Source organism: Cornus florida, unplaced genomic scaffold (genome assembly GCF_030987335.1).
Source record: "Cornus florida cultivar Cherokee Brave unplaced genomic scaffold, ASM3098733v1 CherokeeBrave_3.0.0_Hap2_Chr06, whole genome shotgun sequence".
In the NCBI taxonomy this organism is placed as follows: domain Eukaryota; kingdom Viridiplantae; phylum Streptophyta; class Magnoliopsida; order Cornales; family Cornaceae; genus Cornus; species Cornus florida.
In genome coordinates this window covers 99,728,141-99,800,229 of record NW_026775576.1, presented here as the reverse complement: position 1 = coordinate 99,800,229, position 72,089 = coordinate 99,728,141, and the positions used below count along the sequence as shown (strand labels likewise).

The 72,089-nt window shown below is 34.2% G+C and overlaps 5 protein-coding genes and 1 pseudogene across 5 annotated transcripts; 2 read left to right on the top strand and 4 right to left on the bottom strand.

Moving 5' to 3' along the window:
- Positions 1-5,572: 5,572 nt before the first annotated feature.
- LOC132313305 (calcium-dependent protein kinase 13) lies at positions 5,573-17,768 on the top strand. Its single transcript, XM_059812018.1, has 7 exons — positions 5,573-6,799; positions 11,705-11,848; positions 12,128-12,280; positions 14,609-14,724; positions 14,806-14,973; positions 16,896-17,123; positions 17,205-17,768. Exons 1-7 carry the CDS (start codon positions 6,163-6,165, stop codon positions 17,352-17,354), a joined length of 1,596 nt encoding a protein of 531 aa, XP_059668001.1. The 5' UTR covers positions 5,573-6,162; the 3' UTR covers positions 17,355-17,768.
- Positions 17,769-31,691: 13,923 nt separating this feature from the next.
- LOC132313304 (jasmonate-induced oxygenase 2-like) lies at positions 31,692-35,327 on the top strand. The gene is made up of 3 exons (XM_059812017.1): positions 31,692-32,508; positions 34,248-34,578; positions 34,906-35,327. The coding sequence occupies exons 1-3, from the start codon at positions 32,021-32,023 to the stop codon at positions 35,149-35,151; spliced, it is 1,065 nt and encodes a 354-aa protein (XP_059668000.1). The 5' UTR covers positions 31,692-32,020; the 3' UTR covers positions 35,152-35,327.
- A 5,432-nt stretch (positions 35,328-40,759) lies between these two features.
- Positions 40,760-42,155, bottom strand: LOC132315068 (myb family transcription factor PHL5-like). The gene is made up of 4 exons (XM_059813826.1): positions 41,964-42,155; positions 41,784-41,841; positions 41,571-41,640; positions 40,760-41,358 (listed from the first exon to the last, which is right to left on the bottom strand). Exons 1-4 carry the CDS (start codon positions 42,028-42,030, stop codon positions 40,924-40,926), a joined length of 630 nt encoding a protein of 209 aa, XP_059669809.1. The 5' UTR covers positions 42,031-42,155; the 3' UTR covers positions 40,760-40,923.
- A 1,625-nt stretch (positions 42,156-43,780) lies between these two features.
- Positions 43,781-52,868, bottom strand: LOC132313303 (uncharacterized). The gene is made up of 3 exons (XM_059812016.1): positions 52,600-52,868; positions 51,944-52,356; positions 43,781-44,420 (listed from the first exon to the last, which is right to left on the bottom strand). The coding sequence occupies exons 1-3, from the start codon at positions 52,762-52,764 to the stop codon at positions 43,979-43,981; spliced, it is 1,020 nt and encodes a 339-aa protein (XP_059667999.1). The 5' UTR covers positions 52,765-52,868; the 3' UTR covers positions 43,781-43,978.
- A 2,961-nt stretch (positions 52,869-55,829) lies between these two features.
- Positions 55,830-59,476, bottom strand: LOC132314712 (uncharacterized; annotated as a pseudogene).
- A 3,037-nt stretch (positions 59,477-62,513) lies between these two features.
- On the bottom strand, positions 62,514-67,799 carry LOC132313302 (uncharacterized). Its single transcript, XM_059812015.1, has 3 exons — positions 67,514-67,799; positions 66,834-67,255; positions 62,514-63,342 (listed from the first exon to the last, which is right to left on the bottom strand). Exons 1-3 carry the CDS (start codon positions 67,676-67,678, stop codon positions 62,952-62,954), a joined length of 978 nt encoding a protein of 325 aa, XP_059667998.1. The 5' UTR covers positions 67,679-67,799; the 3' UTR covers positions 62,514-62,951.
- Between the last annotated feature and the right edge of the window lie 4,290 nt (positions 67,800-72,089).

Below are 72,089 nucleotides of genomic sequence, written 5' to 3'. Positions count from 1 at the left end.
CCTAGATCTTGGGATCTCCAGTCAATTAGGTTGGGTTTCCATTAAGGTGACTTGTTAGCTTTCGGCTTTTAATCCCATTCCCCTCGATGATCTGTACAAGGTTGTGTTTAGAAATATAACACTATGCAGAGATTTCTCCAGGTGAGAGCAACTGTATACTTTGTGCCCTAAAATTGCTTATTGTTAGCAATATCATTTTCTTTAGTGGCACAGGTGTAGACTTACATTGAAATGTCCTCTAGGTGAAGTCTATTGACTTTCCTATTTGATTTATTCAAAGTTTCTAACTTTGAGTTGTATTAAGAATATACAACTACACCTTTAATATTAAAAGACATATCCACTCTTGGATTTGAAGTCTTTAATATCCCATATCCAAATTGCATTACTGTTATACCTCCAATTTAGTTAGATACTTCGATCTATGCAATATTGGATTTAGGGTGTATCTCAACTACCCAATTTATTATTTTTCAGTGATCCGATCCTGGATTGAAAATGTGCAATTAAATATAGTTATTAAGATGCCTTGCAATCTCAACCAATGATATACTTTGACTAGTATTTATATTTGAAATTTACATCTACAAAAGTTAGCTAGGCTTTTGTTATCATAACTAGTATTATCTCAATTTCACTCTATTGAGAATATACTATATTATCATATGTTAAATCTTTCACATCAAATATACCAATCAGTATATCATTTATTTTTTAAGGCATACAATGATTTACGCATCATATTTATGTCATTGTCTCGGTAGTAACTTTAATCCATTCAATGACTTATAAGCTTGCACACTTGACTTTTCAACTGGAACAAATAACTCAGCACTTCAACTGAAAAAAGAACTCTTCTAGTTGTTCCATAATATTTTCCTCGTAGGAAATAATATGCATTACTGTTATAATAATATAAATGATTTTTAATTCTATCTTAAAGCTCTTAGGACTTGGAACCCCCCACATTTATAAGTATTTCTGTTAAGATGAGTGACTTGTAACAAATTTCATCTATGGATAATATCTCCCCACAACTTTGGGATAATCCTGAAATTTTATCTTTAATGTATTTATTATAATTTTTCAACTATGAAAGTACCATATATTAAATACTTCACCTCATCTACCTTTTCAAGGTTCCATATTCGCTTCTCAACAAGCATATATAACAGTCTCTAATGCATATGTACTCACTTTATCTCTAGCATATTCTTATAATAATTCACCGACATTACCGTGAATTAATGCTAAAGATATTAATTACAATGGGCTCTAATTAATATTTGTTTTTACATCTTTTATATTTATAAATTGAGTTATTCATGTTTAGGTTCATGTTAAGTCAGTCATATTAACATGTTATAACCTTTCATGTGTCACACATCACATAACTCAATCATTTAAGCAAATAATTATCTTATTATTTAAGCTTTGGATACAATCACCACAGAGTGAGCACTCACTTCTTAGCTATCATTACTAGTTAAAAGTGAGTTCTTAACTATCATTACTAGCTTAGATTAAGTACACTCTTCTCATATCTCACTACTAGGTTATGAAGAGCACCCACTTTTCAGCTATTACCGCTAGCTTGAACTTAAGTTTGTTAACTTTAGTACACACTTATCTAAGTAGTCTACCTTGGTAATGGAGTAATTTGTTTTGAAGAATATTCTTCAAAAACTACTACTTTACAAGTAGTATTATTCCCTCCTACATGAGCAGATATGATGAATAGCTCAAATAGCTTATGGCTAAAATAGCTACTCATCACCCTCGTGTTTTTTACTACCAAGTTGAGAGTTAGAACCAACTAACAGATTTTCCATCTTCCTCTTAGGTTCTGTGCACCTCATTAATCATTTTAGCTTATAGCTAAGCTACCTTGTTTGCAACTCAGTAACATTTTAGCTTTTAGCTAAATTGTACATTAGAGCTAACTAGTTTGATTTAGCTTGTCTCGGTGTACTAGCTTAGTGTATTCATAACATTTTTCATTAAACTCTTTAGAGTTATCAGAAAATCTTTTCTTATTTAGCCTATTCACAGATATACGTGTCTTAGACACTAGTATAGATCTTTCTCCCTTGACTATTGGAAGAATTGACATACTTAGACTAATCAATTTTTGTCTGTTGTATTAAATACACAAACCAGTCACGAACTCATACAAAATTAATAATATCACACATTAAATAAGCTATATTGTAAAATTAAATTACTACGTACACTAAGTAATTCAATTACATATCTCAATATTATAATCTCAAATAATAAACTTTTGTAAAAATAATATTGAACTTGCATAACAATATAGTTTCATATTATATCACATGATTAATTATATCACATAATTAATTTAAGAAAAAAGATTTATGGCTCATTCTCCAATAAACATACTAAAAAATTAGGACCAAAAGATGTAAACGTTCTAGCTTACAAGAAAATGATATGCACTGATGTTATAACTTATCAAAGGTTTTATGTAACGATCCACTCTATCACATAGTATGATATTATTTACTTTGGATCAAGCCCACACGATTTTGTTATTGGGTTTTATCTCAAAAGACCTCGTACCAATTGGAGATAATACCACTACATAAAATTACTTTACATTTCCCTTACGTAGGTGGTGTGGGACTGTGCACCTGTAACTTGCTCAATGTGATAACATATCAGTGCCTCTTGCACCCGCCCACGGCACACCCACCCACAAGGTTGCCACATTATATGTCTCACTTTAACTTTCTTAGGAGAAAGTACAACCTTAGTTAGACACCCCTACATTTTAAAGAATTTATAGGAAGGTTTTCGACTTTTCCATAATTCATATAGTGTCACATTCGTTTTCTTTAGAGGTATTTTATTGAGTAAAATAATTTGCATTAAGCAGAACTTCTCTCCACAAATTCTGAGTTAAACCAGAACTTATCAATATAGCATTCATCATTTCTTCGTGAATGATACCATATTCTAAACAAATATCAGCACATGATGTTTTGTATTCACAAATTCTCAACCTCACTTTTGTAATGTTTAAACATTTTTAAGATTTATCTTTACTTCGTAACAAATATACATAACAGTATTTTGTGCAACTATTGATAAAAGTAACGAAGTACATTTTTTCACCTCTAGTTGGCATATGTTTAAGGTAATGTCATATACTACATAATATCATATTACAAAATTAAAATAATTCAATCAATATTGAATTATATATATATATATATAAATAATTTAATTGTCTATTTATATAACATGCTTCAATTTCATATAATATTGAACACATCAATATTTAGTATATTATCATATAATAATGTATAAAATATTATTTTATTATATCTCAACTATTAGTATGATATCTATTTATTTATATCTTAAATAGAAGCATATAATAAAATCTACCCAAGGAACGAATCTGTCTTAAGATTATTGGTAAAAATATATGCTTCATGTGACATTTAAGATATAACAACCCTTATACTAATATGCTATGAGATAATTAACAATATACTAAGAAATGATTAGTTAAATATGCAAATATATATTTAATTAAATATGAAAAATAAAGTAATAAATTAATAAATAATAAATAAAGAACCTGGACCGAGGCTAGTATTGAATACTATATCCTTAAGACAGATTTGCCCCGCTATGGTGCTAACGGACTCAGTGGAGTCTATCTCCCAGGATACAACGGTCTACATCCACCAGTAACAGCACTCAAACTCGTGGATACGGCGAACCTTCTCCGTGTAATACTCTCTCTGACTCAAAAATGCATCTATATACTATATAAATGCTGAATTGGATGCAATCCGAATCAAATGGTTCGGACTAATCTTAATATGGCTCGATGAAATTGGATTAGGGTCGAAGTGGTTCAGAGCACTTAACCTATGGTTTGAACCCACTTGGGTTGGGTTCAAGTCTAGAGAGGGAGATAGAAGAAAATGAAAAATGAACCACTTGCAAATGATCCAAAGGGAGGTATTTATAGAAGCAGAAATGCCTTTTCGGATGGGGTGTATCTCTTCATTATTGGATACAATCATTACAATAGGTTACAATGGTTCACATGGTGTCTGTTCACCACTAGACACATTTATTCCAATAGGTTACAATGGTTCATATGGTGTCTGTTCACCAATAGGCACATCCATTCTAATATGTTGCAATGTGTCTTTTCGAGTGGGTGTAACCATAGGTTATGATGGTTCGGAAAAAGGTGTAAACCTTTGAAAAAACTAAAAAGTGATTTTTTAATTTAAAAGGTGTAACCTTTTAGATAACTAAAATATGGTTTTTTAATTTAAAAGTTGTAACCTTTTAGAAAAACTAAAAAGTAGTTTTTTTAATTTAAAAAACCAACCACCCAAAAAACCCACCCATTTGTAAAACCCATTAAATAAGCCCAGCCTAAAATTAGGCCCAATCCAAAATTCCAAAAAAGAATAATTTGGACTTTACAATTAAGCCAAAGCTCAAATCCTAAACTCAGCTTATTTAAATTTCAAATTGTTTCAACATTTTTTTTTATGTGGGACAAACACTTCCCACATTTTGCATACCCATTTAAGCTTATCAAAACACCACACTTTGGAGTTAATTTCTTATTCATCCGGAAACGGATTTGAGAAAGTAAATATACCACGTTCATCTCTTTACGGGGAGAAATGCGCTCATCTAGAGATCCGTAAAAAATTATTAACGAAATTTATTTTAAAGTCATCCATAATTTATACTTTTAATGCCTCTGTTTCCAACAAAAAAACTCTATAGGATTTAAAATAGTTGAAACAATTTTTTTTTTTTTTGATACCAAAAACGGGTCCCTTGTATACTTTTTCCCAAAACTAACTTGGTCCACAATCCACATAAAGCAAATATTGGTCAAATATAGTATTAGTATGTCAGGTGAGTCACACATAACCCTTTTTTTCAAAATTTTTTTAGCCACTTATTTATTTATTTTTTTCCCCATACATTTGCTAATGGAGAATAAAAAACTAAAATAATTTGTAGGTTGCACATAAATATAAAGGTTCATTTGATAAATTAATGGATAGGGATATCAACAGGGCAAGTTCGGGAGCGACACTTCTTTCCAAAACCCACTCATCAATATTTTTTTTCTTTAAAAAATACGATTTGAAACGCCCCGCATCAGAATTGGGGAGCCCGATATATATATTTAAAAAAAAAAAAATACAATTCAAATTTGAACAAATATAAACTTGTAATATTTTGTAATAGAGTCAAATATTTAAAAGTTATAATAACAAAAATATTATTAAATTTTAAAATTGTCATAAGAAATAAATAAAAAATAAAAAAATCATTTATATATGTAATTATTAGTCAGGGTGTTTAAGATTATTGTGAAATCTTAACTCTTCTCAAATTATTAGGGTGATTCCAAACTTTGTACCAATGAAAAACTTTTACTTATTGATTGTTGTTGCCCATATGCCAAACTTGGGGGCCCATAATTAACAACCTGTCACACCGTCCCTTCTCTAAAGGTATTTGTTTAAAATAGCCTGAGAAAAGATCCATTAACACAACAATGCATCATCACTAGATCCAACATATAAACCTACCCTATTCTTCCTCACCGTCCCGTTCCCACTTCCCATCCCACCCTTCTGTTAGCCGACAAAATTCACAGCAACCAATACATATATCTATATGAAAATTAGAATCAAACTTTACAAAATCAATTACTAATTACTACATATGTAGTCGTTTAGATCATACAGTATATATTGTTTATGTAAAAAGTACCCCATAAAAGCTAGTATTTTGAATTTTATGTACCTATGCAAATCAAAATCTACCAAAGCAATTACGGAGTATTATATATCTATTTATACCATACATAGTAGTGTATATCTGCAAATTAAAATCGAAAGAACTCTGCAAAAGCATCTGAGCCGTTACCGTACACAGCACTAATTGCAGAACCTAACACAGTCTCTCACACACAACACACACTCTCTCCAAATCAATCACATTTTGATTCTCTTCGCTCCTACTCTACTCTCCCTACTCGTAGGGTTAGAGTTTCTTCATTGTTACCATGTGAGATCGTAGCTAGGTTTAGGGTTAGGGTTTTGTGAGATCCGATTCGTTCAAATCTGGCTTGATTTCATGGGAAACTGCTGCAGATCTCCGGCTGCCGTCGCCCGAGAGGACGTCAAGTCTTCGAACTTCTCCGGCCACGATCACGGCCGGAAGGACCGCTCCGGAGCCGTCTCCGGTGGTGGCAAGAAGACGATCACTGTGTTAGCCGATTTGTCGAAGGGGAACATCGAAGATAAGTACTTGGTGGATAGAGAGCTAGGTCGTGGTGAGTTCGGAGTGACGTATCTGTGTATCGAACGCGACACGAAGGAGTTGTTGGCGTGTAAGTCGATTTCGAAGCGGAAGCTTCGGACGGCGGTGGATGTGGAGGATGTGAGGAGAGAAGTGGCGATTATGAAGCATTTGCCGAAGAATTCGAGCATCGTGAGCTTGAAGGAGGCTTGTGAGGATGACAATGCGGTTCATTTGGTTATGGAGTTGTGTGAGGGTGGCGAGCTGTTCGATCGGATTGTTGCTCGCGGGCATTATACCGAGCGCGCCGCCGCAGCTGTTACACGGACTATTGTGGAGGTTGTACAACTCTGCCACAAACATGGAGTGATCCACCGGGACTTGAAGCCGGAGAACTTTTTATTTGCGAATAAGAAGGAGAATTCGCCTTTAAAAGCCATTGATTTTGGCTTGTCGATCTTCTTCAACCCAGGTAAAATTTTAAACTGTTTTTGCGTAATATTTAATTCTGAAAGAGTAAATTAGCTGTATAAGTTCTTAGATACTAAGCATTATGTTAAGCGGGGAATCAATAAAAGTATGTCCTTACTTGTTATATGTTGAATTTACTGTTCAGAATTGTAATAGCAATTACCTTATCTGTACATTATATCTTTGTTCATAATTATTTTACTAAAGGATTCCTATATTTAGCTAGATGTTTCTATTATAAAGTTTTGTTGGCTAAGACTTGTTCGGGGAACTTTATATGCACAGTAATTTTTTAGATATCATGAAGAACCTATAATCCTAAAAGTTCACATTTAAGATCGTGTCAAGCAAATTAAAGAATAGGCATTGACTCTTAAGTGTAGTTTACATAATTTTGTGCTTCACTAATGTCTGAGCTAGAATTGGTTTGTTCTCTCCTTTAGAGCACATAGATACTGATGTAGTGCCTCTCTATCCCATTGATAGTTATTAGGATCAGATCCCTACCCTAATTTCCCCTTTCCTTTTAGATTTTATTAGAAGGCTACAACTACTTTATCACTCTCATTGAGTGCACATAGGTCTTTTGCTTAAATGATCCTAATTGGTTTCCTCACTCTTATAGTACAAATAGAATGCTGATGTGGTTGCCTCCTAATTTTCATCTTATTTTAAATGCTTCCTAAGCGGAGTTGCTGGCATCACACCCGGGATCCACATGGGAATAAGTTGACTTGAGGGTTACTTTTTTGATCTCTTAATTTTTTGAAATATATACAATGAAATAAAGGTTTACTATCTGTAGCAAATGAACCTTAGTTAAGCTATTACGACTCACCCTCCTGTCTCCTCGCTCCTTCAATTTGGTTGAAGCTTGATCGTGGGGTAATGTGCAGGAAAAAAGTGTGTTCTTTAATCATCTTATTACTTGGAACCTGCCACCAGTTGCTATTGTAGGTAAACAAAGGTTTGAACTGCCCAGCGTAGTTAACATTAACAACCTATATCTGATTGCAGAATAATATACATCTTAAAGAACAAAATATAAGTACTTATATACTTAAGTATTTTACCATGTGGTTGGGGAGGGCTTCAATGTTATATGAAACAAGGGATCATTTTATATGTTGAACAAGAACAGTAACACAATACACTAGATACTTAGAATGTGGTACGATGGTTGTAGGCTTGCACAAATCCAATAGTTGGATTTCAATGAGGTAGATCTAAATGCAAGAGTGGCATTTTTTTTTTTTTTACAGTAGATGATTAGTGAAATGCTATTCGAATGCTAAAGTTATATATTAACTTTTGAAATCTGTTGTGTTGGAATGAATTAGGTGATGAATAGCATTAAATTTATCTTATGCATATTGAGTTCTTAATTCAATATGGCATTTCCTTCTATTCATGTCCTCAAAAACTCGGTTCGATTAACTTATCAAAAAAAAAACTTGGCTCTATTATATTTATATAAAACAGAGTATCAAGGAAAGAAATGAGAATATGGTATTAAGTTTTTTTTTTTTTTTGATAAGTAAAATGTATTAGAAAGCGTTCAAAAGGGAAACATGTCCCAAATTACACAAAAAAAAAATGGAACCTATGGACTCAAAGAGCTCAAAAAGTCCACAATATCCTCAAAAGAAGAAAAATCTCTCCCCCAACCCCAACAAAAAAGGGTACAAATAATAGAAAATTTCAGCGCTCCAATGGAGGACTCCTTCCCATCAAAAGATCTTCTATTCCGCTCTTTCCAAAGGCTCCACCAAACGCAAAAAGGGGTCACCCTCCAGAAGTCTCTAGCCTAAGTCTCCACCCATTGGCCCCTCCAGATATCAAGCAACTCTTGAGAAGTCCGAGGCATGACCCAATGTATGCCGAACAAACCAAACATAAGACTCTAACAATCATAGGCAACAAGACAATGCAGTAGAAGGTGATCCACGGACTCTCCATAGCACTTGCAAAGACAACACCGATTAACAATGATATGTCTTCTCTTCCTTAAATTGTCCAAAGTCAGAATCTTACCCCAAGCTGCAGTCCACACAAAAAAAGCCACCCTAAGAGGCACCTTAGAAAGCCACACCGTCTTCCACGAGAAGGGAATACCATGAAAACCAGAGAGGCGCACAAAGAAGGACCGGACCTGGAAAGTCCCTTGTGAAAAAGGCACCCAAATCAGGGAATCCGCACCAGTGCCATCCAACTCCTGTCTGTACAAAAGGGCCAGCAAACCAGTGACATCATCCAACTCCCAATCTTGAAAAGATCGCCGAAATCGCACATCTCAAGACAACGTCCCGCTATCAAGGCGATAGCAGTCAACAACCACAGCATGTTTGTCAACAGCAATCCTGAACAATCTTGAGAACAAAAGAACCAAAGGCCTATCCTCACACCAGGAATCCTCCCAAAACCGGACAAAACTTCCATCCCGAACTCTGAATCTAATATGTTTGGAGAATTCATCCCACCCTTTCCCAATGGACCTCCACACCCCCACACCATAAGCAGCCCTGACAGGCCTAGCTAACCACCCCTCTCTCCTCCCCAAAACGACAAGAAATGACCTTTTTCCATAATCTATGTCTTTCATTGCCGAACCTCCAAAGCCACTTGTCTAGGAGAGCACTGTTGAAAGGGGCCAGTCTACTAATCCCAAGACCTCTCAACTGAAGAGGCTTGCAAACCTGCTCCCATTTGACAAGATGATACTTAAACTCCTCCCCACGACCCCCCCAAAGGAAGTTACGTTGGAGCATCTCCAGTCTTCCAACAATAGAGGCTGGAATCCGAAAAAGCAAAAGAAAGTATGTTGGTAAGCTTGACAAAACACTCTTCACTAACGTATCTTTACCACCTTTGGTGAGATATTGCTTTTTCCAACCAGCCAATCTTCTCTCAACCCGCTTAATCACCGGGTCCCAACTTCCCACCCTCCTGACCGAGTCCCCCAGCGGCAGACCCAAGTATAAAATAGGGAAATGTCACGTCCCACATCCTAAAACAGTAGTCAGAGAATCCACTTCCTGAACCTCCCCCACAGGGACAAGCGCACTCTTACCCACGTTGACTTTCAGAACAGAGACAGCCTAAAAGCAAACCAAAACACATCACATTAAGATTTATAAATGTAGTGTTTTTACTCGGTTCTATTATATACCATCTTGTAGAAATATGCATTGTGATTAAAGAATGCTAGTTATTATTTTTTTAGTAACTGTGATAGGAGGTAATAATCATTTTTAAGAATGTATTAGAAAGCGTTCAAAAAGGGGAACACGTCCCAAAAACTACAGAAAGGCCACAAGGGACCCTAAGAACCCAAGGAACCCCCAAAACAACTATCTCCTCTATAAATATACAATATATTCTCATAACTCAACAAAAAAGAGAGCTAATAATAAGATATTTTAAGATCCTAATAGAAGATTCCTCTCCATCAAAGGATCTTCTGTTTTGCTCCCTCTAAACACCATCAAAGGCATAAGGGCGCCACGCTCCAATAATACGGGCATGGGATCCCAGAAAGCACCCTTTCCAGACATCGATCAAGACTCTTGCGGACCTAGCATGGAACTCCAAAAAGACTAAACTGAAGGCTCCAACACTCATGAGGAGAGTGCAAGAGGAGATGATCAACTGATTCTCCTTTACTCTTGCACATGCAACACCAATTGATAGTGATTCGTCTTCTCCTCCTAAGGTTATCAAGCGTCAAAATCTTGCCCCAAACCACTTCCAAGAAAAAAATGCCACCTTGAGCGGAGCCCTAGTATGCCAAACTGCCTTCCATGGGAACGCAGGCCCAGAAGAGTCCGAGAGGTATCTAAACAGAGAACTCACATTGAACCTTCCCTAGGAAGAAGGCACCCAAACAAGGAAATCCGGACCTCCACCATCAAACTCCTGTCGATAGAGAAGCTCCAAAAAACAAAAGATATCATCCATGATCCAACTCCCAATCCTAAAAATGTCTCGAGTAGCGCCCATCCCAAATTAACTCCCGCTATCAAGCCGATAATAGTTGGGAACCAAGGCGTGCCTATCAACAACAATCCTGAAGAATCGGGAAAATAACAAGCCAAGGGGCGATCACCACACCACAGATACTCCCAAAAACGAATTCCCCTGCCGTCCCGAACTCTTAATCTGAATCCTGGGATCCTAGCAACAAGGGAGTACCAACCCCTTCTCCCCTTCCCAAAACGGCACGAGATAACCCTCCTCTGGAGGTAATAATAATTGAGGTGTAGAAATTGTAAATTAGCTAGGACAATTGTTTAAGGAGATGCTTTGTATAGGACTAAGGTGTGTTTGGTTCAGTATTTATAAAGCAGTGTTATGTTCTCAGAGAAAAGAGAACACAATTCGAAGATTTGCTTTATTAATAGGTGTTTTTTTTTTTTGGCAACTGTCCCTAGAATCTGAGCTAATGGTCTTTTCTCATAGAACGGTCTTATGTAATTCTCTATTTTTTGAACCAAACTGACATTTTGATTCTAGCCAGTCTAATTTGTTCACTGTTGGTTGATGGTATACAGATTTTTAATGTATAAAAATCTGTATACCAATGTCAACTCTGGATGAAGTATGAACTGATTCTGGTGCTCTCGAACTTGTCAACATTATTATTTCAGAAGTTGCACTCAATGCACTGTACAAGGTCCTACTATCTAACTCCTGATTTTGCTAGAGTGTTATACAATTCTGACATTGACATGTAAGTATAACTTTCTAGAGATTTAGGCCATATATGAGTGACATGGTTTATACCAGATCAAGGATCTTAGAATCATACAAATAATTAGAAAAATGACAAATTTATGCATGTACATACTTCTAGACATGTTTCGTATTTCTCACTGATGTTTTTTAATGCTTGAATTCTTAATTTTAGGTGAGAGGTTCTCTGAAATTGTTGGAAGCCCGTATTACATGGCTCCAGAGGTTCTCAAGCGGAATTATGGACCAGAAATAGATATATGGAGCGCAGGAGTAATCCTCTATATATTGTTGTGTGGGGTTCCTCCCTTTTGGGCTGGTAAATATGATCATATGAAATGTGCTCTCTCTCTCTCTCTCTCTCTCTCTCTCTCTTTCTTTCTGCATGTATGTGTGTGATGGTATAAACATGCCAGCAAGGGAACTGTACACACAGACACATATGTGCATGGCATGCCAGTATATATGGGCACATGGCCATGTATATGTCATTTGGTTTGTTCACATTTTCTCCCTTCCACGATTTTTAGTGCTGCTCTTTCTGCATTTTACTGGTAAAATGCTTTACCATCTACCTAAAGCAAGTTTTTCAATGTAGAGTCCGAACAAGGGGTTGCACAAGCCATTCTGCGTGGGCTAATAGATTTTAAACGAGAACCTTGGCCAAATATTTCAGAGAGTGCAAAGAATCTTGTCCGTCTGATGTTGGAACCAGACCCGAAGCTTCGACTAACTGCAAAACAAGTGCTTGGTATGCTTGTTTGTCTGCATTACACTTTTTTGCATTTAAGTATGCATTGCATCTTTGGGATTTTGGCATTTGATGTAATTTTTTGTTTACTATCATACATCTTTTTTTTTTTTTTTTTTCCTTCTTGTACTGTGTTCTCCTTTCTCTCTCTCGTTTTTATGTGTTTTTTCTGTTAGTGAAGAGGGGAGAGGGGCAATGGATGTGCAGTAGGCAGTTTTTGGTTGCGAAGCCAGTCTAGCATCTGAGTTTTTGCATCATTTGAGAGCATCTTCTTTATCTACTCTGTTGGTTACACAAAACTGTAATGGATTTCTATAAAGAGCGTCTAATTTAAGGTGGTTGGTTCGCCGTACAAACTCCTAAATTCATTCCACTCAAAATCTAATAGGGTTCCAAAAGAAGCTATATGAGTTGTCCAATGAAATCCAAGTGATAGATTGCCGTATATGCAAGTTTGTTTTGGAGTCACAAACTTGCACTAGATGTTTTAAAGAAGCATCTACTCTTTGGCCTTTCTTGGTATGCTTGATATTTCAGAATAAGAATGCGACTTAAGAGGCATGTACATGAATACCAATGCACTAACATGAAATGTTAAATGTATATATATGTGTTCATACAGAAAGGTGGGATGCAGACACTCTAGTGCAAAATATATATGCGTACATGCCTTATATAGGACTAGCATATAACTTTGATTTCTATGTTCTCATAATTGCAATTCATTGTTCGGAAATAGGAAACTTGATAAATATAATTCATATAGTTGTTATGCACATCCCTAATTTACCAATTATTTTATCATCCTTTCCTCACAATTATATCATTTTTCTTATCAAAAAGTTTTGATTGCATGCTTGACTTATGTAGCCCATGAGAACACTATCAACTTTAAGTCTTCTCTTTGTTAAAGAAAAAAAGTTGATCAATTTGGGTTTTTTCATCTTATTTCCAATATGGTCAACAAAACTCCTATTAAGAAGTGTTTGTGATATCTTTTATCATTTGTTTTGTTTTGGGGTGGGGGTGGGGGTGGGGTTGGGGGTGGATTGTTTAAGAAATATTATGTAAGTTTCTAACTTTATGAAAATTATTTTCATATAATTGACATGTCCAAAAAGTGTTCGAAGAACATTCTTGTACAGTGCCAATAATGCTGGAGTTAGCTTTCAAATGCAACTTCAGTGATGCTTCAATTAACATGAGCACTAATGCTTGCTTAATAATCTGAACTCCACGGAGCCTGGTCACAAATACCAAAAGCCTTGGGACAAGTGTAATGCCAATGTCTTAGAACATCTTGTATTTGTGTTTTGGCTACCACATGTGTGCTTTTACACGATAGAGAGACAGGCAGGGGCAAAACTACATAGTAAGAGTGGGGTAAAGTGATGCAACTAAATTCTTTCTCCCCCTTTCTGCCACAAATATGGAGTCTATCCAATATTTACTCAAAAGTTTTGGGCTTTTTGTAATTCATCCTTCTAAATGCTTTGAGAAGGAAAGCAAGATATCCTTTTGTTCACTCATTAATTGTCATAAAACTTTTGAATCCAGAATGGGAAGTCTTCTCGGCTTTAAATTTTGTTGCTTTTGAATATGTATGCTAAAGTTTGAATGTTGATGTCTGTGGATGATTTTGGAATGAATCAAAATACAAACGTATCAATAAATATGCTTGTTCAATAAGAGACAATTGTGACAAGTTTCAATGAGTGGGTGATGCTAAAGGGAGAACTAAGTGAACAAACTTGATGTACAATATTGTAGATAACGATTTCTACCCAAGTAACATAACATTTATGTCATGTCCATAGCATATGTTTTTTGGTACTGTATACAAGAAATCTAGAAGTTCTGTTGTTTATTACACTAATGATATATTTGTTAAGGTTCACCGTTTTTTTTTTCTTCGTAGATTTTACTTGGTTAATGACAGCCAAAGAGCATATAAAAAATATGACGTCAAGAATAAGAATCATAAATGTTTCGTAAACATCTAACTTCTAATTAAAACTTACACTTTATATCTCTCTTGTTGATGCGACTCTTCTTAGAATTGATGGAACACAACATATTTCAATAGGATAACACATTGTGCATGATATCAATATTTATTGTATGCAAGTGGACATAAAAATTATATGCAATATTTGAATACCCTATAAATATTGACTTTTTTCTGGATAAGGATGTTATAGACATTTGTTTTTGTAATATTCAACTTGATGTAAATGCTTGAAGGAATATTAGCTGTTGTGGCATCTGAACGTTTATGTTAGAAGTTCTTTATGTTTTACCTAATGTGAAACTTGTGTTTTCTCTCAGAGCATCCTTGGCTTCAAAATGCTAAAAAGGCTCCAAACGTTCCTCTTGGAGATGTTGTCAAGTCTAGACTTAAGCAATTTTCAATGATGAATAGGTTCAAGAGAAAAGCCCTTAGGGTTGGTTGATTACTCTACACCTTTTCATTGTCTTCTTGTCACTACTTCGAGAAATATTACAAGTGGCACTTTCATATACAGGTTATTGCTGATTTCTTGTCCACTGAAGAAGTTGAAGACATCAAGGATTTGTTCCAAAAGATGGACACTGATAATGACGGTATTGTTTCAATTGAGGAACTAAAATCTGGACTAAAAAAGTTTGGTTCGCAGCTTGCAGAGTCTGAAGTACAGATGCTTATTGAAGCTGTGAGTCTACTTGTTCTCCATGCTTGATAATCATTTATAAGTTTCACTTTTAAAGTTTTATGAATCATGCCATTTATGTTGACACCAACAACCACATAGAATAGGTGCACAATCTTTATTGCTATTGTTGTTGTTATTGTTATTATTGTTCTTATTAAAATTACTTATTATAAATAAAGCAATGTGTGAAGGGGCGCAAGCCATGCAACCTATAAGCACACAATGTATAATCTGAGAGGAAATGAAAACTAAGATAAAAGGGAAAATACAAAAGCTACAGATACACAATTTCCTGATATTTACCAAAAAAAACATTAACAAATCAATCAAAATAAAATATCCTAGAGAGTTAAAAATTAGATAGCTCAAAAACATCCCAATTTTTTTTTCACCACTGAAACCATTACATCATCAAACGAATGTCTGTTGTCATTCCAAATACACCACAAGCACAGCAGAACCGGGTTTGCTTACCTCCACCTTTATTCATAGTTATGTCTTCATCTTCTCTTTTTTAATGTGATTGTTTGAAATCAGTTCATATGGTAGCCATACAAGAGTGTCTAGAAACTAACCAATGGTCCATTATGTGAATTTCTACAAGAAGGTAGATATCACGTACCATGAGAATGCGATAGGATCTAGATTAAGCCTAGCTACTTAAGCTCGGTGGAACATTGCTTGTCAAAAGCTTGTTTTAACTCAGCCAAGTTGAGCTTGAGCTCAAAACTTTGTCTTGACATTTTAGCTAGCATGCCAATCTCAATAATTCCTGGAATAGATTAGAAAGGATTGACAAAACTAGGTTATTTTGTAGCTACATGCAATTTGAAAGTACTTCGTCAAGATTAAATTCTAAAATTATCTGCTTTCTAGAGCTTTTCAATACTCCAATTAGGACATACTTAAATACTATGACACAAGACACTAGCATCAAAATGTTTTTTTTTCCTCTTTTGTTTGTGTGTGGTAACAGACTGTGTCAAGGCTCTGTTCCTTTTTGACTTCTGACTGTCGACTGACTTCATTTCTCCTGTTATTGTCATAAATTGTGCAACAAAATTAACCAACAAACTAGTGGTCGTTTAACCACTTAATCACTACAAAATGATCTTAGTTGAGCCAAGTAGCTTGTCTGACATAACAAGCCAAGTTCTTGAACCTTCCTCCTTTAGCTCAACTTGTTTGAACTCCTACCCAATGATCTGAGTTCTAACGTCTGAAGGATCTCATGGGAGGTATCTTTAACTACCAATGCAATTAAACGAGCCTAGCCTAGCAGTTTGACCATCTGATCGTCATGTCCTTCAGTACAGTGAGAAGAAACGTTTGTGCCAATACTAAGAACTGTCATGTAGATCTAGTTTTCTTTTAAACAGACTTCTCCAGAAACATGTGCGTGCCTGTAGCACTGTACTGATTCCCAATTTGTTATCCTGAAGCAAAATAATGGTATATATAAAATTTAAAGTAGATTTTCAGAATCTTCTTATTATTATTATTTTTAAAGTAATTACCTATAGCATCATTATTTCTGCCATTTGAGAGTAATTAAGTTTTAAACTTTTTGGGATCCCAAAAGCAAGATAAATATTGTAAAATACAGGTCAGGAGTGATTAATTTTCTAAATCATTTTCAGCTATATAACTTTTTTCATTTCTGCCATTATGGTGTTGAAAAATAGCCATCGAAATGCCAGCATGGAGGTTGAAAATCAGCCACTTTTCAACATTAAATTTTCCATAGAAGTCGTCTAAAATAATTAGTAAGAAATAACTCCAGTGGCTCATAGAAAATCCTTCTTTGTGAAAATCATTTTGTTAATGGTTGGTTAACTATAGAAAGTATTCAGAGTCATGAAAGTTTTTCCGGTAGTAAAACATCGCTTTAGATTTTGAATGACCAACTTTGTTGTCAACAGGTAGATACTAATGGAAGAGGAACTCTGGACTATGGAGAATTTGTTGCTGTTTCCCTCCATTTACAAAGGATGGCTAATGATGAACACCTTCACAAGGCTTTCTCCTATTTTGATAAGGATGGCAATGGTTACATTGAACCAAATGAGCTTCGGGATGCTTTGATGGAAGATGGAGATGATTGTACTGATGTAGCCAATGACATCTTCCAAGAAGTTGACACGGACAAGGTGAAGATTCAATAGTTCACAATTCACTTAATTTTGATCCTACAGATTTATATCTTACATTTACTTGTTTTACAAATGCAGGATGGGCTAATAAGCTATGATGAGTTTGTGGCTATGATGAAAACTGGGACCGATTGGAGAAAGGCTTCTCGGCATTACTCAAGAGGGAGATTCAACAGTTTAAGCACGAAACTGATGAAAGATGGTTCTCTGAACTTGGGGAGTGAGTAAGATATACACATGCATGCACGGTGTTTCATTTATGCATACAAGAGATGTACCGGAATCATTCTCCATATATTGGACTTGCTTTATTTGTGATTATTTGTGGGGTTCCATTGATTAGATAGGTCCCCTTCTGATTGCTGGCTTACAAGGTCATGGAGAGGTGAGTACATCTAATTGCCTGTTCAAAATGATAATTGAAAAAGTCACGTTGCCTTTGTAACTTTGTATGCATGTATGATTCTGTCCTCTTCAACCTTCTGTTCGTCTTCTTTTATTTTTTTTCCTTCTTTTACCCTAGTTAACCTTCTGTTCTTCGTTCTGGTTAACATCGTGAAATTGACGAATCCTGCCAGTGTTGTAGTACATAAACTATCAAAGGAATATGAAGGTCTTGTAGCCTACTTCTTGTGCTCCAAATTTATGATACATGCATGTGTTTGTGTACATGCTCAGAGGTGCAAGTTTGGGTGATTGTACTTGACACTGTATGTGTGTGAGGTACGCATGTGCATGTGTGCACGTAATGTGATGTATCAGGAGGGGGACTGCTGGTACGCCTGATACCTGCACACGTACCTGTTAATGGACTAACATTTAGATCCATGGTGGGTTCGACACTGCAGAGTAGAAAAAGTTTGACCGGAGGAAGGGAGAGGGGACTAGAAGGCGATCCTGTCAAGAGTGTCATGTCATTTGCATCAATTTTCATAATTGCCTAGTATCAACTCCTCTAGCTTCCGTCATTGAAATACCATTTACTTTTGAACTTCAGCTCATGCTGTTTGAGACTTGAGTTCTTTACATTTAGGTTCGAGCGATTGGTTGCCACCTGATCTTGGTAAACGTGGCTCATTATACACACTATCGCGGAGGTAGGTCCAGACATTTTGATTGAGGTATGTGACACACTTTCGGTGCTTTCAGATGGTTAAGGGTACTGATGCTGCCCGCAGAGGGAACTTCTTATCCCCAAGGCAAGGCTTAGAAATTCAGGCATCACTACTCACTCGACCACCTTAATCATATATATGAGTTCAGACCCGACATGGCTTACTGGTCCTGATCTTACTGCTAGGTTATAGGAGTTCTTGGAATTCATTCCTTGTTGCTAAAATCTGGCGACTTCTTGTGCTAGGCCAAAACCATAATAAACTAAGAAAATACTATATTTATTTTAGAATAAATGGGTGGATGATGGTATCATTGTGTCATCTTGTGGTTGCTGATTTAGAATGTTACAACAATATTTTTGTCTTCCAATTTAAAAATTGATGGGTACTTCTGGTTGCTTTTTGGGTTTTCCTGGAAATTGTTATTCCTCTCGCTATGTGGTCCCTTTCTTTTGTTGGCTTTCTCGCCAATTTTTGGTAGGCCCTGGGAATCACTTTCAAATCACGGGTACTGGGTAAGCTCTGAGCAATGGCTTGACGCTTATAGAAGTTGAACGAACGAACATGAGACATTTGGATCATGCTTGTCCGCAGTATGCCTATTTTTTTGTTCAATTTTTATACTTTGTTGATCTTAAAATGAAAATGATGCATGAAGACTTTGAAATCCCAATAGTTGTTGAATTAAGTTGACAATCCCCAATGCATGCAATGGATTGAGCAACGAGGGGATTGCGTGTTTGTTCCCCGAGTAAAAAAGGCCTCTGTAGTAGTAGTAGGAACAAGGGATATATGTGTTTGGATAAAAGATCCAATAGATATGGTTAATATGATGGTGTAATTGGAAATTTAAAATTTTAATAATACCAATAAAGGGTGTCCCTACCATCTTCGGGAGTGGGACAATTTTCTTGTCACACCGCACTCATAATCATCATCATCATCACAAAAGTCACGAGCATGGGTAAGAATGAGAGAGCTCTCACATGTATGTCATATGGGACAATCTGTCCTTTAGGAGAAAGACCATTCCCTTTTGGGGCATGCCAAATGTATAATCCAGAAAAAGAAGGCCACTGGCGTGGGCTTCATTTTATGTAATTTCTAATCTTTGCTCGCCACTAATTATGAGAGAACAATAATTGTACCCCCCTTCTTCTCTCTCTCTCTCTCTCTCTATAACTATATTTGTGTATATACATATTATATTATTATTATAATATATTGAAGAAGACAGTTGAGTTGAGCTAGTTCTGAGACTTTGTCGTCAAATCATGTGCTTTGAAGATGAAGGTTAGAAAGGGTCTCCAATTCAGTAGCACCACAGAAAGATCCAAATTGATAAGCTGCGTCACACCACTTTGCTCCACTGTGCCAAACAGCGATGATATAAAAGATGGAATTTGCATCGTTATCTTTTGAAATTCGTATTTAATTAATGTTATCATTTGGCTGGTTGCTTTAGGTACAGATGCACCTTATCTCAAACAACCTGCTTCCTATAGATTTAGCAGAATCCTCAAACTACAAAACAAATTGCACCTTCTTTTCCACCTCTTTTTTTTTTTTTTTTTTTTTTACTTCAATGCAACTTGTCTGATTGTAATTATGTGATTTGTCATTTTTAGCAGAATCCTCAAACTACAAAACAAATTGCCTTCTTTTCCACTCTTTTCTTCTTTTCTTTTTTTTTTTTTACCTTCAATGTACAACTTGTCTGATTGTAATTATGCGATTTGTCATTTTAGGGCATCAAACAGTTTTCCAAAAGATTTAGGGCATTTTGGTCTTTAACATATAGATTTAGCATTTTTCCAAAAAAGTATATATGTATAGATAATAAACAAATATATTGAGGAGAAAAACAATAGAGTGTACATTATTAAATGGAGGAGATCGTAGACACTGTTTGAAGTTGAGTTGAAAGCTGAATAAAACGTAAGTAACTGAATAACTATCATACCCACATGTTTTCCCTTATCATGGATTGGTCAAAGGCACTAACCCTAGAGAGAGAGAGAGAGAGAGAGAGAGAGAGAGAGAGCCAGCCACTAACACTGAAGTTACTTGTAACGCTTGTTCACATTCCTACACCATTATTTTTATCCACATCAAAACCAATAATAATAAAGTGAGTTGGTATGTTTATTGTCGACCAGAAGCAAACATTTAAAAATCATGAATAGAGCCCTAGCACCACTTCCCAATATACCAAGCATTATTAGTGACTGACTACTCATAATTCTTGGACACCATTTGGTCTACAGGGCAGCACTATCTATGTGTATATCATCAGTTTGTTGGGAGCCCACTACAACTCACCACCTATATCTATATATGTATATGCGTGGATGAAAGTAAAAGACAAACTAATTTTGTATTTGTTACTTGGCTCAAAACAGGCAATTGCAAGTTTGGTATCACAAGACAAACTATGCTTATTCACCATTTCACTTTCTCAGCAATGGGGATGATGCTTCAATTCCATAACATACATAGTCATTATCTTCAACCCTCTATCCATCCATCCATCCATCCATCCATCCTACACAGTTATTAGAAAAAGTGCCCAAAAAATATATATATATATATACTCCTTGTGCAAATACTTATTGGCACTCAAAAAACACCCTAGATATTTTAAATTGAACAAATAAGAACAATTCTTTTATTTGAAGAGCGAAATATTTAAAATATCCTCAAGATAAAATAAAAATAAAAAACATAGATTTCAAAATCTTTGGGGTTTTTATAATTTTTTTGACATTTTTATAAATAAAATTTTTTTTACGAAATATAATACCTAAAATACCCTTTAGGGTATATTGGAATTTTTATAATAATAATAAAAAAAATTGGACAAAATGGACGATTATGGGATAATTTGCTACAAAATTTTAAAATACAGGGATTGATATACACTTTATAAAAAACGGAAATGTTTCTTAAACGTTTTTTTATATACATGATTTTTGTTTTCCACTTTTATTAATAATCAGATCGTTATTTCAAAAATTTTAGGGGCATTGTTTGGTGTAATGACATAATTTTGTATCAACGACAAGATTATAACTGAATAATGATATTTTTTGAGCTTCCATGCGGAGCATTGTATTAGTGTTTGAATCATTTTAACATCTGAGATTTTAATTGCATTCGCTTAAAATTATTTGTACTTGCTACAATTTGATGGTTCAATTTAGATAATTTGGTGGATGATTGAAACATGAATTTATTAATTTGTTTTAGTAGATAAACAACACATGCACACACACACATCACAATGCTCCATGTGGAGTTGGAATTTCTTGGGAGAGAGAAGCTCAGATATACTTTCTTCTGAATCAGTCCATTCAAGAATAGTTTCCTTTTGGTGCCGTATATACACTATGTCTGCCATTCGTGCAAATTTAGTCGTATATGGTGAGATGAAAAATCGAATTAACAACAAAAGAAATTGACATGACGGCTATTTTTTTTAGAAAAGATTTTTATTTTTATTTTTATTTTTTTAATATTTGGCAAAGATTTAGGTCGAGAATGAGGTCAAGTGTATTTGAGCACATAAAATAACTTGCCAAAAATTGAGTTAGTTATTTTTGTGAAGTTTTAATATTTTTTTTTCTTTGTAAATATTTTACAACAATCAAACATAAAAAAAAATACATATATTTTATCCAAATAAACGGAGCCGTCATGTGTTCATTTACAACTTGAAATTTCTATTTTGTTTTGTTTAGACTTGTCACCTTCTGAAAGCTTAATATTCAAGATTGGTTGCTTGACAAAGAATGGTTGAGTATGAATTAGCTCAACTCTATTTATGTGGTGAAGAATTGGCACAACTGTCTTTCAACTTGAGAGATTTGTTTTTGAAAAGACAGAATTGGGAAAAATAAAATAAAGTCAGAAAGGGTGTCATGAATTTGGATATATATAAATGGAGGGTATAATTCAGATTCTTATTGGATTCTAACCTGTTTTCCAAAGTTAAAGATGGATTAACTTGCGATTATGCAGTAAGCACACTAAAACCAATCAAGAACTATACATATTAATATGCACATACTTAAGGAATGAAACCAAATCGTTTCATCTTAAATATCTCAAACTTAAGAATATCACTTTACGTCATATTAAAATAGTTATTTTATTTTTTAGATATGAAATATGTTTTGATTGGCTGGAATCATATAGTTTCTGATCACCTTATTAGTTCTCAATTAATTTGGAATAAAAGGAGAGTAATTGACTTGTCAAAAAGCCTTATCCTTGAAAATCAACCTCTAAGGAGAAAATGTGATATGAGTTGAGTTTTTCTCAATGTTTATCACAAGTTTTTCTTATTAATGATGATAATTTTTTTCTTTTTAATAAAAAAGGGGAGAGATATTCACTTTGAAAAATCACTGAAGGTAACAATATATATATATATATATATATACATATAAAATATATGTGTGTTTATTTATTGAGGTAGAGGGGTGGTGACTGGTGAGGCAGGGATCTGATGGTTACGGGACATTAAAAATCAAAAGATGGAGAGGAGAGAGTTTTAATTTTGGCATGTGATTGGCGTTGTTAAAGTGTAGTGGCACGTGGATATAGCATGACAATTCATATAATATACAAATGTGTGGAAAGACAATCACTTATTTGAGAAAAAGTGGTCGAAAGAAAGAGACCCACAACCATTGAACTCCATATCAACAACCCAAATTGGTCCCAAACAAAGACTTTGCACCTCCACTCCACCGCTCAATCCAAGACAACTCAATCAACTACTTCTTCACACACATACACATAATACTGCATGTGCTCACTCTCTTTTATTTAAAGCTAAGTGTTGTATGTCCAACTTGTCATGTTCTTACCTATAAAATTGTTTTCAAACATAAATTGCTTTTTGATTAGCTTTATATTATATATATGATTTTGTATGTGTGAATGCCTAATTATCCAATTTAATTTATGTTGATACTAAAGTGTTGTATGTTTCAAAGTCAATTTTTGTCAATACAAAAGATTCAAAGAATGTCCTTTTGGATTTTTTAAATACCTTGTTTAGTATTAGTGAAAAACATGAGGTCTTTTAACCATATCTAATTGGGGGAGAAGAGAGCAATATTATAATAATGCATTCAATGAAGAGTACTTCAAATCTTTTACCACTCCATGAGCATTTCATTTTCTAGAAGGACATTAAGATAAGGTTTTGTTTAACCATATATTGGGGGCGGAAAAAGCAAAATTACAATAATCCATTCAACCAAGACTTTAATGACAATAATCTTTTACGAATTAAAATAATGTTACTCCATGGGCATTTCTTTGTCTTTAAGGACATCAAGATATCGTTTTTGTGTAACCATCTATTGAAGGAGAAGAAAGCGAAATTAGATAATGCATTCATTTTCTACGAGGATAACATCATGTAGATTTTTGTCACATACAATTTAAGATGACTTTTAGGTGATCAAATTGAAGATTGCACGTTTCTTATCGATGTTTATGATGAGGTTGGGAGAGTTATTTTCTTCTATTATTAACCTCTCCCCAATAAAAAGGCCCCAAAATTTTATTTTCTTATATTATAACCTCCTTAAAAATTTTATTTGTATCTATTATTAGACCGTAACCAATAGAGATTTAATAGGAGCCAAAATATTTCTAACTTTCCAAATTCACGTTTCTTTTTTCTACAGAATTTATAAAACTTTCCATATTCTTATTTTAACTTTTAACTTTTTATTTTTTTTATTCGTTCTTTATGTCTTACATATTTTTTTCTCCTTTTTCATTAAATATAAGTTATATAACTCTAATTAGATATTAATCTAAAGTCACAATTTTAAGGTCACCATAATCTTTTGCAAAATGATTGATAATTATGAAGTAACACATGAGATAAAGTCCATGGATTTTTGCATGTCAAGACAAGGTGTCAAGGCAACTAACATCACATGGAAGAAGTGAAAAACAATGTGGCTACAGGGGTTTTGTTGTTTCAATGCTGACCTTAAAATTGGTCAAAAAACTTGTGGCATGGTGCCTTGGTCCTTATCAGAAAATGCCAACAACTTTAGCACAATTTCTTTGATTAATTCAAGGTGTTGCGATCCACTTGAATTGAGCCACACATATGGAGTCGGATGTCCGTAGTGTTAAATTGGAATTACTTTTCATTCGAACACGTGACTTTTAGATCATAATAAACCTGAGAGAAACGGGGCGGGAGAATTAGGAGGGTTGAGGTGGGTAAGGGAGGATCTCCCTCAGTCTAGCTCTCACTCACACAGTCCTACCTGCCAAAGAAAAGGCCAAACACCTGTTTTTGTTATAGTTATACCTATCAATAGACAAATCTTGTATCCTAGCTGTATCTGTGTAAGTTTCAACTCTAAGTTAGGGCTCTACATGTTTTCAATGCATGTGTTTAAAAAAGTAATTACGTGAGACTTGGGAGACTTAATGGGCCCCAAACTGGCTTTGTATTAGCACTTTTTAACTTTGTCATGGAAGAATAGACATTAATTTAGCTAGTCTACCATGCCAATGGGTGCACCTTTTTTTTCTACCCTTTCCATTTTTTATTCTTTTCTTTCTAATTTGCTGTCTTCTTGTTGGACTAGTACTACTGCAAAAACTGGTATCCTTTCCCATTCAGATGATAAAATCTTTTAAAAAAATAAAATGTATTAAAATATTACTAAAGTTTGATGTTATAAATTCATGGGTGAATTACATTAATCTATTTGCGTTTTGCATTAAATTTATCTTTTCAAATTTTATTTTTTTATTTTTTTTTTTTTTATCAAAAAACTCCCTTCAACTATTCAAAGGGAGTAACTTAGCCAACGGACATTAACTGAAAAGAAACTAAAATAAAAATTGACTTAAATATCCATTAGGCCTATTTGAAAATCTACTTTATAAATACGTCTTGATTTTTTATTATTAAATAACCTAAACGACATCATTCATATAAATGAACACTTCTATTGTGTTAACATTTTACTAAACTGTTAAGTTCACATTAGTCACATGGAAGGAATAAATTTTTTTTTATACAAAAAAAAAAAAAAATGTTGGCATAAATAATATAAAAAAAGGAAAAAATTTAGGCATTATTTTTCGTAGTATCCCTTTAACAAATCTGTATATAATGAAAATTAATAAAAACTAAATAAATGAATGCACAATAAAATTTTCAAATATATATATATATATAGCAAATAAATTTCAAGAAAAAATCAAGATTTATATACGTTGCTGGATGGAAATGCAAATATAGTATAAATAATATTTAATGGTACATATTATATATATATCATTATATTACGATACATGTTATATATAATATTATAATGGTATATAATATATATATATGATGGGTAAATAAAAGAAGTTGAGCAAGAAGAAGATTATTTGTTACTGTAATGGAGGAGGATTTGTTGTTAAGAGTGATAATGTAGTTGATAAATATGGGGGTTATTAACATAGGTACAAGGGCATTTTTGACTCAAAAATATATGAGAAAACTTAATGTCCAACTAACTCCTTTTCAGCTAACTTCCATCAGTTAAATCACCCTCATCGGATAGTTGAAAGGGGTTTTTTGGCAAAAAATATAAAAGGGAGGTTAAGTGTAAAACGCAGATAAAAAATAAGAGTTTAATGCAGTTCACCATATATTCATAATGGCAAAATGAGGTTGAAATACAGAATAAGTACTATTTATTGAAATATAAGATACTAAAAATGTGTAGATTTATAAATTTAGATCAAGTGTAAAAAACACCCTTAATGTATACTTTTCGTAACACTCTCACCCTCTATTAAAAAATGTGTGCTAAACACACTCCCTCAATCAAAAATCTGACACAAAGTAATGTTGTAATATCCGTTTTGCCCTTTTACTTTTCCAAAAATGTCCAATGGGGTGTGTATGCTAATAATCTCATGTATGAGGGTGTTATGTGCACATTAACTATATTTAAATGACTTTTAAGTTTTTTCTCTCACCTTTTCGAGAAAAAAAAAAAAAAAAAAAAAATTCTTGCTATAAATTTTCGCTAACAGTATATTATATCTATAAAAAAAATAAAATATTGTTGTCACAATTGTCAGATTAGTGTACACTATTTCATATAGAATGAAAACTTCTGTTCCTTTTATAATTATGAAAAAGAAAAAAAATATTCCCAATTAAATTTTAATATAGTTATTATTCATTATATATAAACAATATACGTTTAATTTTTTAAACTTTAGAATTTGCAATAAATTTTCTCTCTCTCACACACATGAATATATACACACACACACAATTGGGCATTCAATCTTTATTAGAAAAAAAATAATAATAATAAATAAATAAATAAATAGGTGTTCAATCACCTACCGTCATCATACTATTCAAATCGCGATAAAATTACGTTCTCAATTAAATCTAACCGTTAAGATTAAAAGATTCAAAACAAAAATAGTTTATGAAATGCATAAAACACTCTTATAATATGCTTACAGTGCGTATCACACCCATCATGTACTAAATGACCATTTTTTCTATTTAATAAAATGATGTATTTTTAAATAATATGTAAAATGTGGAGGGGACTCTTTGCATGTTGTCTCGGGATTTAATCTTTGTCTCGGATACCTTCACAAAAAAATAATTAAATAATAATAATAATAATAAATTTTATGAAATCTAATATTCCCTCCGTCCCAAAAATAAATATAATTTTTTTGATAATTTAACTTTTTAAGAGAATAATTTTTATTATATTAGTAGTGAATGAATTATCAAATTTACCTCTCAAGTTTGCACTAATGTGATGGTTTACTTTTTATTGGTTCAATATACGAAGGTTAAATTAATAATACAAAAATAATAATAATAATAATACATTAACTTTTTAAATAAAATACTTACTTTGAGATGAATAAAAATGAAAAATGTAGATACTTATCTTTTATGAAATTTACTATATAAGTTGGTATTTGGATTCCCTTTCAAATTTAATGTTAGCCTATTCCAGATTTCATTCATTCCAAATAACAGAGACCAGATCACATCTTAAAACCAAATCCTGTCATTCCAAATACATAACCTGTTTAACAAGGGTTAAATATTGTCAGGTTTGGATTTATGGCTCTCACATTAAACCTCAGCCAGATTACTCTCCATTGTTTTATGTACATTTTTACTCTGAATTTGTTGAACATTGATACCCTCACATATTATATCAATTCACTCACGTGTCCACATTCAATTGGTTGCTGAGCTTATTTTTTTTTTTTATTTCACCTTATTATTATTATTATTATTAGTATATTATTTTTTGGTTCTAACCTCTCTGCAACACAAACTCTCCCCAACACAACCGTCACCATCGTCGGCGATGGATTCAATGGTGGAGAAGATGCGTCAACGTCTAGAGTTGGATAAGAAGATGCCACGTCCAGACGACCACCAACCACCAACCACCAATCACCCCCACCCTATATATATATATATTTTTTTTTTTCTTTTTCTTTTTCTTTTTCTTTTCACATATATGTATATATATATATCACCACCAATTAATCACCCCCACCACATATATAACACCACCGTCACATCTATCACACCTCAACCCCACAACCACAACCATCACCCCATCATCATCATCATAAAACCTAGATTTTCAATTTATCAACAAAAAAAAAATGCAAACCAATATTTTTTTCCCCAATTTCAGAAAATGGTGATGCCGGCGATCAGGTGCCTTTTCCGGTGATCTTCAACAGGTGTTGGAGCCTTCTCTGCAGACCTCGCTCTACGAATTGTTGCTTCTTCCTTCTCTTTGGCTTCCATCTCCATGCCCATGAATTAAGCAACGAAACCTATTCTCGCACTACCAAACGAAAAGCCTCTCTCGTTATTCGTTATTGTAAGGGTCGACCCCAAAAACTAAACTCTAAAGCGAAGCCCTTTCTAGGGCTACCCCCATGGCAGTCACTGCCCATTCCCATATTAGGTCACGTAGCAACTAGATTTTATTTTATTATTATTATTTTTTTGTTTTGGTTTTGGTTTTGATTTTGGCAACGGACAATTAAATTAATAAAGGGTAATATTATTATTTCATATTCCACCTGCACATGTTATTGCTGACATAAGCATGAGAGTTAATAAAGTCAAAGGATATAATAGTAAAAACACTTTTTTCACACATTTTGTAGGGGCCTAAGAGCAAAAATGCCTGAGGTTTAATATAAGAGTAATAAGTTAGTCCAAACCTAAGGGGGGGGGGGGGGGGGTTGTGAAAGCATTTAACTGAAAAAAGAACACTAGTAATCTAGTAAGCTTTAAATATTTCAAATCATTAAGTAATAATATTTTAAGATTTTTTTTTAATTTCCTCTCTATCCATAATTCGTTGTATCGGCCAGTCCGTAATTCTTTTTCAAGGGTCTAACCTCTATGAACCGATCGATTTGACCAATTTATATTTATATTCGTCTAAATTCGTTACACCACAATCATAAATAATACCACAACTGCAAACCATATCTTTACATATCCTGAGCTCCCGACTGAGGCTTAGCCTTACAATACACAAACCAAATGCATCCCAAGCCAAACAGTCCAAAAAGTACCGATTACCATTTTACAATTTATTAAGTAAAAGAAAACAAATATTTTTTCAAGACAGGAATGTAGTGAAAGAAGTAACCAAAATATTGCAGGAAACAATTTATATAATATTTCACCTATACATGTATATATATTCATTCAATAGATTGGAATGTAGCTCCTCTTCTTTGTTACTGTAGTTCTTTGTGTTGGATGTCACCTCTGTATATCAAGATAGATAGACATTAACTAATTAGATCTTCTAGATGCCAAACACAGGGGCCATGGCCCATGTAGAATAGATAGAATCTCCTGTTTTTAAGTTGTAGCTATACTTCCTCTCCAATTATTTCTCTTTTCAAAAATCTCCAATTTATCATTTAGTTATTAATTAACATGTCTCATCACCATTTCTATTTAGATTTTTTGTCAGTGTATAGATAGTGAATAATACCTGCCTCCACCTTACTTAGAAGAAAGAACTACCATCTGAAGCTAAACTAACATGATATGATATGATTGGATGATATTAATTTAATCATTTGATATCACGACGCATCAATTATAATAGCACCGTATTATATAATACTGAATTAGGGACAGCTCAATTTAATTTGAGGCCTTAGATGAAAAACAAAAAAGTTATTGTTCACTATTATATAATCTTTTAATTCTTTTATATATATGGTTTGGTTGTTCATTCATTGAATTTTCTCCTAAACCTTTTTTTTTTTTTTGGTGGTTATGTTTTAATTATTAGTTATAATAATTTTATCAATAACTTTTTTTAGGAATTGAATTAGTTTATTTATTCCTCTCTTCACTTTCTAGTAGACATATTCAATTACATAAATAAAAATTATCACAACTCACATACAAAATAATGTAAAGTATAGAACAACATAATTAGATTTAGAAAAGGCGGGTCCAATACTCCAAAAATTCTTCATATAAATATTCAGATGGAATGAGAAGAAGAAGAAGATTGTGATGAATGAAAAAGAGAAAAGAATTTGTACATGAGAAATAATGAGGGCAAAATGGAAAATAAAAGTTTAAGGGGGAATATGGAAAGTTTTACAATTACCACAACGTGTAAACATATATTCAATAATCGGAGCGCTCTATCAAATTTCAATTTTATAAAGAATTAAAAATTTTAAATAGATTATAATATATGAAAATCAAAATTTTGCACCTTTTTAAATTGAGATAATTATAAAAATGTTTTGGGCTTATTATTAAATTTTTTTAGTGAAAGGAAATAAAAAATTTTAAAAAATTATATTATAAGGAAGAAGTAACAGTTTTGAAGCCTTTTCTGTTAACTGGGGCCTTAAACAACTTCCTAACACGTCCAAAGCTTCGGCAGACGTATTCCAAATAATATAATCATATGTGTGAGTGATAACATGGTCGGCCATTTACGCGATATGTTACCTATCATTTGATTCATAACTTCTTTTTAAGAATTAAATATTATTATATATTCTGATTTTCACCGCTATTCACCTAATTCCGTTACATTGCGCCGAAACTTCTACCATGAGTGATAGGTTCAAAACTGGAAGACAAAATTAAATTGATGAGTTTGAAAGGGCCAAAAAAAAAATACAGTATGCAGAAGGAGCTGACAGGGGGATTGGACTGATCTCACTCAAGTACGTCACATGCCAAATATCGCGGTTGCCAATATTTAACACGTGACGAGAAATGTAAAAGACAGTCTGGTTATATTCCAGTGATGTCGGCCAAACATTATCTTGGACTTTTTATTAGTTAAAGGATGGATTAAGACATTCAATGTATACTCTTCGAATCATCTCTCGGGCATATCATACATGTACATACACACATTACACCTTTCATATTTATCAACCACCGCCGGAACAGCCGGACTCATATGTTTTTAATATTTTATTATTATATATAGCGTGTACATATTACAGATACGTTTATGATAAATTAAATACTCCGTATTAAGATAATTTTTTTAATAAAAGCACTTGTTTTCCAATTGCAAATAAAGTCTCATTTATACTACCGCAACACATGTTAAAGTAACATTTATGATAAATTAAATATTAACATGAAAATTTTATTATAAATAAATTGTTTTCCAATTGCAGCATATTGTTAATTGATACCATGTCTATAAACTTGTCCAAATGTATAAGACTTGTCTACTTATCTACCAGTGAATAGATTGTCTCTAGTGATCGCTGATGTAGTTATTCACAAATCACAAATGCACACATAGTCTATAATTATAAAATTAAAAAAGTGATAAATAAGAAAATTAAAGAGGGTTGAATTTTATTCCAAACAAAGTTATTCTCCTTATTTATAACTTTTTTTAATTTTGTAATTATAGTTTAATTTTTTTATTAGTTATTGAATTAAGTCAGTTGTTAGTAAGAATGATCTACTCATCGGTGAGTACACAAATTCTATCCATCTAATAATTTATATTTTGAATTTCTTATTTGAATGGACCACATGATTTTCCATCACATGGTGTAAGAATATTTAATAATTCTTCATTTTATTCCTTGAGAATTATTAGAGATTTATTTATTTTTATAGACTTTCACAATTCTTGATTGAGGTGGAGGACCAAATATTAATAATGTTTGGTGCATGACCATTTAATAATTTTTTTGGAGTTGGTACTAGCACCTATGAGACACTTGGCCAACATGCACTTACTTGAGCAAACGATGTCGCTCAAGGTGGTTCACTCGAGAGAGCAAATCAAGTTCCCCACGGCGCCGGAATCGGCTCACTTGTAAGTGTTTGTCTATAAATATGTCTCTACTCTCACCCCTTATTCTCAACCACCTCATACTGCACCTCCTACTCTCATCAGCTCTTGGCTTCTTCCTCTTTCTCTCTCTTCTCTCTACACACACTGTCACTACTATCACGCTCTCTCTCTCTCTCTCTCTCCCTGCACGGTCACGACTTTCACGCATCTAAATTCACATGCTCAGTTCCATGTCCATTTCACTTTAGCTACCATATTTCACTCTATCCACATCCACTCGCCTACCGACACGTACCCTCCCCATCTCTCTCTCTCTATCTTTTTATATATATATATATATATATATATATATATATATATATATATCGCCCTTTCTCTGTCTAAAACAATGATGAGTTTACAAAGTTGGCCGGAACCAATTGTCCGAGTCCAATCATTGTCGGACAGTGGCATAAATGCGATTCCCGAGCGATACATCAAAGGAGCCTCTGATAGGCCATCCTTACACCACACTTTCTCGACTGAAGTTAACATCCCAATCATCGATTTCCAAAACTTGTTCTCCAATGAAACCTCGATCCGTGATGAAACGCTCACTCTCATGTCCCGCGCGTGCAGGGCGTGGGGTTTTTTCCAGGTGGTCAACCACGGCATTAGCCACGACCTGATGAAGGGCGCACGTGAGGCGTGGCGTGAGTTCTTCCACCTCCCCGTCAAGGCCAAGCAAGTGTATGCCAACTCCCCGGTCACCTATGAGGGGTACGGTAGCCGTCTCGGTGTCGAGAAGGGGGCCAAGTTGGACTGGAGCGACTACTTTTTTCTGAATTACCTTCCTGCATCCGGGAGGGACAAGAATAAGTGGCCGATATCATGCAGGTAGGGCACGCGCCACCAGTGCGAGTGGCACAAGTATCCTATATTGTTATATAAATACACACATAATAGTAGCAATAGATCCTGTTTAATGATTACGTAAATGTTTATATTCAAGGTCATGACCCGTACACTAATCCACTATTGAATCACTTTGATGGTACGACCTGTAGGGTCCATGTTAGTGTTCATAATTGACCGTACAGGATGTAAGATTTGAATATTCTAGTAGCTAGGCAAGAGGAGTAGGAATCCTCCGTACACTGCATTCAGTCATGGAGGCCGAGCCCGAATTACGGCTACACAACACATTTTTACCACGTTAGATTCCCCCTCCAATCCTCACACATGTGCCCAATCGCGTAAAATATATGCACCAACAGATCCAATACAGCACTTGATTTTTCACACGCTAAATCTGCCTACAATCTTCACACACGTGTGCACAATCACTTTTGTAAAATATATGCACTATCAGATCCAACACAGCACTTGATTTCTCACACGTTAGATCCCCCAAATCCTCACACGTGTGCACAATCACTCTTGGCAAATATATGCACCAACAGACAGATCCAATACAGCACTCGTGTTGCAACGAACCCGAAAACTATTTTATATAGCTAGCAGCATTATTTAAGTACTCTGTGTTACACCGTAAGATTTGAAATTGGAGGGGTGCCATATCTAGATTAGAAAATCCTACTCTTTAAAAAAATAATAATAATAAATAAAAGGACAATATTTAGCTACTTATTAGTGAGTAAGGTGAAACCACTCACATCTATGTGATCCAATAACAAACTAACACATCACCTTTAATAATAAAATAATTTACACATTTTTCTACTTTTTCGGATCAATCATTGAATAAACTTAGGTGTGAATTATTTTATTTTTAAATGTGATGTGTTATTCTATTATTGGACCATATAAGGGATGAGTTTTGGTAAATTAAATTTATGATAAGATTACTCTCTTAATAAAAACACACAATAAACGAGTTAGCAGCATTCACGGGATTATTTGTAGCATAGCAAGACAGTAATAGAATATAATTCAAAGGGAGTGGATATGGAATGTAGTGAGTAATTAAGGAAAAGCATAATAATTGGGACAAAACATTTGGTTTTTATTACCAATAATAGAAAGAATATGATACCTCAATCTGCAACCCACATTTTTTTTTATTCCAAATACTTGCAGGAATGGTACACACGTGCTCTATACTACCTACATAGCTAGTGAGTTGGTCAAGCCAATAGAAAATTTCAAAATTTACTCTAACTTGTTTTTATTCCAAATGGTTTGACAGTGACCCAAACAAAAACCAAAATGCCCTACCAACCGTAAGGTACATTATGCTTTAGAGTATATATTCCTGCAGTGCATTGAGATGCTGTCCTGCACCATGCATGGAATACAAGTGCATTGAAGAAAATTTTTATTTATTTATTTATTTTTTTTTGCGTCCAAGAAAAGGAAAAAGTAATTTTTTTATTTTTTTTTTATTTTTTATGCGACTAAGCTGAAATAGGTTTAAGTTTATTTTCTTTTAAAAATTTATGAATACTATACGTATATAATTTTTCTCATTATTTTATACAAAGTAATAGATAATAGACCTATCCTGTATATAAGTTGTATATAAGTGACTTTTAGCCATGAGAATTGAACATGTCATTTTCATGCAACGCGTGTGAACCAAGTGGGTTGTTGACCTGTTTAATTACTGTTTGCAGGAAGCTGGTTAATGAATATGGTGATGAATTGGGTAAACTGTGTGGAAAGTTGATGAAGGTTTTTGCAGTAAACCTTGGGTTAGGTGAGGATTGCCTACAGAAAGCTGTTGGAGGAGAGGAAGCTGCTGCTTCCATGAGGGTAAATTTCTACCCAAAGTGTCCACAACCAGACCTCACGCTTGGTCTCTCCTCACACTCCGACCCCGGCGTTATTACCCTTCTCCTCCCTGATGAAAATGTCCGTGGCCTCCAAGTCCGTAGAGGCGATGCTTGGCTCACTGTTAAGCCTGTTCCCAATGCTTTCATTGTCAACATCGGTGATCAAATGCAGGTCAGCCTTTCTCTTATGTTAATGGCTAGGGTCCGCTTAGTTCAGCTTTTATTTTTTGAAAACCGAAAATCAGGAACATGTACAAAAGAACAACGCATATATTTAAGTTTTCAGTAGCTCTCCATTCTAAAAGCAACTAGATTGAGTAAACTCCAAGGGAATGGCCAAGTGCCTCATGAAGAATCAAACTCATGATCGATTCTTCATAAGTGCAAATAATTCTTTGGAGTATTACCCGATCCGTATGAGGTAGCCTGTACCGGTCCTGTGGATTAGTGAAAAAAAACACTAGATTGAGCAATGTGTAACATTTTGTTTTGTATATAGGTGCTAACCAATGCAATCTACAAGAGCGTGGAGCACAGGGTGATAGTGAATTCAATGAAAGAGCGAGTTTCGATTGCCTTCTTCTACAATCCAAAGGGCGACAAAGTCATTGAACCAGTAAAGGAGCTTGTGACAGAGGACCGGCCTGCAATGTATCAGCCGATGACATTTAACGAGTACAGAATGGTCATTAGGACAAAAGGTCCTTGTGGGAAGTCACAGGTTGAAGCACTTAAATCCTCGTGATCATGAATGTGTTGCTTAATGTATTACAAAATAAAAATATAACAGTGAGAACTGGATCTTCGTCTTCGTAATTAATCTTTGTTTTGCTAATGAAGTTGTAATGCCGTTATTCATCCTCTAAGATTGTAAAGACTACCCAGTTTGTGAAATTTAAAGTACTTCAATTCTATTTTCTATTGTCGGGCTAGCTGTTAGGTGAACAGAGACATGAGTTTGACTAACCTTGTTTTTAAGATCAAGTCATGTGATAAGCAAGCTTGATCACATTTTAAAACTCATAAGTTTGTTTAACTACTAGCTCAGATCATACTCAGCTAGTTTAGTTAACAAGTACACTAAATGAGACATGAGTTTGGCTAAAAAGATTGAATGCTTAAAGTAAGAAGGCAAACATGGTTGCAAAGAAATCTAATATATTATTAATTAATGAATACATTGCTTTGCAATGCCTGCAGAAATGCTAACTATATAAGGAAACCTACAAACAAGTACGAATTCGAAAAATTAAGCTATGAAACCTAATCACTAAATATCTTTATCTAAAAAAAAAAATTACTAATCACTAAATATTAAAAATATGAAGAAAATGATAAATTCAGTGCATAAGACTTCCATTATTGCGCGATCTCGGGAGGATTAGACGTATGCCGCCTTACATTCACATGCAGAGAGGCTATTTTCTTATTTCAAACATGTGACCTCCAAGTCAATCATAATAGAGCAATCTTACCGTTGTGTCAAGACTCACCAATTCGACCACTTACAAAAATTTTGAAAGATTTAACAATTTTCCTATAATACTGAAAAACATGATCGATTTAGGGTCATAAAAGATGAAATATATCAAAAAAATGACTTGTGTTAAAAGCAAAACTAGCAATCAAGTAATGATTATTGGTCTCTTTACGATCGAGAATGAATTTCTTCAAGTCAAAATTATCTTATAAAATGTGTCAATTCGCCCATTTGACCTTTCCGCGATTCAAACAGTCCTATAATAAATCTAGAATCCATTCTATATCACCTACCTAATTACCCATATATTTAAAAAATAGATTGAAACCTTCTTGTGACATAATTAAACAAGTCAAACTCAATAGTATTAGTTTAGAACTCATTCATTTTAAGCTAAAGTACTTGCACCACTCATTATTCGGCTTCACTCGGTTTATATAGAAACTTTGATAAAATTTAGTAAAATTTTATAAAAGTTTTAGATAAAAATTCGAACACAAGGGAAGTTGTGTGCTTGGCATGCAATTAATGAGTGGTCCCTGTTTTGGCCTCCATTTTAGTTGACAACTTTACATATGTATCGAAACTACATAGTTTTAATGCACCGTGGTCCCTGTGTTGGCCTCCATGTCTTTGCATCAAAACCAGCCGATCCCCTTGTGTGGACAGGAGAAGATCCGGATTCATAAATAAATATACAAAAACTAGTTCACATCCCTAAGTTTCAAATATCTTTAGCTTTGAAATTGGTAAATAATTGATGGAGATGTTCACATTTTAAACATGCATGGTAGATATTAAAGGCCGTAAGATATTTGCCACCCACAAAAGTTGGTCATAGCTGACTGCTCTTTCCGAGCAATATACATTCCTCCAATGGGTAATATTCTAGAGAGAGTTTGCTTTTTTAGTGTGGTCCATTGATATATAGGCAATAGAAATATCAACTACGTCTGTTGCTGTCGACATCGATGCATGCTCAACTCCTCCTTATCCAATGTTATTCCAATTAATTAGTTGTTTTTTTCGGGTATTTGGTGGCCGGGTAAAGTTTTGGTTTTTCAAAAATTATTTATATATAAAGGAGGGTCGAATTTTAAACTTGATGTCTTATAAGACACCATATTTGAGTGACTTATCACTATAGCCAATGACTTAAGATGTTCTGTATAAGATTGTGAGTGAAAAACGGTTTAATATTTGAAATTAAACATTTGTAGGTTGAAAGGAGAAAAAAGTTTGTTGTTCAAAATAACTTTTACATAAAAAGTATATTGTAAGGTAGTGCATTCAACATTGAAGGCAACCTTGTTCACAAGCAAAGTTGGTCCGAACTCCTTTTGGATTCAATCATGTCATAAACGTGACACTAGTACTTCAAGTACAGCCCACATTATGAGAAAATTAATGTAAGAAAATTGACTAATTTTAAGTATTCGCAACAAAAATCAATGATGACTTAGAATGACATGAATCACACCGTACCAAATATTAAAAGGGAAATCAAGACCAAAATTAATATGGTTAAATTAGTAGAAAAAGATGTCACTGTGAGCTTAACAAATCTCCATCAAATAGGATTTAATAAAACATGTTCGCGCAGGGGACCTAAATAATTGGGACTCTTAAATTTAGGGGAGGCAATTTTCTCTGCTTGTCCTTAATGGGACAAATTTGATTAGACCCTAAATGAAGTAAGGATAGATATGGTAATAAAAATTAAAACTCGTCTCGGGTTTAGAGTGGGAAAGAATTTAGTGTTTAACCCGCCGCGCCTAGAATCTAATTATATATATATAAACCTATCAAAATATATATATATATATATATATATATATATATATATATATATATATATTTCATTTTCATGTTAGAAGTGTTTATTTGTTTGTTGTTTTATATTTTTGCATATCTCGGTGAGGTATTTTATTTTCAGTTGCAAATTTCACTTTTGATTTTATTAATAAGCCACTCACCTATATTTATTTACTATAATTTAACTTATTGTACTAAATTAAACGGAGGAAGTGGGGCGTAGTCTCTATCTGCCCCGTTAGTATACGAATTAAAAATCCATCCCAAAATAGGGGCTGAGTTTGTATGGATGATTTTTCACCGGTAGACTTGTCAACGGGTTGCATTTGGATCGGATCTGTCCTCATTTGATCCAAATCCAATAAGCATTTGATTCGATCCGATAATTCAACGAATTTTTTGTAAGTGAATCCATATCCGATTTATTAAAAAATGAAAATCCGATTCAATCCGATCCAATAAAAGTGTAAAAAAAAAAATACATATAAAAAGAAAGAAAAGAAAAAAAATTCATGTCAAAAGAGAAGAAAAAACAATGATCACCAACGGGTCAGTAGCCCAGTGGTATCAGCCTCTTAACTTCCAAAGGGAGGTCAGCAATAGATAAAATATGGAAGGAAAAGAAAAAAGAAAAAGAAAAAGATCATTTACTCTTTTGATAATGCATAAATATTTTGACATTATTAATATGTATATTAATAGATTTATTAGTACGTGAGTAAGAACACCACATTAGTGTGTATATAACATTATGATTTTTTTTTTTTGGTTACATATGATATAAATCTAATAGGAGTATAATAATAATAATAATAATAATAATAAAATTGAATCGAATTATTATTGGATCGGATTCGGATCAGAATCCAATCCATTAACAAGTCTACGGACCAAGACAGAATAATGTTTCAATTTTGTTCCAAACCCACCTCGGTACCATCCCTTTGAACTATATATATAACGATGATTCAATCAAATCCCTAGAAATGAGGCAAAGAAAAAAAATATTAAGAAGTCATAGCAAGACAATACTTGATGGTTCAATATAATAAAAAGTATGATTTATTTGTTATTCTCACGTAACATTGGATTTATGGTGTGCTAGGTCATCTAATGAATGTCTAAGGACTTATGTGACATGGTCTTGACTGTTCGTGGTCAAGTGTGCAGGCCCTAGACGTGTGTGACTACCTTCGAGTCTGTGTGAAAAAAATTAATGGATTTGGGGATTTGATTGTATGTCACTTATATTTTTTTAAAAAAATAATAATAAATTAAAAAAAAAAAAAACTTCCTGGCAAGTAACATCCACCGCTCTTGATTTAAATATATATATTTATATATATATATAATTAATGATAATGATTTTATCATACAAATTTTCAAAACATAAATAATGTTTAGAACAATTACAATTGTTCTTACAATCTCTTCGAAGGGCGATAAGAGCTTACAATATCCAAAGGCCAGGGCTCATTTCCGATTTTCTAAAGTATAGTTGTAACAAGGGTCATTTTGTCCCACATCGGAATCGGATAGGAAAGAGATTGGGTATAAATGGGTGGGTATGCAGCCTTACCTAACAGTTTGAGCTTTTGGGTAAATGGATAAGCGTCCACCCGTTACAGTTGGTATCAGAGCCAAACCCAGTCCTTGATTCGGTGCCACGCCAAGCGCCCGGCCCGGAAGGCTTCCGGGTGAGTCCACCCAGGTAGGCAGGGTGGCCCAACCGCAACGAGGGCGTTGCGAGTTTGGGTGGGGGAGAATGTAATAAGGGTCATTTTGTCCCACATTAGAATCGGATAGGAAAAAGATTGGGTATGCAGCCTTACCTAATAGTTCGAACTTTTGGGTAAATGGACAATTACAATAGTTCAATAGGACACAAGACAATAGTCCAATAGGACACAAGAGTGACACGTTTTTTTATTTTTCGATAGGTTAAATTTTTGTTTCTGTTTTTTTCTCAATAAGTGAGTCACGTTTTCTTACTGGTCTAATCTCCAATAAATTATTATTTATATTTATTTATTTATTTGGGATTTCACCATCTCTGAGTGCCGAGTCTGCCGACACAAGCCAAAAAAACTTTTTTATTTGTTTTTTTAGGATGTCTCGGATATTATGGCAATTAATTGCCATATTGCCTGATCCAAGACGACTTAACCAGTCACATGTTCACCACAACTTGAATGTATATATAATGTGTTACCTTGTGCATGCATTACTCTATTCCAATTTTCTTTTCTTTTCTTTTTTTTTCTTTTTTTTTTTTATTTTTCCTCATATGGTAAGATGAAAGAAAATCAAATAGAAGGAAGAGAAAAAAGATGAATATTTTTTTTGGTTAGATGGAAGAAAAATTTTGTAATTAAAAAATATTTAAAATAACATTGTCTTTTTTGTATCTTCCGTCCATATTTATGTTGTGTTTGGTAAGAAAAAATGAAGATGTGTGGAGAGAAAATAGAAAAAAATGAACGAACTTGTTTTGCTACGTAAATATGATACAAGGAAAGAAAGAATTAAAGGAATAATATCCACCTTTACAAATTTTCATTAGTCCAAAAATGGGCTGAAGAAAGAAGAGTGTTGAAAATTTATTGTGAAGTATCTTCAATAATAGGAAATATCAATAATGGAGAATTTTCCTCTGATTCCTCCAATAACAATTGTAACCGTAAATCTTCAATAGAGGGAAAACAATTGAACTATTATAGAAATTTTAAATTAAATAATATTATAAATTATATAAGTTTTAAATTGCAGTACAATTTTAACTAACATAATAAATTATGGGCTTATTATATTTTTTTCTATCCGACCGAACAAAAAGAAGAAAAGACACAATATCTTCCTTAGGGGTGTCTTTGTGAAGGATGAAAGAGTGTCTTTGTGAAGGATGAAAGATGACTCGTCATCTTCATTCCTTGTATGCTCTCTACCAAACGAAAGAAATTTATTTCTCCTATTTTTTATCTTCCTTCCTTTCTATCAAAAGATACATAAATGATTAAAAAAAGAGAGTAGATAATTAAGCAGGATGCGAAGTAGCAAACAAATCCATATCGAATACAGTATTATACAGCACAGTTGGTCTTTATTTGTAGTACAATCTGACCAACAAATCTTCAATTAACACCCAATACATTATCACTCTCAATGTTCAATAAACAATGTCATAGAGCATTGGAACTTTTATTTTTACTTTTTATCAGAATATTAATTATAAGAATCATATAAAGCTGGAATTAGAGGCGATTGGCAGGCTGTGACACTCCAAGGAAAGCTCATTTCGTGGGATGGATATGAAATTTTCCCACCTCTATCAAGAATCATGTTTTGATTTGTAGTATAAGATTCAGAACTCCTCGGTGATGGAAATTTATATCTCGGCTGCCAAACATCATCCTCCACTACTCTAAGCCTCTTTTGAGCTCGAAATTCTTCATCCATCCTTATTTCAGCTCTGTCGAATTCTGAATCGGATTCAAATTCCTTCATGATTGATTCTGATTCATCACAAAGTGAAGGTAGTGATGTAGGAGAGAACGGCTTGCTAGGCTTTGCAACCTTTGAACGGTTTTTGTACTCCTCCGCGATCCTCTCTAAATACCTTCCTTGTGCTTCAATTTTAAGCTTCAAGCTCTTTTGAACCTTTAAACAAGAAAAAACAATGGATTGTTAATTCAACAGGTATGATTTCTCATCGCTCAAAGGAAAGATGAGGGGTTTGAGCTCCATAATGAGCATTTATCAGTGTGTGGGAGTATTTTTATCTATCTAAAGATTAAAAAAAGAAACTGCAATGGTCCATAACAGGGTTGAAAATTCTTTAAGTATGGGTTTTAGATGATGTAAAATGGTACCTCGAGTTGGTCACTCATTCGCCTTTGTGCGTCTATTTGCGTTTGTAACGCTTCCTTAAGTTGAGCGCCGCTACAAAGATTATATGATCACAGTGAATAAAATGAGCTAAAATTTAATTTACATTTTGAGTACTCAAAAAAAAAAAAAAAAAAAAAAAAAGGGGATTTTTACAAGAAATCTCGGAATATATAAAGGTATAAGCATGAACTCACGATGTTGTGCTGAAGTTGGGCAGTAGCTCTGAAATGCTTCTCCTCTCAAACTTGCCTCCTGCACAATTATTATATTTAAATTAACATAGAATCAATTAAAGACCGGAGAGAAATTGTTAAAATTAACTTTCAAAAAATTAAAATAAAAAAAAAAATTGTCAAAATTTAAAGAGCTCTTACTACTGGATGATTCTGGAATGAATTTTGAGATCCTGTACTTCTGAAAAAACAAAAAACAACCACCCATAACCAAATCAACAAATTTTCATAGCTTTAAAGCTAATATACATACATACATAATTAGGAAAAAAAAAATACATACATATATACATAGATATTATGGAGGACCTCAATTTCTTTCAAATTAATACACCAAGGAGCCTAGTGATGCAAAACATGCTACAAAACATAGGTATAAATATGCATCACATAATTAGGTATAAATTGTCTACTTATTCAAATAAACCTATTTTTCTCAATATATATATATATATATGTTGTTATTATTAGAGAGAGAACCTGTAAGTGGCTCTTGACATGATAGATTGTTAGTCCCGGAATGCTCATAGTCTTCAAGATACCTTTAGGCGTTGCTCCTGCAAAGTAGATATATAATCAACATAATTAAGAAAGATCACTAAAATTGTCGCCCAACTCATACAAATTTGAATATATGAAATTAGTTTATTAAAATCATGAAGAACTCATACATACCCATCCATGCTTTACATGCATAAGAGATTGAACATCATAAAATAATCGAGTTGGATGATTGTGAACTTACTGTCAGGACCTCCAAGCTGATTAACAGCCTTCTCAAACATATCGTGCAACTCTTGCGTCCAACGCAACCGCTCTTTTCCAGATCCATCAGAACGACTCGAGCCCATGTCGGACGTCTGAGCAACCCTCCTGGGCAATGCACCAGTTGGGAGGGTCGTAGAAATAGGTTGGAACAACCATATGAATATAGCCGTTACTTGACAAAACTAATAATCATACTGGCGATGGTCACTAAGTTGAAGATGCCATCAAGTGTCTGACTTTCGGAATAAACCAAGCGAAAACAGAGCCCCAAACTTCTCAAACTCATACATCTTTCTATACATCAAATCATTTGGCGAATAAATCTAAGATTATGATACAAACAGGATACAATAAGACTGCCCAACTGGCGCCAAAAACAAACACAGCCATATTGAGATGACCTGTTTTAGACTATAGCTAAAACCAGTTTTCTTACTTGGAACACTCTCAATGTGAACAACTGCACCAGGTAATCACGTATATGACATACAGGATCCAACAATAGTGAGTCTATCATCATCTTTGTCTTAATCCTTTGTGAAAATAGTCGGTCACCTAAGACCACTTGAGCAGTGACCACATTTGCCTGCAGACCAACTTACATAAATAAAACTACTACTACTTAGCAGCCATACCTTGTATATATTTCAATTTAAACACCTTTTAAATATATATATATATATTTTTTAGGAACAACGGCTAATGTTACAACAATATAATAAATTTGAATTCTCTGAAAGTAGTAGTAATCTGCATCAAGAAGTTACTGTAACAGGAACAATACCCTGTTTTCAGAACTAAAACACCTCTTGCTAGGCAACCAAGAACATGTTCATTCATCCCACGAGTAAGCCCGACCTTTAGAATCAATCACATTCCATGCAGAGAGAGGTGCTCTGCTATGTCTTGGAATTAATCATGCAATCTCTTTTATATCACTTTCATATTATATATGTATGTATATATTTTGAAGTTCAATTGTTTGGTTACTCTGCAAGTTGATCGCTCGATGATCAACGTGTTACTTAATATTGCAAAAAGTGTTGCCGACACCAACATGGGGAAGTGTATAGTAATTCACATATTTCAAACTTAACCACTAATAAGATGGTCATTTGTCACCACTGGCCCCAAAAATGAGCTCAACTTTTAGAATAGAATGATATTTTGAGATATCGCAATGCCATCCAAACAGAGAAAATATCACTTTTCATATAATAAGATATAGAAACAGTAGATGAACATGGGAAATAATGTTTATAACCTAAACAACTTCTCTAATGAAATTTCCAAATTTAGCAACGCCTGAATTTCCTTTTTACAACAAAACCAAGCAAATAAAATAAATGCAAGCTTACAGGAGTTTGGTAGAGTTCTACCATTAGTGTTCATGAAGAAGTCAACAATCGTTTAATACCCGATTTCTGCTCTGAAGTAAGCCTGGTGGGGAACTTGATATTGAACTTAATTCTCAAGTTCCCTCTTTTTGAAGGTTCTTTGGTGATAGGCATCCCCTCCCCTTTAACAACTTCTTCATATGTGGGACTAATGATAGAGTTTATTGGAATTGTCAGATTCCGTCCATCAAGGGTTGTCACCTGTGCAGTGTAACCTGTCAGAGCTTCCACCAGAGAGATCTTCTGTGTGACGATGAGGTCATTCCCGTCCCTCTTGAAGACACTGTGAGGCTTCTCATCAATAATGAAGATAAGGTCTGAGGGGATGACACCTCGCTGTTCATTTCCCTTCTCTGGAAATGTTATTTTTGTTCCCTTCTTCCAACCTGGCTTGATCTCAATTGTAAGAATTTCCTCCGCTGTGGTGGGTCTCCTGCACAGCAAAATAAATATTAGAAAGCAAAAGGTGATAAAGCACAAACAATTATAACTTTGTTCTAAACTATATCTACATTGCACACCAGGAATCTGTCGGTCACTCAGAATTTTTTTTTTTTAAATAGTCAACCAACTCAGAGTCACACAATAACTAATAAGAGCAAATAACTCTAAGATCCCAACATCTCAGTCTGACTACAGAAAAAGAAAAAAAAAATACTCCGTAATGAAGAGTTAAAGAGCTTATAATAGAAAATTTCGGAAGGAAAAAGGTTGCAGGTTTTCATCGGCACTTATCGTATAAATCGAACCCCATAAGAGTTGGTACACTAAAAATACCTTCCCATGTTCTACAACAGGGAACCAAATTAAATTGTTCACCAATGAAACTCACTAAGAGCCATGGTTTGGTCCAGTGATAAAACCTGGGTTGACAAGCAAGAGAAAGCAGATTCCATGTACGAGAGTAACTGCTTTGTGCTACAAAGTTGGAGGCTAGGTCTGTTCCCAACTTATCTTTCCAGCACCCTGAATTGATGAGACCAACAACTTATAAATATAATGGCCTTTTACCACTGAATCAAGATGCTAAGAAAAATCCAGACAGTACCAGTTTCCATGGATGTATGTACTCATTAATTACATTATTGAAGAGCTTGGTTGTCCAGTAGTTTCAGGCAATTATAAACCAGACAACGCACAAAGAGTAAATGTGCTCATATAGAAAATGACCTTTTGAGTAAGATTTTACTTCCCTTAGTGTTATGACAGCCCAATGTCTTTTGAACGGTGAACTTCTCGCTTCAATATGGGGTTTTTACGAACAAGTTCTAGTTAAGCAACACTTGATGCCATTTACTGAACCCACCACTAGCTCCTGAGGATCCTCTAACAAGGTACAGCAATGAGCTTGTAAGATATGCAAAGAGAGACTGGATCATACAAAGCAAATTATCCAAGTAAGAAGACCACCTATACTGTCACTTCTGCTACATGCTTCATAACACAATTGCTTTGGCATAAAATTGAATCATGATCCAACCAGCTACAGCATTACACAGTTGCACTAACTCATCCGAAGCCGGTTATATTTTCCAAGGAATGGGAGACCACTACTTGTTATAAAGGGGTGCACCGCATCTTAATGAAAATTCAACATTCCATTAGGCCACACATTTCAAGTGCATTTGATTTCCCCAAGGTGATTCCAGATTATGTAATCCAATTCTGCCTCAGATAATGCTCTCTCAAAACTGTAGGAGTGATTGGAAGAATCTCATAAGAAGGGGGAGAGTGGGGAAGGCTTTCTGTTGTCAAAGAACAAAGGTCCATCCTAGGGTTAACAAGATACTTAAATGAGTTTTCAAGGACCACATTTCACCTCAACTATATTCTTAAGAAAAGAGGATAAAAAAGAAAGGCTAGCTAGTTTAATTTAGAAGACATTATCATCAGAACGCGCTTTCTTTTAGACGATTATCCTTCTATCTCAATCTAAAATCTAAAGACCTCACATAGAACCACATGCTATAATGTTCATTTTAATTCAAAATAGGTAAGAAAAAAAAAAAAAAAAAAAGAGTGATTTCCTAAATTTTTTTTTTTTTTTTTTGAAAGTTAAAAAGAAACACACACACCCATACCATCTTTGAAAGTTAAAAAGAAACACACACACCCATACAATCGGAACTAAATATTCAGGGGTATATAAAAAAATAAAATTAAAAAAAAAAAAAAACAAATAAATAAATAAGAAGATGAGTTGCATTGCTGTTCGAGCTATTAAATTACAATCAGATGATCAATAAACTCCAAAAAGGAAAATTACGATGAGTTATTTCAATTTCTTGGCAAGGGTTATTCATAGAATCATAAAAAACCATTTTCATATATGTTAGTATATAATCAAATAAAAAGTAATTAAGTTTGTAATATACTGTTTGCACATATTGTGTTTTAGTCAATCAAAAGAATAAACAATAGCCTATTTTAATTAACATGGTATGAAAATTCATACTCCCTTCGTCCCACAAAAAGTGCCCCTTTTTCAGAACTTAACATTTTAAGAGTGTATTTTTAAAATTTTTTTATTATAGTGGTAGGGAATGAATTTTCAAATATATCCTTCTATGGTGGGTCCACATGAGGTCTTATTTCAAACTTTAAATTCAAGGCAAGGAGGGTAAATTATGAATATTAAAAAAAATGGTACATTGGATTTTGAATTGGGACAGCCAAAAATGGAAAAGCTGGACACTTTTTGTGGACACAGGGAGTAATTCTTATTACCAAAGGTGGAAGATGGATTTTTGTACCCAAACGAGAAGAAGATGTACTTTTTAGCAACTATATACACACACATATATATGGGTAAAGTACAGCCACACCCCCTGAGGTTTAGCAAAAGGACAGACAAATGAAAGTTACTCATTTTTTGGACAATGACACCCCTTCTTATGAAATTCCATCCAAACAAGGCCTTAAGTCATATGAAAAGACAAAATTACCCCCTCAATATTAAATTCAAATATATTACAAAATATCAGATCTTGCAAAATGATGTTATAGCCCCTTATATATAAATACATACATATACACACGTGGAGAAAACGTTGGTGCCTGGTAAAGCCGTGAAATTGGTTGCCGCCGCCGTTGTTAGTGGCGGCTGCAGCGGAGGGTGGTGCCTGGTAAAGCCGTGAAATTGGTTGCCGCCGCCGTTGTTAGTGGCGGCTGCGGCGGAGGGTGGTGCCTGGTAAAGCCGTGAAATTGGTTGCCGCCGCCGTTGTTAGTGGCGGCTGCGGTGGAGGGTGGTTGGAGGTTGAGTTTCTTGGAGGTGGGTTGTTGTTCTTGGAGAGACGATGACGCCGCACACCTCCCACACAACGAAAAGATCCAGTCAGAGAGGGTTGGGAGGTGAATCGAAGAGATCGGGTGTTGAGAGGCGAATCGGAGAGGATTGCGTGACCACCGTATGATGCAACGGTCAGTGCCGGTGGACAAGGACGGAAGAAACGGAGAGAACACCGGCGAAGGTGATTCGGAAGAGAGAAGAACAAGTCACTGGTTATGGTACAGGACTGTTCCGGCAACGGTTCAGAGATGTAGAGGCCATCTGGACCATCCATGGCCTAAGGTCATGGGTCGATGGAGGCAAAAGCGATGGCAAGAGAGCCGGCGGCGAGTTCGGTTTCGGCGAGGTTGCTCTTGGCAGTAGCGAGTAAGGATGTGTGTGGCAGCGGTGAAGAGGTTTGCATGTCCGGCAATGCTAAGCGCCGGTAGGTGCGACTAATGAACGAAAGCAGAGGCTGGTTTAATTGAGGACCTTGGGGTTGCGTGAATAGCGAAGCGGTAGCGCGAGTGATTGAAACTTGGACCGCCGGCGGAGATGAGGCACTGCCGTAAAGTGGTGAAGAACCAAGCTGAGATCCGCTAGCGACGGCTGAAGAATCCAACTAAGATCGCGAACAGTGGGCGATGGAAACTAAAAGATATGGGTTTTGACTTTTTTTTTTTTTTTTTTTTGAACAATCTGAAATTATATGCCGATATAGGTTTTGATATAGGTAATAGAATTTGAACTTCTGATTCTTGTAGATTTTGTAGTTTGCAGTTGCAGAGAGAGAGGGCAAGTTCAGACTTGAGAACGAGAAGGCTGGAGGCAACGGCAGACGCCTTGGTGGTGTTGATGATGCAGAGAGTAGTGGCTGAGAGGCGGCAAAGAGCAGCGGCAGAGAGGCGCAGGGCTTTGGTGATGTTGACGATGTGGATAGCGGCAGAGGAGTGGCAGAGAGCAGCGCCGTCGGTTACGATGTTGTGATGTATGTGGTGTTATGATGAAGCATGGAACAGCGGTGGAGAAAGGACAGCAGTGAAGCTCGGTTGTGAAGAAGCGGTGAATTAGGGATGATGATGGCGGCGGCGGCTGAGGGGTTCGTCCAACGGGGATTATGTAGTGTGTGTATATATACATACATACATACATACATACATACAAAGAGAAAGGGTTTGGGCTTGATCCAAGGGTATTTAAGTCAATAAAAATATCAATTTTATATCAAAGGGTAATAAAGTCAATTCACCATTTTCAGGGTCTCTTTGTCCATTTTTCAAACTTGAAGGGGTGTCATTGTTCAAAAAATGAGTAACTTTCACCTATGTGTCATTTAGCCAAACCTCAGGGGGTGTGATTGTACTTTACCCCATATATATATATTATCTATGGTAGATTTTGAGCCTATATTTTGGAATCTAATTTATCATATTTCTCAAAATATTATTTTTATTTTAAGGGGGTGGGTTTTATTTTAAAAATTATGATTTTTTAAAGTAAAAGTAACTTAGGGGTTAGGATTATGGAAGCAACCACAACATCTCCAATGGTAACATTTCCTAAATATAAAAAGAATAGTTCTAATAGGATAAGGATGGCTCATCCATACTAAATGTAATTACTAGTTCACCATTGATACTTTATAACCTTATGATGACTTGAGGTTTAAGTTTATCAACTTGAGGAGTTTCTCGTGTGTGAAGCCATAAAGTTGGTATGTAGGTATAACGTGGATACAATCAGTACTGATCACAAGATAACACAAACGCACAAGATCCACCCATCCCTTACCTCTCCAATTTCAGGGTGTCCTGTCATCAACCTTACCAATATGCCACAAAGCCCCAGGACTGGTAGAACAGATGAAATAAATCCCCATAACTCTTTAAGGCCGCAAAATACCACCACACTTCTGCAGTTTTGTTCCTCAACAGCACTCACAAGTAGCCCTTGCTTCGGTGACAAATAAAAAAAATTCCCATTGGGCTGGCCCCTCACTCAACTGAGTAGCACTCTCCTACGTAACCTTTTCAATCATGAATGTGAGACTCTAGGTAGCTTCACTTTGGCTCTCGCTCTACACCAAATAGCCCTTTCGATGACTAAAACCTACCGCTTAAAGTCCACTTTGATATCAAATATTACAAACCTGAAAATATAATATGTGTATGGCAGATACCCCATAATTCAAGAAACTGGTAACTCCTCTAACAATTTTGAACAGCAAAATGCTTCACCTCTATATTTGCAGCACGTGCAACTTGATTCTATATGCCAAATCAGGAAGAGAGCATCGGTAAGTGCTGAATAGAAAGTGATCACGAACTGACCCCAAAAAAAATAATAAAGTATAGTGCTTATGATTGTCCACCTCTCAGTATCACTATTCAGATCTTGTCAATTAAAAAAGGCTACTTGGATGGAGAAACATATACCCAAATAAGAGAGGGTGGTTGTCTGATTCAGCAGTTTAACCCTAAAATATCTGTGCCACTGGTGGTAGATTCGAGTCTCAGAACAACCACTTTGTGACAATCCAATACGTAGGTATAACTCCAGTTCTCCCAGATGAGAGATACTAGAAAAAGAAAATACATTTTTCCAATGCCTGCCAGAGACTTAGAATAACTAGTGTTCACAAGTTACTTCTCCAATCATACCTGATATGCCATTAAAGATAAATGACCAGATTTTGGCCTCTCTTATACATTCCCCAAAATTATTTAGTCATCTAGAGTGTACAAAGTCACATCTAACATCATCATAATTGTAATTAGTCATGCAATGGCACATAAAAGTTCCTTCATTGAGTGATCTAAATGAAGGCCAAAAATTTTTAGCATCATGGAATGCTTACGCCCACACCAATTTTCATCCTAAAACCACAAATTTTGTCAATCAGCAACCAAATAGCTCACACCAGTTGCTAAAAATAAACAACCTTGGAATTGTTTATCCTAAGCCTAGAAGGTGCCAAAAACTCCACAAAACTCCCAGACATGGCATAAACCTATAAATTGCAACTTTTTCCCTGGTTAACAATATATGACAATCCTGCTGCTTTCAAACTTTCCAAAAAGAACTTGTTCCACTTAATTCTTTGGCAATTAAGAAACCAAATTTAAAAGGGACCAAACTCTTTCCCTCATGATTCATCTTCTAATGCTAAAACTACCCTATTCTTCTTTCCCAACACTACGAATACTTGAAATGAAGAAAGAAACAAATTTGGAAACAAGCAAAAAAATAAAAATAAAAAAACATGATTCAAAGATATCCTTAGCAGAATATAACGCAAAAACTAAGACTATATTTTCGCCTCCCATTACAGATTGTTGAGTATCAAAAACAAGATGAAATAATAATATTGTACCATGTTTTGCCTTACTTTCTAATAAATTTATCATTCTGTCCAATAACTATGCATCACATGAGCATAAAATCAAACAAATACTTTTCTTAATACTCAAAACATCTAAGCAAAAAGACAACATCCGTAGAATTACATGAATGTGTCACAACATTATGACCCTCTACGATGTGGAGGCTCCCCACATATGCTTGGTCAACTCAAATTACCAACACAATGATCAATCCTAATGTCTTCCCCCCAAATAAATAAATAGAAGTACTTGTATGTGTACTTGTCTCGCTCCACAAAAAATTTGGAAGACATTTCAGTAAATTTCCTCACAAGAAAGACAACATACAATTATTAACTACCATAAATAATAAGATAGATGAAGAACTTTAACAAGCGTGAGGCCAAAACACAAAAACAAACTGCATTCTCGGATGGAGCATTAAATCATTAATTAATATCTTCCTTTATACAACTATGTAGAAAGGTACAAAGGAAGGGAAACATAAAGAGCAGTCAAAACTATAAATGCAAGCCCGCGTAAAAGCCGGCCAACTAATACATATGAATGTGAGAAACGACGAGACAACAAATACGGAATGATTTAAGATCAAACTCTACAGCTGACACATATTTATATTATAGACGCTAAATGATTGTAACTAAATAAAACCCTATAACCTTCAAGTCATGAACGATCATAGATAATAAATGAAACTATATATCTAATCTCAGTTCAATAAAAAGTATTTTGTTGACAAATATGAAATCTGCTGCCCTTTTAACAAGTCCTTAGGAACACAACTACACAGGCGTGTGTATTATATTTAGGAAAATGATATAACGCATCCGACTGTTTTATGAGTGGGGATGCCATCATCATGACGTCTGACGTCATCTCCACTCACATAAATGCAATTGAATGTGTTGTATCACAACTCTTATATTTACCATAAAAAGTCCATGTTGAAGCTTTTGCAAGCAAGTGAAAACATAAAGAGTACATGAACTTTGTTATACATTCTCAGTAAAAATGTGTTCATCCACAATCGTAACTGTAGGGGAAAAGGTAGATGCTTTGCAAGTGTCAAAGATAGAGACTTGACATGCTATGTGTTACAGGTCATTGATAAAACTCATAGCTTTGGCAATATATTAAATCAATAATATAGTTAAAAACAACACCCTATGCATCAATATGTACCAATTAGGAGGGAATTCCACTTGAAACTCATTTCAACCTAATTAAAATCAATTAAGGCAATAGAAACATAAATAGAGAAGATTGAAACTCCAAGAGCATATGAAAACTAAAACTGAAGCTTACCCAGTAGCATCAGTAACATCCCTCGATATCTTCATCTTCTTAGTAGTCCCCTTATACAAATCCTCCAAACTACACGGCAACGTCCTCTCTATAGCTGCCCTTTTCCGGGGAATATTACTGGACGCCTCACCGCCTCCGCCCCGAAGCGTAGCAAATATATCTTCGCCAAACATACCCCTGGCACGTGATCCTCCCATGTCCCCCATCCCACCCATCCCTCCGAATGGGCCCGGAAACCCGAAAAACTCTGAGAATATGTCATCAGCACTCCGAGGATTGAACCTGAACATAGTAGGACCACCGCCATCCGAAGCGCCGGCATAGCCACCGGCACCAGGCGGCGGCACCTGTCCCTTCAACCCCTCTTCACCGTACTGGTCAAAGACCGCTCGCTTTTGTGGATCACTCAAAACCTAGAAAACATACATCATGTCACAATCTGTTAATTGAATTAAAAAAAAAAAATTAATACTAAAATTTAATTAGGGTTTTGGAAATGCATATACATTACGCACATTTATAGTTACAGTATATTATATGCATGCGTCATATGCTTCGGAGATTTGTTGAATTTGTTATTTGCATCAAAAATCAACAAAATTTTACTAAGTGCTTTGAAGATGTATATACGTGTGTATAGATATATATATACATACATCGTATGCTTCGGAGATTTGCTTGAATTTGGCCTCGGCTTCTTTTTTGTTGTTGGGGTTTTTATCTGGGTGCCACTTCATGGCGAGCTTTCGATACGCTTTCTTCAAGTCATCTTCTTTGGCGCTCCGGTCCACCTGAAGAACCTTGTAGTAATCCACACCCATACTTCTCTACTTTCTCTCTCTACTATCTTTCTCCCTGTATCTGAGATTTTTGGCCTTGGCTTTGGTTTGAGGTTTCTGCAATGAACTATGTTTCCTACTGGTAGTGTTGGTGAGAATGTGAGAATCTCTCTTCCAATAAAAGATGGGAATGGGCCTTGATTGTTTTGGAGGCCCATAATTAGATAGAATTTTTGATAGATTTGGGTAGCCCATTAGCTATTTAAGAAAAGTACGGGCCTAATACCTAGGACTGTCCATAAAGAGAAAGAAATCGCAAGACTCCATTTTATAGTACAAAACTGTCAACTCAGGACTATCGCAGCGACAATTGGCTAATTATTGGCATAGTTTGACCAATGTCCTGTGGGTACGGATAGTCCCTACTACTGCGATGTGTAACTCTGTGGTTTGCCCTAACAATATATATATATATATACAGTATTTTTTTTTCAAGTAAGAGAGATCGGTGGAAATTATAAATGGTTGGATCATGTGGGAGGAGAAAATTTTTTATTTTTGCTGGTTGTACTTAGTGAATAGCTCGTTTGAAGTTGTTGTTAGAATAAAAAAAATATTTTTATTAGTAGAGTTGTCAAAAAATTAGAATCAATAAAAATTATGTTAAGTGTTTAAAGGCACATTATAATAAATACATTTTATAATTAATTTATTGTGTAATAATATTTTTAAAATATTTATAAGAAAATAATGACATAATTGATCTCCCTAACAAAAAACTCATATTAAAATTTCAACTCAAACACAATTTTTTTGAATATCCTAAAATCTTTCAAACTGGGGAGGATTCTTTCATAACGTGACTATATATCCTAAAAAGAAAATGATAAGGTCAATGATTTTTCCAAAACACCTGTTGATATTTTATTGACTCACTTCATCGTAAGAAGGAGGTTTCTTTTTATACGGCCTAAGCATTGTTCTTAATTTTTTAGTTGTGACTTTCTTTAACAATTCATTTTTGTTCATCTATTTTTATATAATTTTTGTTTTGAAAGGCATATTATATTTTGGTTTTAACTGACTCACTTTTACTATGCTCCGTGAAGTCGATATTAATGGCTATTTTTATTGCTAATTTTACAATAAGATCATTTAATAGAATATTAACATATTTGATAATAACAGACTTAACAGTTCCTTTAAGGAACGAGTGTCATTGCCTTTATAAAAAAATAATGACATAATTGAGTAATAAAAGAGAATTACCTTCATTGTTGAACTAAATTTGATAACTATTAAAAGCGTTTTTAATAGTTAATAAACACATCTGAACGCAATTTTTCAAATTAAAAGCACTTTTAAACACTAGAGAAGCAATCTCAAGCAGGTGTTATGACACATTAAAATAAAGCACTTTTACTTATGTGACATAATACAATTCATTGATAGCATGTAGTATCGGAACATCATATGACACAATTAAATGTATAAATATTATTTAATTTTTTTAGTTCCGTATCATCTTATAATTGGTCAAGATTACATGATCCCGGACCATTTAGTAATTTCATTTTTATTACTATAGTTGAGCCTTTTAAAATATCTCATAATTTGTCACTGGATACAAAGTATTCCTTGATACAAAGTATTCATAATTTGTCACTGGATACAAAGTATTCCTTGATACAGAGTATTCCTTGAATGAATTGGAATGAAATGATAATAGAAGTGGAAATGGAATAAGAATGGAATGGAATGTAATGCTCAATCCTTTTGTTTGAAAGTGAAATGATTTTAATGGAATGACCATTCTCTAAGAATAGTAAGGAATGATGATTCCAACTTTAAAATTGACACCAAACGCAAGAATGGAAAAAAAACTATTCCATTCCATCACATCAAACTAGCATTGTGACCTCAAAACAGTTAGAACTCACAACCTCAAAATTGTTCGGTGAAAGTCAATACTATTAGGCTATCTCGTAAGGGTTATCTAATAATTTTCCCAAAGGCATAAATTGTGTTTGGTAAAACCTTGCAGGAAGGAAATTGTGTTGGATGAGATTATGAAAAATCGTGCTAGAATGGGTTTGCTTGAACTACATTCATAATCATACACTATATAACTTCTTCTTCTTTTTTTTTTTAAAAAAAAAAAAGAGTAGATCCATTTGGCCCATGGGATACATCCATTTTTGTCACAAATACATTAATCTTTTTTATTGGCAAAAAATACACACACTTGTGTTGCTCATTTGAGAACTCAAACATTTACCATCCACTTTGAAAGATAGATGAGATATCATTGGACCGCCCTTGGTTGGGCTTGCCCTTTAGCCCCTACCATTTGCTAGGCCTCATTTGCTACGCCTCTTTATTGAGTTCCGGTTCAAAATCAAAATGGGCTGATGTTTTTTAAGCCCAAAATAAAAAATCTCCAAGAAACGGGCCTTGTTTGAAACAAATAGTAATCACAGATCTCCAAGAAACGGGCCTTGTTTGAAACAATAGTAATCACAGATCTCCAAGAAACGTGCCTTTCAAAATTAACTAGTTTGAAACAAATAGTAATCACAGATCTCCTTTCAAAATAACTAGTTTGAAATAAATAGTAATTGTTTAGAGCATTTGCGTCGTGTATTGGAAATAAGGCCCGTCAATAGTCTTACTTGGGTCAATTTTTACCGCCCCGCGGGGCCCGCCCCATTTCGTCCTGTTAATAACGAATATGGAAACACTTTTTATACCGTTGGGGCGGACATGGATTCAAATTTTGTACCCGTATTGAGTCACGAGACTAGTAAGGGTTCAATATATATATCTAGTAAGGATTCAATATATATATCCTAAGGGCCCCGCCCCGCTAAGTATATATATATATATATATATTAATAACTTATTTTAGCGGCTTACCCAGTTACCCATCTCTTATAATCCTAATTTGGAATGTAAACTTGGTATTAAATTTACTTTTGTTTTGGTTATGGTAGAAGTTAGAGTTTATAACTTCTTGTGATTTGGTTGTATTAAACTTTTACGTTACTGATGAAATCAAGCCAATGTCCTTGTAGTCCTTCTAGTTGGATCGTCAGCCCAATCAAAAATCACAAAGCCACTGCGATGTCGAACTTAATTCTCAAGTTCCCTCTTTTTGAAGGTTCTCTGGAGATAGGCATCCCCTCCCCTTTAACAACAACTTCATATGTGGGACGAATGATAGAGTTCAACGGAATTGTCAGATACCGTCCATCAAGTGTTGTCACCTGTGCAGTGAAACCTGTCAGAGCTTCCACCGGAGAGATCTCCTGTGTGACGATGAGGACATTCCCGTCCCTCTTGAAGACACTGTGAGGCTTCTCATCAATAATGAAGATAAGGTCTGAGGGGATGACACCTCGCTGTTCATCTCCCTTCTCTGGAAAAGTTATTTTCGTTCCCTGCTTCCAACCTGGCTTGATCTCAATTGTAAGAATTTCCTCCACTGTGGTGGGTCTCCTGCACAAGAAAATAAATATTAGAAAGCAAAAGGTGATAAAGCATAAACAATTATAACTTTGGTCTAAACTATACCTACATTGCACACCGCGAATCTCTCGGTCACTCAGAATTTTTTTATTTAAAATAGTCAACCAAGTCAGAGTCACACAATAACTAATAAGAGCAAATAACTCTTTAAGATGTTATCTCAGTCCCACTAAAATGATTCAAAGATACCATCCGGAAAAGGGCAAAAAAAAAATATGATTCAAAGATATCCTAAGCTGAATATAACGCAAAAACTAGGACTATAATTTCGCCTCCCGTTACAGATTGTTGAGTATCAAAAACAAGATTGAAATAATAATATTGTACCATGTTTTGCCTTGCTTTCTAATAAATTTATCATTTTGTCCAATAACTATGCATCACATGAGCATAAAATCAAACAAATACTTTTCTTAATACTCAAAACATCTAAGCAAAAAGACAACACCCGTAGAATTACGTGAATGTGTCACAACATGCAGTATGACCCTGTATAATGTGGAGGCTCCCCACATATGCTTGGTCAACTCAAATTACCAACACAATGATCAATCCTAATGTACGACCATTAGGATGGAGCATTAAATCATTAATTAATATCTTCCTTGTAGAAAGGTACAAAGGAAAGGAAACATAAAGAGCAGTCAAAACTATAAATGCAAGCCCACGTAAAAACTGGCCAACTAATACATATGAATGTGAGAAATGACGAGACAACAAATACGGAATGATTTAAGATCAAACTCTACAGCTAACACATATTTATATTATAGACGCTAAATGATAAATAAAACCCTATAACCTTCAACTTGTGAATGATCATAGATAATAAATGAAACTACATATTTAATCTCAGTTCAATAAAAGTATTTTGTTAACAAATTTGAAACCTGCTGCCCTTTTAACAAGTCCTTAGGAACACAACTACATAGGCGTGTGTGTTATATTTAGAAAAATGATATAACGCATCCGACTGTTTTATGAGTAGGGATGTCATCATCATGACTTCTAACATCATCTCAACTCACATAAATGCAGTCGAATGTGTTGTATCACAACTCTTATATTTACCATAAAAAGTGCATGCCAAAGTTTTTGCAACAAGTGAAAACCCATAAAGAATACATTAATGCCATAAAGAATACATTAATGACAAATAAATGAACTTTGTTATAGATTCCTCAGTAAAAATGTGTTCTTCCACAATCGTAAATGTAGGGGGAAAAAAGTGGATGCTTTGCACGTGTCAAAGATAGTGACTTGACATGCTATATGTTACAGGTCATTGATAAAACTCATAACTTTGGCAATATATTAAATCAATAATATAGCTAAAAACAACACCCTATGCATCAATATAGGGTACATACATGAAATTTGGACGACGTTTCAGTAAATTTCCTCACAAGAAAGACAACATACAATTATTAAATACCATAAATAATAAGATAGATGAGGAACTTTAACGAGCGTGAGTCCAAAACACAAAAACAAACTGCATTCTCGGATGGAGCATTAAATCATTAATTAATATCTTCCTTTATACAACTATGTAGAAAGGTACAAAGAAAGGGAAACATAAAGAGCAGTCAAAACTATAAATGCAAGCCCACGTAAAAACCGGCCAACTAATACATATGAATGTGAGAAACAATGAGACAACAAATATGGAATGATTTAAGATCAAACTCTACAGCTGACGCAGATTTATATTATACACGCAAAATGATAGTAACTAAATAAAACCCTATAACCTTCAAGTTGTGAATGATCATCGATAATAAATGAAACTATATATTTAATCTCAATTCAATAAAAAGTATTTTGTTGACATATATGAAACCTGCCGCCCTTTTAACAAGTCCTTAGGATCACAATTACATAATCGTGTGTATTATATTTAGAAAAATGATATAACGCATCCGACTATTTTATGAGTGGGGATGCCATCATCATGACGTTTAACGACATAAATGCAGTTGAATGTGTTGTATCACAACTCTTATATTTACAATAAAAAGTCCATGCTGAAGTTTTTGCAAGCAAGTGAAAACCCATAAATAGTACATTAATGACAAATAAATGAACTTTGTTATAGATTCCTCAGTAAAAATGTGTTCTTCCACAATCTTAAATGCATGGGAAAAAGGTAGATGCTTTGCCAGTGTCAAAGATAGTGACTTGACATGCTATGTGTTACAGGTCATTGATAAAACTCATAGCTTTGGCAATATATTAAATCAATAATATAGCTAAAAACAACACCCTATGCAACGGGGTCCAATTCCACTTGAAACTCATTTAAACCTAATTAAAATCAATTAATGCAATAGAAACATAAATAGAGAAGATTGAAACTCCAAGAGCATATGAAGACTAAAACTGAAGCTTACCCAGTAGCATCAGTAACATCCCTCGATATATCTATCTTCTTAGTAGTCCCCTTGTACAAATCCTCCAAATTACACGGTAACGTCCTCTCTATGGATGCCCTTTTCCGGGGAATATTACTGGACGCCTCACCGCCTCCGCCCCGCCTCCTCCCCGAAGGGTAGCAAATATATCTTCGCCAAACATACCCCCGGGAAACCCCGCAGTACGTGATCCTCCAATGTGCCCCATCCCTCCGAATGGGCCCGGAAAACCGAAAATCTCAGAGAATATGTCGTCAGCACTCCGAGGATTGAACCTGAACATAGTAGGACCACCGCCATCCGAAGCGCCGGCATAGCCACCGGCACCAGGCGGCGGCACCTGTCCCTTCAACCCCTCTTCACCGTACTGGTCATAGACCGCTCGATTTTGTGGATCACTCAAAACCTAGAAAACATATATCATGTCACAATCTGTTAATTGAATAAAAAAAAACTAAAATTTAATTAGGGTTTTGGAGATGCATATACATTGCGCACATATATAGTTACAGTATATTATATGCATGCGTCATATGCTTCGGAGATTTGTTGAATTTGTTAATTGCATCAAAAATCAACAAAATTTTACTAAGTGCTTTGAAGATGTATATACGTGTGTGTGTGTACACACACACACACATACATACATCGTATGCTTCGGAGATTTGCTTGAATTTGGCCTCGGCTTCTTCCTTGTTGTTGGGGTTTTTATCTGGGTGCCACTTCATGGCGAGCTTTCGATACGCTTTCATCAAGTCATCTTCTTTGGCGCTACGGTCCACCTGAAGAACCATGTAGTAATCCACACCCATACTTTATCTCTCTCTCTACTCTCTTTCTCCCTGTATCTGAGATTTTTGGCTTTGGCTTTGGCTTTGGCTTTGGCTTTGGCTTGAGGTTTCTGTAATGAACTATGTTTCCTACTGGCAGTGTGATTAGTGAGATTGTAAGAATCTCTCTCTAGAGAAAAGATAGGAATGGGCCTAGATTTTTTTGGAGGCCTATAATTAGATGGAATTTTTGATAGATTTGGTAGCCCATTAGCCATTTAAGAAAAGTACGAGCCTAATACCTAGGACTGTCCATAAAGGGAAAGAAATCGTATGACTTCCCATTTTCTAGTACAAAATCGTAAGACTTTCCATTTTCTAGTACAAAACTGTCAACCCGTGATAATCCAAGGTCTATCACAGCGTCAATTGGCTAACTGTCCTGTGGGTACGGATAGTCCCTACTACTGCGATCTGTAGAAATTATAAATGGTTGGAGCATCATGTGGTAGGAGAAAAAAATTTAATTGTGTTAGTTGTACAAGTGACTAGCTCATTTGAAATTGTTCTTAGAATAAAGAAGATGTCAAAAAATTAAGGTAAGTAAAAATCATATTAAGGGTTTAATGACACATTATAATAAATACTTTTTATAATTAATTTATTTTTAAATTTATTTTGTAATAATATATTTATAATAAAAATTAAGAAAATGATATAATTAATCTTATGTGGCTATCATAAAATTCCAACTCAAACACAATTATTTTTGTAACTGACTATCCTAACATCTTCCAAACTCAGGAGGATTCTTTTCAAAACGTGACTATATATCCTAAAATCCAAACTCTTCTTTCCATCTTTTTTTTGCTTTTTTTTTTTTTTTTTTTTTTTTTTTCATATTTGTTTCGTTGCCATATGGCTTCTATAAGAAATTAATTTCTTCAATATTTAGAACATAAATTTCATTTGAAATTTTTGAATGTTAAAGAACCTAAGATTCTTATTTTATTGATTTGTTTGTGTTTTCTTCTCTGAAAGTTTTGTTTTATTGAAAATTTCTTTCGAAGTTACTGATTTATTAATTTTTTAGTTGTGACTTTCTTTAGCAGTTCGTTTTTGTTCATCTATTTTTAGAGAATTTTTGTTTTAGAAGGTATATTATATTTTGGTTTTAAATGACTCACTTTTACTATGCAACGTGAAGTCGATATTTTTTATTTGTCCGGCCAAATAGCACGACTTATATTTTTATTGCTAATTTTACAATAAGATCCTTTAATAGAATGTTAAAATATTTGATAATAACAGTTTTATTAAGGAATGACTAATGAGTGTTATTGTCTTTATAAAAAATAAGGACATAATTGACTAATGAAAGAGAATTACCTTCATTAAATTTGGTAACCATTAAAAGTGATTTTAATGGTTAATAAACATAATTTTTCAAAATAAGGAAACGACACTTAGCTAGAGTTAGCAGTTTTAAATAACAAAATAATCTTCATTTTTTACTTTGGTTGAATTAAGTAAAATAATTACATATGTATCAATAACTTTTGTTTAGGTCCAAAATGCCCTCCAAACACTTACTCCAAAATACTAAAAATTATTCTCCCAATACTTTCTTTAAATAATTTATTTACATGAAAAATTTAAGAAAATAAGATTTTTCCTTTAACTTATTACTGCAACTTTCATATATACACACACAAGAACTTATACAAATAATAAAAAAGATTTAATATAGTAAAAAAATGGGACAATCAAAGGTTAGTTCCCAAAAAGAAAAATATAATTACACGTAACGGATGCCATATTGGCATTTTTCTGTTGATTAGTTGTGATTTTTGCATCATGTCTGAAAACTCATCTTCTGTTAATATGTTGCCTTTACCTTCTGTTTTTTATTCTGTCACAAGCATGCAAATTGAGTGACACAAAACCCTTGAAATGGGTGAAGGAATTCGAAAATCAAGGAGGGCACCAATATATAAATCATCTTTGCTGTAGTGCATGCCTTAAGATAATCATCAATTTTTTGACTCAATTAATTACACTTGTTTTATAAAAAAAATAAAAAAATGATTGCTAGCGTATGTGTAGATATGTATTATATATATATATATATATATATATATATATATATTTCGATAAGTGGAAATTCATCATGTATATAAATATGTGTTGTTTTTTATTTTATTTATTTTGGTAATATATACACCATATGTAAAAATGCCAAATTGAAAACTTGAAAGTCAACTCAAAAATTTTGTTTTTCTAAATTTTATGAATGAAATAATTATTTGATTTAGGAATGACATTTTGGTATTTTGAAATAAGAGTTTGGAAGAAATTTTGGATATGTAATTATTTTACCTAACTTGACCAAATTGAAAAATTAACTTTAAAAATTAACCGATTTGTTATTTAAGACTCCTAAATCTATTTTAAGTGTAATTTTCCCATAAAAGTACTTTTAAGGACTAGAGAAACAATCTCAAACGGACTAGTGATAATTGACACGCAGTGTTAAGACACATCAAAATAATGAATAATGTATAAATATTATTTAATTTTTTTAGTTCCTTATCATCTTATAATTTGGTCAAGATTACATGATTGGGATCATTTAATAATTTCTATTTTTATATTATTGTTGAGCCTTTTAAAATATTTCATAATTTGTCACTGGACACAAAACTTTCCTTGAAATATTCTCTAAGTGTGACCCCAAAAGAATTAGAACTCCCAACCTCTAAAGTGTTAGGTGAAAGTCTATATTATTAGGCTATCTAGTTAGGGTTATCTAATAATTTTTCCAAAGGCTTATGCACCACTTGAAAATTTCTGGGTTTGTGTATTCATTCCACCGTCGTAGTATGTACTCCGCTTCTACTTCTAGGTCCACATTTCAAGGACCGAAGACCTTTGCATCTTCTGGCCACTCCATCGATCCGACCCCCCTGTAAGTTATGGAACATGAGAACAGAAAGGCGGGAAGGTCAGATGCTACCAAGGATGAGATTATAAAAAATCATCCTAGAATGGGTTTGCTCGAACTACTTTCAGAATCATACACTATATAACTATTTTTTTTTATTTTAAAAGTAGATCCATTTGGCTCAAGGGATACATTCATTTTTGTTACAAATATATCAATCTTTTCTATTGGAAAAAAATAAACACACTAATTTCGCCCATTTGAAAACTCGAACCTCTATCATCTATTTTGAAATATAAATGAGATATGACCACCGGACCGCCCTTGGTAGGGCTAGCCCTTTAGTCCCTACCATTTGCTATGCCTCTTTAGTGAGTTCCGGTTCAAAATCAAAGTGGGCTGACGTTTTTTAAGCCCAAAATCACAAATCTCCAAGAAACGGGCCTCTCAAAATTAACTAGTTTGCAATAAATAATAAGGCCTGTCGACAGTCTTACTTGGGTCATCAACAGTGATGAAATCAACCCTATGTCCTTGTAGTCATTATAGTTGGATAGTCAGCCCAATCAAAAATCACAAAGCAGTTGGGATATCGAACTTAATTCTCAAGTTCCCTCTTTTTGAAGGTTCTTTGGTGATAGGCATCCCCTTCCCTTTAACAACTTCTTCATATGTGGGACTAATGATAGAGTTTATTGGAATTGTCAGATTCCGTCCATCAAGGGTTGTCACCTGTGCAGTGTAACCTGTCAGAGCTTCCACCAGAGAGATCTTCTGTGTGACGATGAGGTCATTCCCGTCCCTCTTGAAGACACTGTGAGGCTTCTCATCAATAATGAAGATAAGGTCTGAGGGGATGACACCTCGCTGTTCATTTCCCTTCTCTGGAAATGTTATTTTTGTTCCCTTCTTCCAACCTGGCTTGATCTCAATTGTAAGAATTTCCTCCGCTGTGGTAGGTCTCCTGCACAAGAAAATAAGTATTAGAAAGCAAAAGACGATAAAGCACTAACAATTATAACTTTGGTCTAAATTATATCTACATTGCACACCAGGAATCTCTCGGTCACTCAGAATTTTTTTATTTAAAATAGTCAACCAAGTCAGAGTCACACAATAACTAATAAGAGCAAATAAATCTAAGATCCAAACATCTCAGTCTGACTACGGAAATATAAAAAAATAATAATGAGGAGTTAAAGAGCTTAAAATATAAATTTTCGGAAGGAAAAAGGTTTGCATGTTTTCTTCGGCACTTATCATATAAATCGAAACCCATAAGAGTCGGTACACTAAAAATACCTTCCTCTGTTCTACAACAGGGAACCAAATTAAATTGTTCACTAATGAAACTCACTATGAGCCATGGTTTGGTTTGGTCCAGTGATCAAACCTGAGTTGACAAGCAAGATAAAGCAGATACCATGTACGAGAGTAACTGCTTTGTGCTACAAAGTTGGAGGCTAGGTCTCGATTTTCCAGTTGCACCACCTCATCCCAAGCCGGTTGTATTTTCCAAGGAATGGGAGATCACTACTTGTTATAAAGGGGTGCACCGCATCTTAATGAAAATTAAACATTCCATTAGGCCACACATTTCAAGTGCATTTGATTGCCCCAAGGTGATTCCAGATAAAGTAATCCAATTATGCTGTTCCTAAAAGATTAGAAACTCTGCCTCAGATAACGCTCTCTCAAAACTGTAGGAGTGATTGGAAGAATCTCATAAGAAGGGGGAGAGTGGGGAAGGCTTTCTGTTGTCAAAGAACAAAGGTCCATCCTAGGGTTAACAAGATACTTATATGAGTTTTCAAGGACCACATTTCACCTCAACTATATTCTTAAGAAAAGAGGATAAAAAAGAAAGGCTAGCTAGTTTAATTTAGAAGACATTATCATCAGAACGTGATTTCTTTTAGACAGTTAAGGCTTTCTGTTGTCAAAGAACAAAGGTCCATCCTAGGGTTAACAAGATACTTAAATGAATTTTTAAGGACCACATTTCACCTCAACTATATTCTAAAGAAAAGAGGATAAAAAATAAAGGCTAACTAGTTTAATTTAGAAGACATTATCAACAGAACATGCTTTTTTCAGACGGTAAAGGCTTTCTGTTGTCAAAGAACAAAGATACCATCCAAGAAAGGAAAAAAAAAAACATGATTCAAAGATATCCTTAGCTGAATTTAAGGCAAAAACTAGGACTATATTTTCGCCTCCCATTACAGATTGTTGAGTATCAAAAACAAGATGACATAATAATATTGTACCATGTTTTGCCTTACTTTCTAATAAATTTATCATTTTGTCCAATAACTATGCATCACATGAGCATAAAATCAAACAAATACTTTTCTTAGTACTCAAAACATCTAAGAAAAAGACAACATCCGTAGAATTAAGTGAATGTGTCACAACAGTATGACCCTGTATGATGTGGAGGCTCCCCACATATGCTTGGTCAACTCAAATTACCAACACAATTATCAATCCTAATTTCTTCCCCCCAAATGAATAAATAGAAGTACGTGTAAGTGAACTTGTCTAGCTCCACAAAATATTTGGAAGACGTTTCAGTCAATTTCCTCACAAGAAAGACAACATACAATTATTAAGTACCATAAATAATAAGATAGATGAAGAACTTTGTCAAGTGTGAGGCCAAAACACAAAAACAAACTGCATTCTCGAATGGAGCATTAAATCATTAATTAATATCTTCCTTTATACAACTGTGTAGAAAGGTACAAAGGAAGGGAAACATAAAGAGCAGTCAAAACTATAAATGCAAGCCCATGTAAAAACCAGCCAACTAATACATATGAATGTGAGAAAAGAGACAACAAATACGGAATGATTTAAGATCAAACTCTAATGATTTAAGATCAAACTCTACAGCTGACACAGATTTATATTATAGACGTTAAATGATTGTAACTAAATAAAACCCTATAACCTTCAAGAGGATCATAGATAATAAATGAAACTATATATCTAACCTCAGTTCAATAAAAAGTATTTTGTTGAAAAATATGAAAACCTGCTGCCCTTTTAACAAGTCCTTAGGAACACAACTACATAGGCGTGTGTATTATATTTAGGAAAATGATATAACACATCCGACTGTTTTATGAGTGGGGATGCCATCATCCTGCTGCCCTTTTAACAAGTCCTTAGGAACACAACTACATAGGCGTGTGTATTATATTTAGGAAAATGATATAACGCATCCGACTGTTTTATGAGTGGGGATGCCATCATCATGACTTCTAACATCATCTACACTCACATAAATGCAGTCAAATGTGTTGTATCACAACTCTTATATTTACTATAAAAAGTCCATGCCGAAGTTTTTGCAAGCAAGTGAAAACCCATAAAGAGTAAATTAATGACAAATAAATGAACCGAGCTAGGGCTTTGAGCTTGCCGGAGACATTAGGCATGATTTAGCGAAGGATGGGCTCTATCATAAAGACAACCACAAAGGAGCAACAGTTCGCTCCGGAACCTTTAAACTGGCATCTGTCTGGGGAGCAAAAGAAGACAGGTAACATGAAACCAATCCGATCTACAAACTAAAACAGGAGGCCCGCTACTAATTAGACCATGACCTGTTTTGGTTTTGTTCCGTAAATCAGGCTCACTAGCCCAGCCCCAACTAACAATAGTTGCATCGATTGCAGGCCGGTTCATAGATCGATTGGCTAGGGGCAACAATTGCATCTGATATAAAAGAAAACCCATGACGTACTATTAGGAACACATTCCAGTTTGATCCTCCCGCGCTAGTTGCTGATTTGCAGTTCCAACCCTTGCTCCCTCCTTGCTTGACCCTTTGCCTAGGAGTTTGGTACTTTTAGGTGAATGGGCTTCTTCCTTCCGCTTTTCATCTCCCTCTGGGCTTTCTTCGTTGGCATGAATCTGTTGAACCGGGGTACCACCCAGCCCTGGGCCAATGCACATTTCTAGAATGTTCGGGGTCCTTGCGCCATTAGCTCTACAGAAGCGAGGTAATTTGAACGGCTCTAGTGCAGAATCCGAGTACAGGGCATACGTGATAAGGGCTTTTTGTTAGCCCAGAAGCCATCTTTAGCTTTGGCCGAAGTTAGCATTTTGAGGTTCGTTTCTTTCTCCCTTTGAGAAAAAGAAGAAGAATTAAGATAGCATTGCATACAAAGATGTTATAGATTTTTTTTTTTGATAAGTTAACTTTGTTATAGAACTTGACATGCTATATGTTATATGTTATTGATAAAACTCATAGCTTTGGCAATATATTAAATCAATAATATAGCTAAAAACAACACCCTATGCATCAATATGTTCCAATTAGGAGGGTCCAATTCCACTTGAAACTCATTTCAACCTAATTAAAATCAATTAATGCAATAGAAACATAAATAGAGAAGATTGAAACTCCAAGAGTATATGAAGACTAAAACTGAAGCTTACCCAGTAGCATCAGTAACATCCCTCGATATCTTCATCTTCTTAGTAGTCCCCTTATACAAATCCTCCAAACTACACGGCAACGTCCTCTCTATAGCTGCCCTTTTCCGGGGAATATTACTGGACGCCTCACCGCCTCCGCCCCGAGGCGTATCAAATATATCTTCGCCAAACATACCCCTGGTAAATCCCGACGGCGCAGCACGTGATCCTCCCATGTCCCCCGTCCCTCCTAATGGACCCCGAAACCGGAAAAACTCAGAGAATATGTCATCAGCACTCCGAGAATTGAACCTGAACATAGTAGGACCACCGCCATTCGAAGCGCCGGCATAGCCGCCGGCACCATGCGGCGGCACCCGTCCCTTCAACCCCTCTTCACCGTACTGCTCATAGACCGCTCGCTTCTGTGGATCACTCAAAACCTAGAAAACATACCTCATGTCACAATCTGTTAATTGAATTTATAAAAATAAAATAAATAAATAAAATAAAATTTAATTAGGGTTTTGGAGATGCATATACATTACGCACATATAGTTACAGTATATTATATGCATGCGTCATATGCTTCGGAGATTTGTTGAATTTGTTAATTGCATAAAAAATCGACAAAACTTTACTGAGTACTTTGAAGATGTATATACGTGTCTATATATATATATATATATATAAAAACATACATTGTATGCTTTGGAGATTTGCTTGAATTTGGCCTCGGCTTCTTTTTTGTTGTTGGGGTTTTTATCTGGGTGCCACTTCATGGCGAGCTTTCGATACGCTTTCTTCAAGTCATCTTCTTTGGCGCTCCGGTCCACCTGAAGAACCTTGTAGTAATCCACACCCATACTTCTCTACTTTCTCTCTCTACTATCTTTCTCCCTGTATCTGAGATTTTTGGCTTCGGCTTGAGGTTTCTGTAATGAACTATGTTTCCTGCTGGTAGTGTGATCGGTGAGATTGTGAGAATCTATCTCTATCTAAATAAAAGATGTGAATGGGCCTAAATTGTTTTGGAGGCCCATAATTAGATGGGATTTTTGATAGATTTGGGTAGCCCATTAGCTATTTAAGAAAAGTACGGACCTAATACCTGGGACTGTCCATAAAGAGAGAGAAATCGTAAGAGTTACAAAATCGCAAGACTTTCCATTTCCTAGTACAGAACTGTCAACTCGTGATAATCCATGGACTCACAGCGACGATTGGCTAACTATTGGCATAGTTTGACCAAATCTATGGCTATCACAGTCTCGATAACTATTGACCTAGTTTCACCAATTGGCTAATTTTTGGCATATATATATATATATTTTTTTTTTCAAGTAAGAGAGATCGGTAGAAATTATAAATGGTTGGCCCATGAGGTCCGAGAAAAAAATTTAACCGTGCTGATTGTATTAGTAACTAGTGCGTTTGAAGTTGTTGTAAGAATAAAAAAAAATACTTTTATTAATAGAGTTGTCAAAAAAATTAAAGTTATTAAAAATCATGTTAAGTATTTGACGACATATTATAATAATTATTTTTTATAATTAAATTATTTTTTAATTTATTTTGTAATAAAATTTTCTTAAATATTTTTATAGAAAATGATACTCTGTATAATTTATTTCCCCACACAAATCGATTCATATTAAAATCTGATGTAGCTATCAAAAAATTCCAACTCAAACATAATTGTTTCCTAAAATCTTTCAAACTCATAGAATTCTTACCATAATGTGAATATATATCCTACAATCCCAACTCATATACTATTCTTTCCGTCTCTTTTTCCTCTTTTTTTTCCATATTTGTTTCGTTTTCATGTTGGAATGCTTATATAAAATTTCTATAACAAATTAATTTCTACAATATTTAGTACATAAATTTCATTTGAAATTTATGAACATCAAAGAACCTAAAATTCTTATTTTATTGATTTGTTTGTGTTTTCTTCTCTAAAAGCTTTTGTTTTATTGAATATTTCTTTCGATGTTACTGATTTATTAATTTTTTAGTTGTTAATTTCTTTAACAGTGCATTTTTATTCATCTATTTTTAGATAATTTTTGTTTTGGAAGGCATATTATATTTTTACTATGCTTCATGAAGTGGATATTTTTTATTTGTCGGGTCAAATAGCACACAACTCATATTTTTATTGTTAATTTTATAATAAGATCCTTTAATAGAATACTACCATATTTGATAATAGCAGTTTTATTAAAGAATGATTGTTATTGTTTTTATAAAAAATAATACCTAAAATATAAACCTCAACCTCTATATAAACTTCATTACTGAACTAAATTTGTAATCATTAAAATTACTTTTAATGGTTAATAAACATATCTAAACATAATTTTTTAAAATAAAAATACTTTTAAGCACTAAAGAAGCAATCTCAAAAGGGCACGTTATATCAGCAACTGATTGACACACAGTGATAGCACCAACTGATTGACACATAGTGATAGGATAATAAAGTACTTTTACTTATATGACATGATATAATTCATTGATAACATGTAATACTAGTACCAGACACATCAGATGACCCGCAATTAAATGTATAAATATTATTTAATACTTTTAGTTCCGTATAATTGGTCGAGATTACATTATCCCGGACAATTTAATAAATTTTTTTTTTTTTTTTTATTGTCGTTGAGCCTTTTAAAATATCTCATAATTTGTCACTGGACACAAAATACTCCTTGAAAAATTCTGTAAGTACTAAGTGTGATTCCAAAAGAATTGGAACTCCCAACCTCTAACCTGTTTGGTGAAAGTCTATATTATTAGGCTATCTCTTCAGGGTTATCTAATAATTTTTCCAAAGGCTAATGCACCTCTTGAAATTGTGTACAGTAAAACCTTGCAAGAAAGAAATTATGTTGGATGAGATTATGAAAAATCATGCTAGAATGGGTTTGCTCGAACTAGTAACATTTGTTTTATAAAGAGTCGTCCAATTAACTCGATTTATAGCTTGTTTGCACGGTTCTTGATTTTTATTATTTTTATTATTATTATGACAAATTAAGATAACACACAATAAGATATCATGTAAATTTATGATAATAAATAACTTTTTTAAAAAAATTATTCTAATAAACACACGTACTTATAATAGAATAATTTGTTTATGTCCTCTTCCATAAAAAAATTTTAAAAAAAGAATTTTCTATATTTAAATAAAAAAAAACTTGTTTATTTTATTATTATATTATTCTCATAGTTATAAATCTTAAGAGAAGGTGTATTTATTTATTTTTTAATACTCACACACGCATGCTTTTATGGAGGTTCGAACCTCTGACCTTCCTTTGAAAAGTAAGAGGTTGGTACCGCTAGGTCACTGGTCCGTTGACCTTAAGAGAAGCTTTATCATCTCATGAAAATCCAAAATTAATAATAGTAAGGGATAATAATTTAATGATTTTGATTGTTAACGAGGATAGTAATGTGTTACTGTATACTGTATTTGAGAAGCATGTTGCAAAATTATATGAGGAACATAAAAAATGATAATATCATAAATTTATATCATAAATAAATAAATAAATAAATAATGAAACGTGTTTTAATGTTAATTAGGAACATACAACAAATAAATTTCAAGTAAAAGTGTACAGTTATATTAGCAAAATAATATATGCAAATCCTATATCCGCTAAGTTGGCTGACATATAAAGTTGATACAAATTTGAAAGCATAATATATTACTCTATTCACATGGAGGAGTTAAAGGTCCCATTAGCGAACTACTTCAATTAAAGTTAGCTCATATTCATAACATTTGAAGTGAATCTTAAAATCTAAGTTAATGCTCAATATTTAATTATGCAATCACATTGACATTTACACTATCATAATCAATTACTGTGTACCAAAATCATGTGGGCAAAAGTTGAACTTACACTCTGTTGGTTATATCATAAGAAGGTAAATCCTCTGTAGTTATGGTTAGTAATTGAGTGGGTTTGGATGGGTTTTGGGTTGATTATGAATGGATTAGTCAGTAATAGATTAATAACATTTTATCAATTCATTTATGGGGGTCATAAATAGGCTAATCAATTCACACCCACTCTGATTACCTGAATATTTTTAAATACAAATTGTCAAACTATTTTGATTTTTAAAAAAAAAATCTTGTAGCAGTTTTCATTAATTTTTTGGTTTCCAGCATTGCAAATTTTTTATTTTTTATTTATCTGAAAAGGTCACTTATATATATATATATATATATATATATATATAGAAAAAGGAGCTTTGACTGGGTAACATATGAAAATTTTACCCAAAAAAAAAAAAAAAAATTTCCTGTAACAGTTTTTCATTAATTTTTTGGTTTCCAACATTACAATTTACACACACATATATATAGAAAAAGGAGTTTTGTCATATGTATCTATGTTAATTCCCTCTTACATTGCTGAGGAAATTACTAGCAATTTTCGCCTGTTCTAGTGGTCTGGCAAAGACGAAGGCAATCCAATTAATTGGGTTAAATGGTCTGATTTATGCCGTTCTAAAAATCAAGGTGGGTTGGGTTTTAGATACTTGGAGGACTTCAATCTTGCCCTTTTGTCCAAGTTTGGTTGGAGAATGGAAATGGGTGACAGTTTGAATGATCAATCTCTATTTTTTACTGTTTTCAAACAAAAGTATTTCCGAAATCAGTCTTTTCTTAATTCATCATGTCCAGCCAATGCTTCTTGGGGCTAGCGAGGTATCTCGGCTACCAAAAACTTATTAAAGGAGGTATTGCTTGGAAGGTGGGCGACGGTGCTACTATCAACATTCGGGATGATAATTGGCTGCCGGATCCCTCCAAACATGTTATTTCTACTCCTTTTGTTCATCCATCTTTGCAAAAGGTTGAAGAGCTCATTGATCAAAACACTAGATCTTGGAACCGTGATTTGATCATTAGCACTTTAACTTAAAGGATTCTAACCTTATTTTTCAGATTCCTCTTGGGATGTCAGGTGGTTCGGATCATCGGTTCTGGTCCCCCTCATCTGATGGTCATTTTTCTGTTAAGTCAGCTTACAGATTAGCCCGATCTCTCCGTGAAGTTAACTGTTCCCACCTCTCCTCGTCCAGTCATTCTCAAGTGAAGTTTTCCTTGTGGAATGCCATTTAGAAAATTAAAGTTCCACGTAAATTTCTTTTTTTCCTTTGGCAATATTGTCATGAGAGGATACCTACCCTATCCAATCTTTATTTCCGTAAAGTGGTGGCAGATTCAACTTGTCCCAGGTG

Excerpts from the sequence above, each read along its gene's own strand:
- LOC132313305 (XM_059812018.1), top strand. The coding sequence starts at position 6,163 with ATGGGAAACTGCTGCAGATCTCCGGCTGCCGTCGCCCGAGAGGACGTC. Across the intron at positions 14,725-14,805 it reads TCAAGAGAAAAGCCCTTAGG|GTTATTGCTGATTTCTTGTC; the intron begins GTTGGTTGATTA and ends TTTCATATACAG. Across the intron at positions 17,124-17,204 it reads AAGAAGTTGACACGGACAAG|GATGGGCTAATAAGCTATGA; the intron begins GTGAAGATTCAA and ends TTACAAATGCAG.
- LOC132315068 (XM_059813826.1), bottom strand. The coding sequence starts at position 42,030 with ATGGGTGGTTGTTTTTTGTTTTTTCAGAAGTACAGGATCTCAAAATTC. Across the intron at positions 41,641-41,783 it reads CCCAACTTCAGCACAACATC|CGGCGCTCAACTTAAGGAAG; the intron begins GTGAGTTCATGC and ends TAATCTTTGTAG. Across the intron at positions 41,359-41,570 it reads GAATGAGTGACCAACTCGAG|GTTCAAAAGAGCTTGAAGCT; the intron begins GTACCATTTTAC and ends TCTTGTTTAAAG.
- LOC132313304 (XM_059812017.1), top strand. The coding sequence starts at position 32,021 with ATGATGAGTTTACAAAGTTGGCCGGAACCAATTGTCCGAGTCCAATCA. Across the intron at positions 32,509-34,247 it reads AAGTGGCCGATATCATGCAG|GAAGCTGGTTAATGAATATG; the intron begins GTAGGGCACGCG and ends TACTGTTTGCAG. Across the intron at positions 34,579-34,905 it reads ACATCGGTGATCAAATGCAG|GTGCTAACCAATGCAATCTA; the intron begins GTCAGCCTTTCT and ends TTTTGTATATAG.
- LOC132313302 (XM_059812015.1), bottom strand. The coding sequence starts at position 67,678 with ATGGGTGTGGATTACTACAAGGTTCTTCAGGTGGACCGGAGCGCCAAA. Across the intron at positions 67,256-67,513 it reads AAATCTCCAAAGCATACAAT|GTTTTGAGTGATCCACAGAA; the intron begins GTATGTTTTTAT and ends TATGTTTTCTAG. Across the intron at positions 63,343-66,833 it reads GATGTTACTGATGCTACTGG|GAGACCTACCACAGCGGAGG; the intron begins GTAAGCTTCAGT and ends TTTCTTGTGCAG.
- LOC132313303 (XM_059812016.1), bottom strand. The coding sequence starts at position 52,764 with ATGGGTGTGGATTACTACAAGGTTCTTCAGGTGGACCGGAGCGCCAAA. Across the intron at positions 52,357-52,599 it reads AAATCTCCGAAGCATACGAT|GTTTTGAGTGATCCACAAAA; the intron begins GTATGTATATAT and ends TATGTTTTCTAG. Across the intron at positions 44,421-51,943 it reads GATGTTACTGATGCTACTGG|GAGACCCACCACAGCGGAGG; the intron begins GTAAGCTTCAGT and ends TTTGCTGTGCAG.